This window comes from Castanea sativa, chromosome 1 (assembly GCF_040712315.1).
Source record: "Castanea sativa cultivar Marrone di Chiusa Pesio chromosome 1, ASM4071231v1".
In the NCBI taxonomy this organism is placed as follows: Eukaryota; Viridiplantae; Streptophyta; class Magnoliopsida; order Fagales; family Fagaceae; genus Castanea; species Castanea sativa.
This window is the reverse complement of record NC_134013.1, coordinates 36,572,531-36,644,619: the sequence shown is the minus strand read 5'-3', so window position 1 is coordinate 36,644,619 and position 72,089 is coordinate 36,572,531. Positions and strand designations below refer to the sequence as shown.

Here is a 72,089-nt window from a genome sequence, read left to right as displayed (position 1 = left end):
GATAACTTCTTCAATCGTTTAGAAGTTACATTTTTCCTCACAAAACGGTCACTGGAAGTTATGCGTGTGATACGGAGTTGTTATATTCACTTAGGAATTTTTCCCTAAGCGTCATGGGCTTGTCCAAGGGTCCTCATCCAGGGAACCTCCAGTTAGGCGCATCTTGCTTTCAAGCGGTCTTGTTCCCTTCTGGGCAATTTCCGAGGACGAGGTTGATGGTTTTCTTTAGATGACATGGCATGGTGTGGCAAAACTTTGTCCATGCAAAGCTTCACCCACACACCTTACCTCATGGATGGCCTTATCCTGGACGAGGTTTTTACAACCTCTGCCTACCTGGTTATGTCTTGGACGACCTCCATGGACGAAGCTGGAGTTGTATTTTTTATACCCATCAATAATAATAATAATCTATATATAATAATAATAATAATAATAATAATAATAATAATAATAGATGAAGCTGAGAGTAACTCATATTAGAATTCCAAATTAGAGTTTTAATTTTTTGCTATGTGTCCTAAATTATTTATTCTTAAAGAGTTTTATTTCTTAATTTTAGAATCAAATATGGAATCACATCATAAATATTCATCCAAATGAGTTATTAAGTACAAAAACCAAAGAATCTAAAATAAATGCACCATACTAAAAAAAAAAGTGTTTCACAATAATTTTTTTACAAAAGGACAATTTACATTTTATACTTAATAATATCCTTACAAATTTTTTTAAAGAGTTAACAAAATATAAAAATGACTATCAATAGTATTTAAATTATATATATATATATATATAGGAATTATATTAGACATCTTATTGTATATCTTTAAGTGTATCTATGCATATGTATGGGGTTACAAGCTAGTTAACATTAATAGGCTCCAATCACTTCCGTTTCAGACTTAATCAATTCCAAATTTACCCTAATTAAAAGATAATTATACAAATTACTCATTGAATAGTTAATATTTGATTATCTAATTAATTAAGTGTGTGCAACCTTACCGTAAAATGTAGTCCTAGCCAATTAAATTATAACACGTCATTAATCTCAAATTGATTATAATTATAATAAATTGGAATTAATTATTCATAATCAAATATAATCGGACTCAATTTGTGATAGTGCATCTCGGTCATTATAACTTGATTTGATAATAACTTTCAATCTGATGGTCCAATTAGGGCTTATAACTAGTCAATTTGATCGTTACAACATCAAGATCATTTTGATAAAATGAAATTGAGGATCTAATGGTTACAATTAAGATGCCTATTTTCAAGGTGAAATTACCCTTTTACCCTCCATGTGAGGTTAAATGCGAGTTACAAAATGGGGTGTCAACAATAATATAAATGAATTAAATCAAAGAAACAAACCAATGAGTTTTCATTACTTTAGCAAAAATAATTAACCAATGTTCCAAACATTAATAGCTATCAATATTCATTCTGTGAATAGTTTAGCTAACACAAAGATACCTTTGGTCTCAAGATAAAACATGACTTAAATTTTTATTTAAAATCATGCTTCAACTCAAATCTCATTGGGTTAGCACTTAAAAATTGTAGTCACTTTGAAAAATGATGTATCACTCTCAAATATATGTGAGAATAATAAAGTCAAAGAAAAACAAAAATCTCGTGTAAATTGGATAAAAATGGTGAAGAAAAAAGACATGTATAGTCTCGTGAAAGGATGCCAAACACTGCAAATATTACACTACACACATTTATTAGTCAAGTCAATATCCAAACAGTACATTCCCTAAAATCAAATAGAATTTTTACTTTGATGTAATGTAGGTAAATATTCGAGATTGAGAACAAATGGTGGTAGTAACAATAAAAGTGTTTCCAATAATACTCATAAAAACAAACCGCATTTGAACAATATGATGTTCAATCTCATGTTCAAAAACTTTTTTAATATAGCACTTTTAGTTCTCTTTTTTTCTTCAAAATTTCATTAACAAATTTATTCTCTTTTAATTCTCTTTTATTTTCAATGAAAATTATTTTTAAATATGGATTCCATCATTTCAAGGGCTATTTTGCTTAACAACTTTAGTAGATTACTATTTTAAAGAGTATTTGTTTTAAAACAAATATTATTTCACAAAAAATGGCCAAACTAGATTTTTCCAAAACTCTGTCCAAAAAGATGGTTATCCCTTTTTTTTTAAATGTGAAAATAGGTGTGGGGCAACGAGATAAGAAAAAAAGTATTAGGAAAATATCTTTGTCACAATGAGATATAAAATCCATATTTATTCTTATAAACTTCTCTCTTTTATTTATTTATTTATTTTTAATTTTTATCAAATTTTATCTCCAACAAAGTTTAGCCCTTTTATTTATTTTTTCTTTTGCAGTTATGAAAATATGTGTGTGACAATAAGATTAAAAAAAAAAGGTTTTTTTATTCATTCATAAAAAAAGGTTTTAGAAAAATATGTGTGTCACAATGGGATAAGGAAGAAAAAAAATTCTAGGTTTATTCTCATCAATTTTTTTTTCCATATGATTTTTATCATTATTTAAAAAAAAAATGCTAAATGTCCTCATCAATTTTTATCTCCAACAACTTTATGCTTCTTTTTTTTTTTTTTTGATGGGAACGTTATGCTTCTTTAATTATTGATTAAAAGACTAATTGTTATTTTATCCAAAGAAGTGATTAAAATTGTTGTAATTTAGTACAACCACTTGATGCAACTATAACTTCTAAGTCTAACTTTAATATATATATATATATATATATATATATATATATATATATATATATATATAGTGCAACTTTAAATAATATTACACCATTAAATATTTTTTAATTGAATGCGAATTTTGACAAATACAACGTTGGATTACAATATCTTTGTATATTCTCCATGATTGCAAACATTTCAAGGTAATCAAAAATCAATAGTCATGTCATCAATTAATTATTTGAATTCAAGTTGTTGTAGTTTAAAATAATGCATAAAAGATATATTTATGAATTGAACAGTAAATAAAATCTGATTGACATGTAAATTGAAATGTATGAATATATAAAACATGTAATTCAACAGTGAGATTTTCAAAATATGAATCTAATAAAAAGTTATTGGATGGTGTAATATTGCTATATATATATGTTACCCAAGTTAGAATATGATTGATAAACTTAATAAATGACTCTTAATTTATTAGCATGCCATATAGCTTAATTTCTCAATTTTTTACAATTGGTTTATACTTAAATTCAAATAAATGGTTGTATTGACAAACAATATCTTTTTCTTAGAATAAATAAATTCAACGTAGCTATATGTTTTTTTAAGGAATCTATATGCTTGAATTTAATTAGTTACCTAACAAATTTAATATTTTATTTTTTTGGTGAAACTACACTAATATTTTTCTAAATTTTATCCTTTGAGCGTAATTAGTCTCTCAAGTTTCAAATAAGCTCTATTGATCTTTCAAGTTTAAAAAAATAAGTGATGTCATAGCAATTGCATCAATCCCTCTATAATCGAAAAAGTGCATCATTTTACAAAATTTTGCTGAAAATCTACTCATATCAGTCATTCTATAACACTGTATATTTTCGAAATTGCTACAGTAATCGTGTAAATATACACAGTTATTGTAGCTTTTTATTTGATTTTTTTATTATTTTTTCTCTCTTTTCTCTCCTCTCTCATCTTATTGTCTATCATCCTCTACCGTCTTTCTCCTCTTATCTTCTTTTAAATCCAAGAACAAATTATCAAATTCTTCAAACTTAATCTAAATCTAGATCCTAAATTCATCAAACCCTCTCCTCAAAAAAAATCATCAAACCCATATAAATAATCAAACCCAAATTGCAAAAGAAGAAGAAGAAAATGCAGAAATAGTAGTAGAAGAAGAAGATGTCGAAGAAGAAGAAGCAGCAACAGTAATTCACCAGAAAAGCCCTAAAATCACCACCCACTGTAGTGGAAAAATATGCCCAAAATCACCACCTAAATTGCATACCCAAAATCACTGCCCATAATCAAACTTAAATAGCAAAAAAAAAAAAAAAAAAAAGAAGAAGAAGAAGAAGAAGAAGAAAAGAAAGAAAGAATAGCAAAAGAAGAAGAAGAAGAAAAAAGAAAGAAGATGCCAAAGAAGAAGAAAATGTAGAAGAAGAAAGAAGAAGAAGAAGGAGAAAAAGAAAGAGAGTGTTCCGAGAAGTAATTAGTGGAGTGTGTGGTAAGATGGTCGGGCCATGTATGGTAAGTGTGAAATATTAAAAAAATGTGAGAAAATATTATTTAAATAAAAGATGGTGTATTATAGATAATCTTATGTGAATGTTTTTGCAAATTGGTTGTGTAAAATAGAAAATGTGGGTTTTCATGCTAAAATAGAAGGAAAATTTTACATATAGATGCTAATGCTTTTAGTTATTTTGTTAACTATCGTTAGTGTTAATATTTATGTGGCTAATAGAACAATGATGTGACATTTTTTTATTGATGTGACATTTTAAAAAAATATTACAAAGTTGAATTTCCACATCATAACCCCATAATCTCATAGAGCCGTTTGCTTTTTAGGCCAACTAATACAACCTAAGTCGTATTTCAATGCAAAGCGTGCTGTGTTGATTACAGTGGCTTAACCTACTAATGTGAGCTTTGTGATTTTAACTTGAACAAAGGGTTGTACTAAACAAGTTCCCATTATAAAATACCGAAGTGAGAGACACCTTCTCTTATTGGTGGGGATGAAGAAAATTAAAGAGCATTCGTATCAACTCGTGCAATAATTTCTGTCTATTTTAACATAAAAACATACTTTTTATTTTCTATTTTACATACTATTCAAAACACGTCAATCAGATTATCCATTTTACACTACATTTCATTAAAATATCAAATTTTTTATTATTTTTAATTATTTCTCTTTATTCAAACACAACAACCACCATTCACTCCTTCCTTCATCATCGAGATACATAAAAAATAATAATAAACTAAATACAAAATCACTAGTGACAATGTAAATTTATATGGTTACCGTAACAACAATGTATTTTTACATAACTTTGCTTGGTCTAATGTGTGTGAATTTTAGACTTGGTTGAATAAAATGTAATACTTTTTCTATTATACAAATTCTGACGTGAGTGCTCTTACCCTTGTAAAATCCTCTATTGAAGATGAGACAAATGATAAGTCCCTGTGACGAATTTTACTATGATGTAAATTCAATTTTATAATATTTTGATAAAAAGAAACATCACATCAATTAAAAAAAATGCTGCTAACACTAACAATTAACAAAAGGACTAACAACACCCATTTTTAAAATTTGAAGGACCAATAGAAATCACTTGAAACTTAAGGGAATAATTATGCTCATTGAGACCGTGAGCTGTGTCATTCCACCTCAAAACCCATTGATGATGAAGAAGACACACTCAAATCTTTTATGGCATTCGACATCATGTCATGCGGGCTTGTTTTTAGAGTGGTTGTAGAGGGTCAAATTGTGGTTCCCTCAACAATCCCTCCCTTACAATAACACTCCCATGACTCGAACCCATAACCTTGGCTCTGATACCATTTGTCGGACCATGAGTTATGTCATTCCACCTCAAAACCAATTGGTGATAAGGAAAACATAAACTCTAGGGACCAATAGTATATTTCATTTTATTTTCTCTCCCCTCTCTAAAATGAGCCTAAAAAATTGTACTACTATGAGCTATTAGTTTCTTCTTAAAAAAAAAAAAAGTCTTGCTAATCGGTTTAAAATAGAATTTTGCTAAAATGTAGCTTAGACAATCCAATATTTTATTATATTGCTAAAAAGAGTGAATGACATATGTGTAAAAGAAGTGGGACCTTGGGAGAAAAAGAAAGCAAAAAAAAAAAAAAATTGAAGCTTGTGAGAGAGAGTTTGGTCTTTTCAAGTGGGCCCCATGATTTTCATCTTATTCACAAAAAATGTCACTCATAATGTTACTTGAAAAGTAAAAACTGATACGGATGAATTTTCAAAATGCATGTTTTAAACAACCTAATTTGAGAATTGTAATTCAAATACTCTTAATAAAGCATCCTTCCTTACCAAACACTTTTTTTTTAACCACGGTATGAAAACTGTTGTATGAAATTTGTTACCAAGCAGGCCCTTAAATGCTCAAACAAGTGGGCCCCACTTTTAAATAATGTGTTTGGTAAGAGAAATCCCAATAAAGTATTGGGGTAATTACACTCCTTTTCCTTGAGATTTGAGGGAATGACATTCCACTCCAAAGTTGAAGGGAAAAACATTTTCCCCCGTTGACATTTATTTGACCAAACTTTGTTAAATTAATGTTAAAAATGTTGTGCACTAACTTGCATTTTGTTTAATGACAAGTTTCCAAAATCATTCTCCCTTTCAAAATCAAAATTCATTGTTATGAATTTTTAATTAAAGAGTATTTTAAAATATTCAAAATGACTTTTACTTATTTATTTATTTTTTCAACGAGCTGAGGAGAGACTTGTCATTAGAAGTCTTTTGGTGTTTGATAAACTTACTAGCTATGTTACCAGTTGTGTTTTTGTTGATCACGGTTAAACTTTGTTAGAGAAAATCTTATAAAAATTTAGAACTTTCCATTATTAATATAAACAAAAGTTGGGGAGGGGGAGGGGAGTGTTATTTTTTTCGAACCTTAAGGAAGGGGAACTTTTTTTGCTTTAAGTTTGGGATGGAGTGTCATTTTCTCAAATCTCAATGGAGATGAGTATTTTTTTATTCTTCTTTCAAGTTTGGGGTGAGTGTCATTTCCTTCGACTTCAATGGAGGGGAGTGTAACCTATACTATTACTTAAGAAGCTTCCTCCTGTTTGGACTCCTACTTTTGTATGCCCAAAATAATCTTAAAATCAACTAATTAGGAAATTTACATAATATGGTTAGATACGTAAAATTACCCATTTAAAAAATCCTAAATTTTAGATAAGTTAAAAAAGACAAATTCTAACCACATGTTTGTCTCCACACTTCTTTGCCAAATTCAATTCTATTTTTTAAAAAAAACTTTATCTCTCACTCTATCTCTCTCACATTTTTTTAATAAACTCTCTCTTTCTCAAGTATTGTCAAATTCAGAATTTTTCTCTAAAAAAAAATTCAAACATTTTTTCCCCTCTCTCACATTAGTCAAGTTCAAAATGTTACCACTGTTTGGACTCCTACTTTTATATGCCCAAAGTACCCCCCAAATACAACTATCTAGGAAGTTTAAATAGCAAGGTTAGAAATGTTTAATGATGCATGAAAAATCAGTGAGGCACTTATCCATTTGGAGGAGCTGGAAGACCTGCAAGAAGGAAGAATGCTACCAGAGGGCACCAATGGGGTGCCAGCCTAAGCTTCTTTGATGCTTAAGTTAGAACCTCATAAAAGATTTCCGAGAACTCTCAAAGTATAAGAGTTAGGATTTTTTTCACGTACCTTGATTTGAGTGAGGTTTGGCCTTTATATAGGGGATCTTGAGTGAGTCTCCTTGTTTTGTATCAATTTCCTCATGAGAGATGTGTTGGCTAAGTGGAGTTAGTGGGAGCAAATTTCGAGGAGATTGCTCCCACGGTCTGAAATAGTGGATTTGTGGAGTAAATTCTGTTGGTAGCATTTAAGCATAGCTGAATTTGTCTAAGTGTAGAATGATTGTTACCTGAGATGATCGTGATGTGGACAAACCTTATGGTATGGACAATTGTTTAATCCACTTGTGTAATTAGGTGGTCCTTTGTATGGACGGTCATAAATGTGTTGGACGACACCTTTGGCGAGATTATTACTTTTTTTTTTGGTTAACAGGATGTTTTAATTAACAACTAACCAGCCTCTAGAACAGAGGGAGCAAAACGGTCATACAAGGCTCTAGCCGAATCAAGGCCAAGGAGAAAAGCTACATCCGGGGCAGGTTCAAGAAAAATTGAAAAATCTTGGCTTAGCAGAGAACCCCTTCTAGTAAGGGCATCTGCACATTTGTTAGCCTCCCTATAACAACGCTAGATCCTCACATAAGGAATGGCTTTCATACTCTCCCTAAAATCAGTGACTAAGACGTCTAGTCCATTACGATTTTCCAGCTCCTTCTTCATAAGATCAACTACCAATTTGAAATCTAGCTCAAATATTACTGCTGGGAGTTTGAGGGCAGAACACAAGCGTATCCCATCTTTGAGAGCCCAAAGCTTTGCAAGATTGTTACTTTATTCCTTAGAATGACCATTTATGTGGACGAGTCCTATGTATGGACGATCATAAAGCCATGGATGGTTGATTACAGTCTTATGGTGGAAATAGGCAATATTTTCATATTCTAACTAAACCAACATAAGATTTACTAATAAGTTTGGACGGATGGTCTCATTAGACGAATGGTCTCTCTGGACGAGTGAGGCATTTATCTTTAGTGTCAAGTCATTGCTCGTTGGACGAATAAGTATGATCATCAATGATTCATTCCCTATATGGATGAGCAAATGAAGAGTTTCCTTTGGAAGAGTCTCATCTGGAATATCTAACATTTCTTAGATAAAGTTGTTTAGGAGAATTCTCCTTTTCAAATGGAAGGTACCATGGTCATTCATGTGGTTGGACGACTTACTTCGGGTGGTAATAATGGAAGGCCAGCTTGGTAGATATGTTGGACAAGTTTATTGTAGAGTGGCAGGCAATTTGATTAAGGGATGAAAATATTATCCTTATGAATGTTAAATTACCAATTTAAAAAATCCCAAATTTTAGGTAAGTTGAAAAAAAAAAACACTTTTTTTCATCCACGTTTCTCCCTCTTACACTTAGGTTGTGTTTGGGAACTTGGATTTGGATTTGAAATTGATAGATTTGAAATCAAGGGATTTCAAATACATTGATTTAGGAGTTATTTCAAATTCAAACATTATAAATGTTTAAAATTCTTAGTGGAATTGTCAAAATCTAAACCATTGACATTTTTTAAACTTTCCAAACAAGTTATTTGGATTTTAATCACTCAAATCCAAATCCAAATGCCCAAATCATATCATCCAAACACACCAAAATTGTAAAAATTTGGTATTAGAAAAAAAGAATCTAAAAAAAAAACAAAAACAAAACATCCTGCACATCCTATTAAAAAAAAAATCATGCCCAAACCCACGTTTGTTTTTGGATAATCCACAAACTCAAGTCTCCACTTTAAAACAAGGGGGTAACTACACTAATCCCACCTGTGATTTGACCCGAAATGACTTTGCCCACCGTGGTTTAAAAAGTGTCACTTTACCCACCTGAGGTATGTTCCGTTTATTTTCTGTAACCCACCTCTGTTAAAATCAGGGGTAAATATGTATTTTTGCTTAAATTTTATGTCTCTCTCCTCCCAAAAAATAGCACAAAAATGCAAGAGAAACAAGATCAAAAGGGAGGGTTTTGTGAAAATTAATATTTGGATGACAAGAATGTGATGATCGCTATGGCTCAAGGCATGGTGCCTGTGTTGGTAAAATTGCTTGATTTGAGCTCGTTCAAGATGAAGAGAAAGTTGTGAGTTTGATTTCAAGGATTTCATTGGTGGATTTGAGCAAGCACGTGGTGATTGCTGGGGGTCTTTTGCTTTTGAACCATTTGTTGAGAGTTTTGGACTCTGGGAGTGCTTTTGCTAAAGAAAAAGCATGTGTGACTCTTCAAGTTTTGACCTTTAGCAAAGAAAATGCATGGGCTATTGGTTCTCGAGGTGGGATTTCATCGTTGTTGGAGATTTGTCAAGTGGGTACTCCTAGTTCTCAAGCTTTTGCAACTAGGGTTCTAAGAAATCTTGCTTTGTTTGGTGAAATTAAAGAGAATTTCGTTGAGGAAAATGGGGTTGGTGTTCTTTTGGGGTTGTGAATTTTGGGACTTCTTTGGCTCAAGAAAATGCAATTGGGTGTTTATGTAATTTGGTTTCTAATGATGAAAGTTTTAAGCTTTTGGTTTTTAGGGAAGATGGGGTTCAGTGTTTGATGAATTTCTGGGACTCTAATAATAATAACAATAGGGGTCTTGAAGTAACGGTGGAATTGTTATATCACTTGGCATCTTGTCAAGCTATTGCTAAAGTTATTGTTTTAGAAGGGGTTATAGGTAGGCTTATGGGGGTCTTGAATTGTGGTGTGTTGGGTGTAAGAGTTGCAGCTATTAAAGTTGTTTATGAGTTGGGGTTTAGTACTAGAACTCGAAAAGAGATTGGTGAGTGTGGGTGTGTTGGTTGGGTATGGGTTTTGAGGAGGAGCACGGTGTTGGTGAGTCTCTCTGATCGCTTCCTTCTTTCAAAACTCTCCCTTTTGATCGTGTTTCTCTTGCATTTTTGTGCTATTTTTTGTTTTGGGAGGAGAGAGACACAAAATTTGAGCAAAAATGCTTATTTACCCCTGATTTTAATAGAGGTGGGTTACAGAAAACAAACAGAACATACCTCAAGTGGGTAAAAAGACACTTTTTAAACCACGGGTAGGCAAAGTGATTTAATTACCCCTTAAAACAATTATGAAAATAGTTATCACGTTTGAATCTGCCAACCACGTTTCAACCTGCACTTTTTCAATTACCATTTTTTTTTTTTACAAAAGATTAGAAAATCAAATTTTTTAGAAGATAAACTTATACCATTACCTTTTTATTTTTTAGCCGAAAACTTATACAATTATCTTTACAAATAGATAGGTTTACCTAGGAAAAAAAATTATTCACAATTTTTTTTTGGATAGTGATAGGGGACTTTATGGCACTAGAAATTAACTTATGGAGACGAACGACCAAGAAAGCTGGCGACGCATACGAGGTTGTTGGCTCCACAAGAAGCTGGCAACAACTCTCAAATGACAACAATGGGGGCAACACACCCTTAAGAAACAACGGTGCTTGCAGAGGACGAGGTTGACAGATGTGTCTCCCTCGCAAATCGACGAGAGATCCTTGAAGCAACAGATAACCGTAGACCGACAGAGTGGAGAAGCTGATGGGTCCTACGTGGTCTTGCTTGGTCCTCACAAATACTCATATAAGGAAATATCTTGCGTATCACGCCCAAGAACCTACTACTGTTCCATATCTATTTCATATGGAAGGACACCCTAAAATCTCGAAAACCCTAATACTAGATTTTCCCTATAAGGAAAAACCTTCACTCTTAATAGATCTAGATTCACTACTCACCACTATATAAGCATTAGACCCCTTCTTTTCCCAAGTATGTAGAAAATCCCTAGCTTTCTCGCTATAGAGTTCTTAGAGATTTCTTATTCACTATTTTGATCTTCAGAGGGTTTTTGGCTGGTACCACACTGGTGCCTTCTGTTTGATTTTTGTGTCCTTGTTTTGCAGGTGTCTGTTAGCTCGGTTTGGAGCCAACAACTCATTGACAATTTTCTTGCATCATCATAATATAGGATAACTCCCACTCCTCCATGAGTGCATCCAAAAAAATAACTACCCACCCTTCCTTTTTTTTTTTTTTTCAAATTTAAAATTTAAAAGCAATACAATTTTGGGGAGAACTCCACCTTCAAAAACCAATATCACTACAATTTGATTGAATCATTGTTCTAAATAAAAAATCTTACATTTGTTACTCTCATTATTCAATGTATTCTAATCTCATATGACTCCATACCCAAAATCGAAGTGCATTCTCCCATTTTTGTTCCAGTCCATGTGAGTTTTTCTTTTTTCTCTCTCTTTATAGATATTTAATAATATTACTTGATTAGGAAAACAAAGTTTTGGCTAATAGTAGGTCCTAATTTCTTTTGCTTTTATAAATGTTTTTGATATCATAGGTGTCAATTTTGAGGGTGAAGTTAAGCCAGCGATTCTAGTAAGGGAGTAGTGCATGCACTTTTTTATTATTTTAATATTTTGTAAAATTTTCTATTTGGATGCTGTAAGGGCACAAAATCTGGCGACCCAAGCCCACTTAGAATAGTGAAATTGGTATTAGCTGACTAGGCCGAAACTAATAGATATTTGTAAAGAAAGTGGGATGAAACAAGTTGGGCTTCGCTTGAAGATACAGATAAAGAAAGAATAAGCGAAAGTCAAAGACTAAGCATATTGATAGTTCTTTACAAGCTTGCCCGAGGACAATACTCTTGTGCAAATGTTTACACTGTTCTCTCTCTTTTCTCTTAGTCACTGTTCTAGCTTTGATTTTTTTCCCTTGATTTTTCTAGATCCCTTTTCCCTCGAAGTTATTATTTTTTGTATACTCTTACACTCCTTGCATCCTAGCCCTTCATCTACAATCCTCTAAACTCTCATTAGGACACTTGTCCCATTAGACTTCTAATGAAGGTGGTAGAAGGAGTTGCTTAGCTGTGGATCCACTGTTCAGGTCACTTTCTCATCAATGCGGCTGATAAAGCTATTTCCAGCCATTTAATGCGGAGATGGTAGGTTAAACTTTATAGGGGACTTCCCAAATATATCTTGTTTCTCTCCTGAGACGCCCCTTTCACCTCTTATACTTCCAGAAGACGTCTGTCTCTTCAAATCTTCTCCTCGAGCAACCTCATTCCTCGGGTTATAAATGCTTCTATATGAGGAACGATTGAAGGCTACAGTTGTGCTGTCCCTCCTCGGTCCTCGGGTACCCACAGATTCTATTTTATTATTCTCACTCTCTAGCATTGTTGAATTTTCAGATGTTTATGATGATGCATAAGCAACCACGCATGTGAATGACCTAGCAACATCGAAATATTCCGGAAATTTTATTAATTGATATTTTTATGATGATTACTTTCAGAAAGAATTGAAAGAAATGTTGGGTCTATCAAGAGAAGAATATATTGGATCATTGAGATGGAGTATTATCTGCAACTACATTAAATTTTGAGAATAAGAAAATTAAAAAATTTACATTTTGAATTGATGTAATATAATTTGAAATAAAAGGAATGGTGTTGCATGTAATTATTGAGATTCCACCTATAGATACAATCAAGATTGGTGTTGTTGGGTTCCGAATGATCTACATGTCTCTAAGCAATGAAACAACGCAGTCAACATGGCACAGCTATGGTTAATGACGCAATAAGTTTTAATTTTTAATTGTTTTCCTGTAAATAGTGGCTTGTTTCCCGTTAGATAAGTTTGCAGTTATTTTGTAATTTTCATATAGATATACATAATAAAATTTCTACCTTTATACCTTCAAATAATTTTAATGTATGATCAGGGCCCGCGCTGCACTATTCTCAGGGGTTCAAATGAACCCTGACTTCAAAAAAAAAAATTATATATATGATTTTTTTTTGTTAGTTTAATACTATAATTTTTTCTTAAAAATATTTTTGCACACCCTGACTTAAATTTTGCACACCCTTATTACAAGTATTTCCAACTCTAAGAATAAGTGTTTGTGAATTGTAAGTATCACAATTTTTTATAAATTTATATTATGTGTGTGAGTGTGTCTAATATTGATTGTGTGCATTACTTTTTGTTATAATGTTATTTGTGTGAATAATGATGTGGGTAGATGTTTGTGTGTATAATATAAATTTTATAATTTTATAATTAGGAAATAAAGATGGTTTGTTACATGTGTGTGTATTGTTATCATGTTATAATAATTTTTTGTTATAAAGTTAGTAAAATTCAAGAAAAAAAATTGTGAAGTTAGTGATTGTCCAAGCATTTGATTGGTTAAGTAGACACTAGTGTATAATTTTATGTATGAATGAGTGTGATTTTGTGTGTCAATAATTAATATAAAGTCAATGAGTTTAGTTTAGTCATTTAGTTTAAAATATTTTTATAAAAACGATTAGAAATAGATAATAAAAACTGCATAAAAATAAAAATGTTAGATAAACTTAACAACATAAAATGATTATAGGCTCATAACTACCCACATTGGCAATAAATGTTCATAATGAATTATCATATAACAATTCAAAATTTGAATACTTGTAGAAGAAAATTGTAAAACTTCATGTATTAATTTTTTTTTTTTTTGGTAACTTGATATATTCAAGTTCTTTTTTTATTAAAATTTTTAATGACCCTCCTAAACAAAATTATTGGAGCCGCCACTGAATGTATGGTGAAGTTCCCCCTTCCGATATACAGATTGGTGTTGGGATAGTAGTTAGAAATCATTTTGGAAGATTTATGATGGCTAAACCTAAGGTTGCAGCAGTTAAGGGTGCATGCTCACTGGACATAAATATGGTTGTTGCTATGATTGATCTTTATGCTCTTTTTGCATTACACGTGATGCATCGAGTTCTTACAGAAGAGGACATACACCTGTTGTCCAAGCTAAATTCAACAACATTTCCATCTATTAGAGTCTCTCAGAGGAAAATTTATGTATCTTTCATTTTATTGTGTACATGAGCATACTTAGAGGCTCTTCTATTTTTTTATTCTAAATGTTAATTTTCATTCATAATAATTCAAAGTTGTTATATTTTCCTTCATTTCGTTTGCCTTGGTAGCAATAACAATAACATAAATACTACCCTTATGTGTCGTTTGGTATAAAGTAATGTTTTAGGATTCTCATGAATGTTTAAAGATTTTCATGTTTGGTTGCAAATTGCACTAGGAAATCAGATGCTAGAGGAATTTGGATTCCCCCTCAATTTCCTTTTTGTAGGAACGTGGATTTCCTTTAAAACAAGTGGGTATCCAGATTCCCAAATTTATATAAAATTGTATTTTTTATAAATTGACAATTTTAACAATTTTTCCTTATTGTTTAAGCAATGAAGATAAAACATAAAACAAATCATCAATATTTCTTTCCTTATCTTTATCTCTTTCTGTCAAAACAACATAAACAGGATAAACAACTCTATTGATATATTCATTAACAAAGTTCTATTCAAGTTTCACGTGTGAAAAAAAAAAGTTTGAAGGGACCTTCCATTGTTGCCAAGTATTCACTTTTATTGTTGTTTATGTGTTGCTCAACAAATTATTAATTAATCTATTTTCATGGAAATTTGTTAATGTATCTATTCATATCTCAAATCTTGCATTTATGGCAACCATTGCATCTTGCTTCAAGATTGAGTCAGAGGAAGCTGAGAGAGGAATGAAAGTATTCAACGAGTTGGAGAGTTGCTTACGGCTGATACACGTAAATGTGATTATTTTTACTCATTGCCTAGGGACGTTAGGTATGACTATGTTATTCAAGTGCTCACAGATGTAGGGGTGAATACATTATATATGTAATAAATCACATTTGATTAATTGTTGATGAACTACTTTTATTTTTATTGCTACTTCTATGGTCTTATATATTAAAACATTATCAGGCTGTTTTGTTATGGATTAAGCTCTTTTTACAATTATTATTAAGAATAAAGAATAAGAATTTAAATAGTTATTTTTGTATTGTACTTGTCATTTTGAAATGCTAAACTATAGTTTTAATGAATTTGTCATGATTTATAATTTATAGTTTATATTTTGTTTGTCATTATTTATTTCGAGGAAGATTAAAAAAAATGTCTTGATATTGGATTTACAAATCTAAGGATGAGAAAAATGAATAATTCATTTAATATTTTTAGGAATAAACCAAACATTCTAATTTCACATTTCTCAGAATCTTATTAGATTCTCAATTAAACCAAACATAGGAATAATTACATTCTTAGACATTCAAATTGCAAGGCATTACATTCTCTGGATGTTAGGAGTAATGTGGATTACCCATACCAAACACCACCCTAAAGTATTATATTATCTCTATATATTAAGAGATTTGGAAAGTTAGTTATCACTTCATAAAATATCAAAAATACTCATAATCTAATTAGATAGTTGTTATTCCTAAAAAATAAAATGTGGTTAAACTCGTAATTCAACAAAATTAAAAAACGAAAACTATAAAAAAAATCTTCCTTGTTATCTTCCCACTAGACAAATACAAACTTTTTTTCCTGAAAATTAGCACACTCTCTATTTAGATATATCTCACATACGTTACCAATCTCTGCAGCTTACTCATTTTTTAAATCCTATATTTTGGGGTTTTAAAATCCTATATTTTAGGTTCTTAAAAATATCTTCTTGTATAATCTCACTAACAATAAACAAATTCAAATTTAAACACTCTTTTAAAAGCAATTATCATTGTCTCAAAATAAAGGATTTAACTGTGTAACCACTAAACACATCTCAACTTCCTCATCTGCATATAGTTATTGTGGGGGGTAAAAGTTATTGAATAAATGTTTGGGTTTTGGGCCTGATCGGTTGGTACCAGTCTGTTTTGATCAAGGCCTCTAGGCCCACAAGTCAATCTGCATGGTGGTAGTTTGAGGAGTTGTCCGAGGAGTAGTGTCTCCTCGGACAGGTCCAGCAATGACCCTGAGACTTACTAAACGGGTTAGAGGCAGAATTCTAGAAGAACTGATGGGTAAGAGGGTGATCCAAACACCCTTTAGAAGCAGGGACATGTGAGAAATATCCAAGAAAAAAACTACTACCACCACATTAAAGGCCCTGCATCTACCTCCCTGGCCGCATTAATGAGGAAATGACCTCTGAACAGTAGAATTCAGCCTTCCTGCTATTATTTGAAGACTTCAAGAAGGTGGTGGATGAGACAAGTATCCAAGGGGAAGATTTGTATGACACGTGGATGAACCAGTGAAGAAAAAGAAGTATATAAGGAAACGAGAGAGGAAAGAGAGGGGGATCTGCACTTTCTGCTGAGAAAAATAGGAACTAAGAATTGTAAACTTTGGCATCGAAAGAGAATATATATACAAATCGTCATCGGCTTACGTTCGATGAGGTCTCTTTGTCATATTCGTTTATCATTTGCACAGATTGTGGCACTCTAGCCTGTTAATCAAACTTCCAACATCCCGAACCTAGATTTCAAATCCATACTCTACAAATTTTATTGTATAAGACTCATTTGGCTTGAGCCCAACACTTGTTTTTGGGTCTAGGTACAATTGTGCACTTACAGTTATTATTTAGGAAAATCACTCAGGGCATGTTTGGTAGACTGTAATAGACACTATAATGTAATAGTTATTCTTATGGTTTAGTCTTTCTTTAGTTTGGTAATATTTTTATTATAAGGAATAATTATTTCTTATGAATAGTTATTCTTCATTATAAGGAATAACTATTCCTCTCTAATAGGTTGTAATAGTTATTCCTTAATTTATTTCTAAATAAATAAACTTTATATATATATATGTAAAAATTATAAAAATAAAAAATCATAAAAAATAACTCATCTCTTACTTAAATTTAAGAAATACTATTTTTAAGGAAATATAATTATATGAGTAAATATTTCCTAAAATAAATTTTAAGTTTTATTCTAATGTTACAACTTATAACCAAACTTATAAATATGTTTAGTAATTCCATTACAACACATTTTATTCCTAGTAATAAATATTACGATTCATGTTGTAATTCTCATACAGTGTACCAAACGTTTCCTTAGTGTTATAATCAAAAAATTGGAATGAATGAAAAATTATGACATTAAACCCCCTCCCCCCCAAAAAAAGCTTCATTATAAGTGTGAAAGTGAAATGTTATCTATACAACTATTTAAGGAGCTTCCTTGTTTGGGATCCTCAATTCATATGACCAAAATACTCTCAAATTCATCAAATTTTAAGGCTTAAATCATAAGGTTAGACATGTAAAATTGTAAATTTAAAAACTCTTAATTTTTAGCTAAATTAAAAAAAAAACAATTTTTTCACCCGCCTCCACATTTTTTTTCTCATGTTAGTTGTCAAGTACTAATACAACTTTTTTTTTTTGAAAAATATAAAAAATAAAATTGTTTTTTTCACAAAAGTACAATGTTTTTATATCATTAAATTTTTTTTTTTTCATCTCTACATTTCTCTCATATTAGTAATAAAGTACTAATATAACTTCTTTTTAAAATAAAAAATAAAATAAAACTACCATGAGGAAAACATATAATCCAAAAAAAAAAAAAATTTTACATAACATTTTCAATTTGACAAAGCTTTCAAATCAAATTCTAAGCATTAGGTTTTTATTGGCGGTTAGTATGGAATAAAAAAGTGATTTTAAAGGTTAGTTTAAAAAAAAATTTTTTTTTTTAGGTTGAGAAACCAGACCAGTAAGAATGCGTTTGGATAGGAGGCTGCGTCCACGTCTGGCCATTTTTTTTTTTTTTTTTTTTCCACGCGCATGTGTTACTGTTCATTGGCCATGAACAGTAATTTTAGGCCAATAAACAGTACTTTTTGTGATGAACAGTAATTTTTACACATTAAAAAAGTATTTTTGTACAGTATTTTCAGTTTTTAATTGTCAGTTTTCAGCAATAAGTTCTATCCAAACGGACTCTTAGAAGTCTGGGAGAATTTCTTTTTGTTGAAGAAGAAGAATAACTGCAGAAGTAATTTTAAAGCTACTATTCATCAAAATAATTTAAAATTTTCTTTACTGTTTACTCTTTTATTCTTTTATATCTCTCTGTTCGTCTCTATAGCACATTCGCACCTCCCTCTCTCCCTCTCAACGAGAACGGAGAACCATCGACTCTCACTCTCCTCTATCTCGCCGCTGCGCAAGTACTCGTCATTGGCCGCCACAAAATCTTATATACCGATATCCTTTGCGCGTACTCATTGAAAACCAGAAATTGTTTTTGGTAAGTACCCCAATGAATCTAAAATTTCAGAGAAGAGAAATTATTTGAATACATTGAAATTCTCTTTTTCTTTGCATCTTGAAAACTAGGAAAATTTGTAAAATTTTATGACTTTATAAACTGACCCAGAGCGAGAGATTTTTTTTTTTTTTTTTACTTAATAATAATTTTAGCTGGTGTGTGTGTTTACACATATATACGTATAAATTGATTATTGCTTGGCACTTGAGCTTTGTTTTGACTATGATTGTTCCTTTTGAGATTATTTTATGAAACCTATAATAATTGAATAATTTTTGTGCTGGTTATGACTGCTGCATTATTCATGTATTTTCAGTTTTTGTTTGTATTGTTGTTAAATTTACAATTGTCTATTCAAACTAAAATTTTCTTTTAACTTGAAATAATTGCAAGCATCATATGTTATTTGAAATTTCTCTCATTTCTTTCTTCTCCTTAATTGGATAAGCAAAAGTGTGTGATTTATGTGAAGTTCAAATAATTTGTGTTTCTTGGTTTACAGGTGGCAGGCAAGGCATTCATTGAAGGGCCTGGAGTTCTGCATTTTCTCAAACAATTTTGTATAGAATCTTCATGGTATGGTATTTATGTTCGACCTTTTCATTATATGGTTGTAACTTTGTTCAAATTTCACATAATTTTATTTTTAAACTTTTATCCCCTTAATCCAGTGTAAAAATGCTGTGTGTGAGTTTGTTAGTCTTAAGCTATCTGGGTTCAGCTTGTGAATGTGGGGTATGGGCATAATTTTAGCATATAGTATTGTGCCTTTTCATACATGGAAGGGGAACCCTGAGGAATTTCTGTTGCCCATCACAAACTTTTGTGAATCATGTTTGACACATTGATGGTCTGTTTCAACTTTCAACTTTCAAGAAGTAACAGAGCCCGGTAGTAAAATGGAATGAAACAGAGCGTATTTTCAATTATACTTTTTAAGTTCGAATTGTTTGTATATGCAATTAAGAGTTTATGACATTGTCCAGCCTTTGTTACATTTAGTTGGTTGGGAGTTGATTATGTTTAGGAGTTGTTAATGAGTTAGTTGTTACATTCAAATTAGTTACACTAACCAACTGACCTCAAGACCAGCCTATATTAATACTTGGCATAAGTCAGGAATTTCATTAAGAAACCAATCATAAACTTCTTCTCTCTACTTCCTCTCATACTCTTCTCCTTTAAGGGTGACTACCTCATCTAAGTTAATCCTTTAATCAATTAGATTCCACCTGACACAAGTCTACAATTTAAACATTACATTTGGTATCAGAGCATCGACTTGGAATGGATGAAGGAAATTAATTTTCTCAGTTAACTTAATCCATTGTTTGCATGAATCAACGGCAAGATTATTAACAAAAGGTCTTAGAAGGGCTAATACAGCAGATTAACTATCTTACAGGGAGTCTTAAAATCCCTAACTGAAACTCAAAACGGGGGTCAAGAACTCAATGAGGAAATAGAGGCACCAACAGGTAATGGAGGCATCATCATAAGGCAATGGAACTGGGATTTTCCAAATTTGGAGGGAAAAATCCTTCTATTTATATATACAATGCAAATCGATACTTCAACTACTATAATACTCCTGCCCATCAGAAAATTCTAATGTTGCACTTGGAAAAATGAAGCCTTAGTGTGGTTTTAAGATGCATATGAATCATGAGTTCTCACTACTTGGGAAGCCTTCGTGGGAGCATTACAGACTATATTTGACCCTACTTCCTATGATAATGCAATGGGAGCCTCCACAAGACTCAGACAAACATCTACTGTAGTAGTATGCAAGGCTCAATTTGAGAGTCTGTCCAATAGGTTGAAAGGCTTATTTGAAAAGCACAAACTAAGTTGTTGTTTGAGTGAGTTGAGAGATGAGATTAGCAGTTATAATTTTAACCCCACATCCTTGAACACAACTTTTGGTCTGGGCAAGATTCAAGAAGAGTATATCCTGAGGAATAGAATGACAATGAAGCCATTAGTTGAACAAGGGATAGGCCTTCCATTTAGGACTGCCAAAGATTGATAAGAAACCAAGAATTTCATTATAAAAATTTCACCAGCTCAAGTGGAAGAAATAAGAAAGAAGGGGTTATGCTACTACTGTGATGAGAAGGGATTGTGCAAAACCTGAGTTGTTTTGAATGGAAGGATTGCAGTTATTCCAAGAAGAAAAATGGGAAGTTCACCCGGAAGAATTGGATGAATAAGAGATGGAAAATCTGCAGGAAGGAGTAAAAAACACCATGGAGTTGCTAGAAATTTCCTTATATGTCCTGACAGGAAGGTCTAATCCTATAACCATGAGCCTTTTGGGGCATATTAAAAGGCATTAGGTGGTACTGTTGATTGACACCGGAAGTCCTCAAATTCTTGGACTCCTTCCATCATGACTGGAGCTCAACTGCTCATGACCAGATGACAAAAGCTAGAAGTCAAGTTACCGGATGGATCTGTGATCATGAGTAAGGAGTATGCACAGTTCCCTTTCGTATGCAAGGTAATACACATCAGGATTATAAGTTAAGATAATTTAGGTTATAGGTTCATACATTTTTGTTTATGGGGATTCAAGGATGGTTGTCTATTTTATTTCTTGGAAGCAAGGATGATTGTCTATTGTGTGTGACTATCTTTGAACTTACTGTTAGTCTTTTTATTTATGTTATTATCATTCATGAGTAAGGAGTATGCACAGTTCCCTTTCGTATGCAAGGTAATACACATCAGGATTATAAGTTAAGATAATTTAGGTTATAGGTTCATACAATTTTGTTTATGGGGATTCAAGGATGGTTGTCTACATTTCTTGGAAGCAAGGATGATTGTCTATTGTGTGTGACTATCTTTGAACTTACTGTTAGTCTTTTTATATCTTTTTATTTATGTTATTATCATTCATGCTCTCTGAAATTAACTTCATAAGATATTAATTTTTCCTTTTATTTGTAGCATATTTTGAGAAATTATGTGTAACATGACAATGTTTTGTATGAAGGATCAACAGATTGAAGAACTACCGGAATACATACATATCAATCAAAATGATTTCTCTGTACATCTTTTTATTTATGTTATTATCATTCGTGCTCTCTGAAATTAACTTCATAAGATATTAATTTTTCCTTTTATTTGTAGCATATTTTGAGAAATTATGTGTAACATGACAATGTCTTGTATGAAGGATCAACAGATTGAAGAACTACCAGGATACATACATATCAATCAAAATGATTTCTCATACCGAAAGTAAGATTTCTCAATCATTTTGTTTTGGTCATTGTTGTTATCTACTCTCTTTTTCTCTTAAAGTTTTTCTTTGTTGAAAATATTTCGTTGACCAATTCTTTTCTTATAGGTTATCTCTTAACAAGTGAAGCACAAATATCTCTATATGTAAGATGCTTCGCTTGTGAGGATAACGTGAAAGTAAAGAATTTATATATATAATTTTTTTTTGATAAGTAAGAGAGATATATAATCAAAAAACTGCTTCATGCAGAAAAAAGCATAAAGCAATCCAAAGAGTACAAAAAAAAGAAACGAGAAATAAAAAAGAAAATTAATTACAAAGAGAGAGAGCTAAGGAACACAGGGATAAAAATCACTAGATGCGAGTCCCCAAGCCTAAGACAAATCAAAAAGAGAACCGCTAAATAAAGCAAGCAGCTGATCGTCAGATCTGTCCATGTCCTCAAAGGTCTGCCGACAACATTCTCTCCAAATATATATATTTATATATATATATATATATATATCTAGTAATGATTTGAAACAAATATGAGCATTTTCTTAGGGCTTTATTTATTTTTATATATTTTCTATGTACTAAGGTTGCACCTTGATGTAGGACAAATTACGGAATTTGTCTAAGTTTGTTCATGGTGGGTTTAGGGTTAGGAAAGAAGAATAATCAGAGAGAAAATAGGCTGTTTAGGGGCTGTGTGAACAGTAAATTTAGAAAAAAAGAAGAGAAGAAAGAAAGAAAAGAGAAGGAGGATGAACCAACAAAGGCCAATGTGCCTTTTGCTTAAAATACTCAATTTTATTAATCAACTCAATCTACTTTTTGAATATATTGAGCACAATATATTATAAAGACTCTTACTTGTACTAATAGTAATAGGACTACTAGTTTGACTAGTAAAAAAAACCTATTAATACTTAACTTGGACCCAAATAAAATAAACCTAAGATACTTAGGGTGTGTTTGTTTGGAAGTGAAATAGAGTGGATGGAAAACTTTGGAGAGAAAATGGAAAAAAAAAAAACTTTTTTGTAGTGTGTTTGGTTGGGTGAGAAGGAAGGAAAATAAATGGTGGGGCTTAGGTGTTTTCTCCCTGAGCCCACCAAAAAGTTCTCCCCAAAATTGAGAGAAAACTTGGTGGGGGTAATATGATGGCTGAATGACAAAAATGCCCATATACAAGTTGCACATGAGCTTAATGTTGCTGCTTTTTAAAAAAAAAAAATTTATTTTAAATTTATTTTAATAGCCTTTGGCTTAACGTTTCTATTGTTTTTTAATAGCCTTTTGCTTTATTGGGCGTTTGCCCCCTTTGTCTTTCTTTCTTTTTTTCTTTTGATTTCATATGGCTGTGGCTTGGGGCTTTGTTTTTCTTCTTTTCTTTTCTCTCTCTCTCTTTTTTTTTGTTTAGCTAAACATTATTTTTTTTTTCTGGACATTATTTTTATTTCTTAATAAATTTAGGTGATTGCTTTTTTTTTTTTTTGGTTGCTTGTCACTTTTTTTATTATAATTATGCATCATTTTTTAACAAGGGTATATGAGTAAATTTATACAAACTCATTTTTTCCATTCCTCCAATTTTTCACTTCCAACCAAACAAAAATGAGGAAAATTAAAATCTTTTCTATCCTCCCACTTTTCTACCCTTCAAACCAAACGGACCCTTAGAATACCCTAGAAGATCCTAGACTCAACTAAATTACCAAAACTTCTTAATTTGTAGGAATTGTAGAATTTACAGATTTGCCTTGAATATAAAATTGACCATAACTAATAAAACAAAACCCAAATCAAAAACTTTTTTTAATCCTAAAAGACTCAAAATATTAAAATGATATGACTTTCACTTTAATTGGACTTCACACGAGGACCCGATAAAATAATTCTTGAATAGGTGAATTTGCAAAGTAATAGCAAATTAATCTTCCATGGCTTCCTCACACCTCCTTTAGAAATAAAATTTATACTTATCCCGGAGGGGAAAAAAAATCTAATACCTTGAAGCTTTCGAGAGAAGTATGGTACAAAGATGATTCAAAACTTGATGTTATAAGTTCCATGGTGTGAGTTTAGTGTGGATGATTTTATTTGATCTCTACCTATAGCTAGTTCTTTCTTGGTGAATTGTCTCCTTTAACCTTTCTACCTCTATTTGGATTTTCAAAATGTAATTTCTGTTCCCAGCTAAAAGATTTGTGTAGCATCATGGTTGTGAGTGATTCCATGCATTTTAGGGATATGTGTTGCGTCAAAGCTGATAGCTCTTTCTCCCTCATTTCATTAGTATGGGGTGCCACCATCTCTTCTCCCTAAATGCATTTTCGATTGGGTCACTTGTTCTTGGCCAAACTCAAGTTAGCAATTCCTGCATTGAGTCATGTGTCTAGTTTAAATGAAGCTTGTCAATTACGGAAGCATCACTGTGGTTCCTTTTCGAACAATTATCATAATCTTTTCTAAATGTCCATTTGGTACAACTTATTTATTTATTTTTTTTAGCTTTTTGAAAATTGGATGTTTAGAAAAGCTGTACATTGAAAAAAGTGAGGCTTAAAACATCTGTACATTGAAGCTAAAGATAAAACAGAGAGCAGCTGAGGAGAGTGCCCGGAAGCAAGTTACGAGGGCTGGGGTACGAGGGCCAAGGGAATTGAGAAACCTTTTCAGCTCTATTAACAATTATGCTTCCTCCACAGAGTCGAACTAGTGGTAGGGATAGGACTTTGATTGTTCACCAATGAATCTAAAGATTTTATCTTGGAATGTTAGAGGCTTGAGTGAGAGGGATAAGGGACTCAAAATATGGAATCTAATCTGATCTTGGAGGGCATATATCATCTGTTTGCAAGAGATTGAATTGGAGTGTATCATCAGAGGTCTAGTGAGAAGTTTATGGGGTATAGTGAGAAGTTTATGGGGTTGCCAATATGTGAATTGGTTATACTTGGGTTTGGGAGGGTGCTTTAGGTGGAATTTTGATCATATGGGACAGACGAGTAGTAGAAAAAGTGGAGAAAGCAGTGGGGGATTTTCCAGTATCTTGTTGATTTAAAAATGTGGAAGATCATTTGGACCAGGAACCAGAGTTGTTATGGGAGAAATTGGTAGGGATTTATAGTTTGTGGAATATACTGTGGTGTGTGGGAGGAGATTTTAACGTATTTCAATTCCCATCAGAGAGGTTGGAGGATGAATATTTTTCTCAGGCTTTGCGTGACTTTTCTAATTTCATTTCCATGCACGGTTTAGTAGACATCCCCTTAGAGTGGAGGAGATAGGGATCAAAGTCAGGACCTCCCACTTTGATACCATGTTAAAGACGAGAATAAAATAATATAGAGAAGCGGAAGCAACAAAGAGAGAAGAACACAAGGGATTACATGGTTTGCCCAACGGCTTACATCCATAGAATAAAGCCCTAGTTGCTACATCTTTATTGTATACTCAAAGTCATTGATTACAGTGAACTCTTAATAGGGTATATATAGAGAATGGAAGCTAGGGTTAGCCCAATATGAACTTACAACATTATTGGGCCTCTTAGGCCATTACATCAACATAAACCCAACACTTTAACAGGTGTTATATGTGTAAACACAATGGTGAATCAGTAGGCCATCTACTAATTCATTTTCCTATTGCTACATAAATGTGGTTTGTGGCCTAGGTTGCACCGACACGCTATTTTTGGCTAAGTATTGGTACCGATACCGGTAAGACTTGCCGGATTCCGGTGTCTGAGTGGTGTCTTTTCTCTTTTTTTTTGTTTGTTTGTTTGTTTGTTTTTTTTTTCTGCTTCTCCCACACAACGCCGACACGGTGGACATGCCAGCAGTGAAAAAAAAAAAAACCACACGGTTCTTAAAACCGTGAACGATTCTCGCGGTCTTTTTTTCAGCATACACTTTGGACTTTTTTCAGATCTGGAACCAAAGGATTGGTAGGAAAAAAATTATAATAAACAGGGAAAAAGAAAGACGATTAAGCAGGGGCTGGACCAAGTACTTGAAGCAGCAGGTTGCCCACAGAAGTCGCCGGTCACACCATCTTCTGCTGCTGTTTCCGGTCACGCCAAATCTTCTGCTGCTGTTTCTCCTTCTTCTTCTTTGTTCTTTTTCCCCTTTCTCTTTTCTTTTGTCCGTCTCCACTCTCTCTTTTAGTTTTTGTATTCTTTTTTAATTTGTGTTTTCAAAGCCCCTCCACGTGATTACATTGGTAAGGTAGATAAGTTTCAGCCATTCCTTTTTTTCACCTTGCCCAACCTGATGGGTCAAATATCTTAACTCTTAACTACTTTTAATTAATATTTACAATTTTTTTTAAGAAAAAAAATCTAATACCAGTCATCTCAAAACTTTTTTACTGTAATTGTGACGTGATAGAGAGTGAGTATTAAAGAAAAAATAATGAGTCTATATGTAATTGAGTATATATATAATTGAGTATATAATTATTTCAATTTAAAACTATTAAATAATTTAAAATTTTTATTTTACTTAATATAATATAAATGTCCTTATAATTTGTATATTTTTAAATATTTTTAGACATAAACGTATTTTATGTCTAAAAATATTAAAAAATATGCCTAAATATAAAATTTAATTAATTATTTAATTGTCGTACCCACGCCGTTTCGTACCCTTATTTTTCAAAAATTGCTGTACCCTCGTATTCGTACCTGTGTCCGTGTCCGTGCAACTTAGTCTATGGCATTGGGTTTATTTGGAGTTTGTTGGGTCATGCCAAAGACGGTAGTGGAGGTGCTAGCTTGTTGGTAAGGTCATTGTTTGGCTTCACTGGAATGGGCATTTGTGGATGGTTGCCCCACATTGCTTGATGTGGTGTTTGTGAAAGGAGAGGAACAATAGGAGCTTCGAAGATACAGAGAAAACTATTCCTGATCTCAAATTATTTTTCTTATAACTTTGCTAGATTAGATGTCAATTTTGTATAGTTAGTCGTTATGGTCTATTCTTGATAGATTTATGTAATTTATGTGATTAATTGTAGAGTCCCCATATACTTGGGCGACTATTTTTTTAGAGAATATATTTTCCATTATTTATCAAAAAACAAAAAAGGTGCGTTTTTGAAAGGGATGCTAAATGGGCACTTAGTCTTTTGATGTAGTCCAAACAGAGCATATGGCGTCCTTCCCCATACTTTTACTCTAAATGGATTTTGTAGAAAAAAATTTTGATAAGATTTTTTAGATTCTTTTTGTTAAGCAAGCATAAATTTTATCAAAACACATCAAGAAACATAACAGACACCATCTATTACAAGTCTCCTAAGCCACTAACACTAATAAAAACTTGCTATGCAAAAACAGAGTAGGGGACTCCCAGGTGTAACTTGACCCATATATTATATATATATATATATATAAGTATTTATTATTCAAATGATTTTTTCTGTAAGTAAATATATTTTATTCAAAAAGAGGATTTAGAATTCAAATAATTATCTAATGACTTGCCTGTATAAATCCTTTTTTGATATTGACTTTTTTTTTTCTTCCTCTCTGCTTGTTCCTAGACACAAGAAGCAAAAGGAGGAAGATATTGCCATCTGCGAATGCAAAAATAATGCCAATGATCCTGATAGTGCATGTGGGGAGAGGTGCTTGAATGTACTAACCAGCACAGAATGCACTCCTAATTACTGCCCTTGTGGTGTTTACTGCAAGAATCAGGTAAATTATGGGATTTCCTGCTCCTTTCTGTCTGTGTGTTTGCATCCTTTCCACTTACCTTTATTCTTTTATGTCTGTTTCTAAACGTACATTAAACTTTTTGTTGCAGTCGTGCCCTTAGTTCCATATTATGAATTTCATTTAATTTGATTGGAATCTTGAGTTGACTGTTTAATTTTTTGGTGGAATTTGTATTTGCCATTTCATATAATTTTGTTGTGAATATGAAATTTCATTCTTATTTTTTGTGTGTTTTTTATTTTTTATTTTTATTTTTATAGTTCTAGGTGTTATCTATGTATTAGAAAAATTCATTATTTACCATATATATAGCAAGAAAAGTTATATACATATAAACATAAATACGTACATTTTTACACATTTCTTTTTTATATATAAAATACGTGTACAAATGAATAAAAGGTTCATTACCTAGTTGTGGTCAGGTTCTGGGAGGGCTTGCTTGGATATGGTCCTACCAACGCAGAACAATGAACACTCAAGGGGGAATGTGTATGGGAAACAAAAAAAACATAAAAAGATAAAAAACCTAGGTTGTCTAGATCAGCACCAGGCCTTAGAAATGATAGGACAGTCAATACTCTCAGTAAACTTCTTTTTAGTTTCTTTTTTTCATTATTGATTGGAAGTATTGTTTGATTAGGTTTTTAGAGTCTCAGGGATGAGTCAGAATCATCATCTCCAACTTAGAGGCTTGGCTACCTCAGATTAGTCACAAAGTTTTTGGTTCTTTTTCTCTGTTGTCATGGGATGAGTCAAAAAGAACAATGTTTGTTTGTTTTTTTTTTTTTCCAAAAAATTGTAGTATTAGGCCTTTTTGTTATTGGGTCTTTTTTAGAAGGATAAAGTTTAGTTACAAAATTGGTTGTAGTCTATCGGTTATGGGGTATATCAGTTTCGGTCTGTTTTCGGTTTTTGCCCATAATTTAAAAAAAAAAAAAAAATTATTTGGGCCAGTTGGGCCTTGGGTTTTTTTTTCAAAAAGTTGTAGTATTAGGCATTTTTGTTATTAGGCCTTTTTTAGAAGGGCAAAATTTAGCTACAAAATTGATTGTAGCATTTGTCTACAATCTCACTCAATATTATTTACATTACTACATATTTTGAAAATTTATCCGTTGAATTGCATGTTTTTTACCTTTTTAATAATATATATGTCAAATTTTGTATCAATTGGATATTATTTACTATGAGATATTTTAGATTATATTTTATGAATAATTTTAAACTACAAAAACTTGCAGTTTAAATAATTAATTGATGACATAACTATTGATCTTTAATTTTCTAGAAATTTTGCAAGTATGGAGGTTATAAGAAGAAAATGTAACCCAATGGTGGATTTGTAAAAGTTCATCTCTAATAAAAAGATATTGAGTAAGGCTACAACTAATTTTGTAGTTAAACTTTGTTATTTAGAAACATCCCCCCTATTTGATGGGAATTTCGCTGATCCGGCGCCCGAGGCTGGCATGCCCCAAGAGGAACCCGGGGAGGATATAGTCCACCTGATCCAACCGCATATCCCGCGGCTGGACCCCCCTTTAATAGGGGATCGAGAGCGCTTCAGAGAGCTGCAAGCTGAACCAGGATCTGCTTCTAATCTGCTTCCATTTTTTTTTTTTTTTTGATAAGTAACGTAAAAATATTATTAATAATAGAAAAAGTGCTAAACCGAGTATATTGGGGATGTACTATGGGGGCATAAATCAAGAACCAAAAGTACAACGACCAAGAAAAATAGGAAAAGAAAAACAAGAAAAATGAAAAAAGACCACTCTCCATTCAAAGTGGGTGCAAGAAAAAAGACTTCATCTCTAGCAAAGAACGCTCACAACCCTCAAAGCTTCTAGCATTCCTTTCACGCCAAATGCACCAAATCAAGCAATGAGGCACTAATCTCCAAACATCTATGTTACGGTGTCGCGCAAACTTTCCTTGCCAACCCTCAAACAACTCAAGAATAGTATGTGACATAACCCAGTGAATACCAAACAAGTAGAAAACCAAAGACCACAACTCCCAAGCTATGGGGCAATAAAGCAGAAGATGATCCACAGACTCCCCACATCTCTTACACATATAGCACCAATCAAGCACTAGCACTAGTCTTTTACGAAGGTTATCTGTTGTTAAGATCTTACCAAAGGATGCAGACCAAGCGAAGAAAGCTACCCTTGGAGGAACCTTCGATTGCCATATCATTCTCCAAGGGAAGGATACAAGAGTGGGAGGGTAGAAGGAGCTATAATATCCTCTAACCTCAAAACCTCTGCTCCTTGTTGGCTTCTAACAAACCTTATCTGGGCCAAACCCCTGCACAGTCGAAGAATAGACCAACCTCATAAACTGATCAAAGGCTTCTTGTTCCCAATCTTGTGCTGGACGACGAAATTGCACATTCCAGTGAAACCTCCTAGCAGATCAACCCTTAACTTCAGCCACCGAGGAATCCTTTGACCAAGTCAATAAAGCTCCGGGAAGGCCTCTTGGAAGGTACAATCCCCGCACCACACATGCTTCCAAAATTTTCACTCTAGTACCATTCCCCACATTATACACAAGGAGTTTAGAAAAGTTCAACTAGCCACTTCTAATGTATCTCCACAAGCTGACCCCATAAGGACTTGTCACCTTTTTTGTACATCAACCACCCCAAATATTCCCATATTTTGCCTCTAAACCTCCTCCATAAAGCATCAGTCTCTCTGCCATACCCCCACAACCATTTTCCTAGCAAGGCATAATGAAAGCTCCCCAAATGTCTTATACCTAACCCCCCAACCTGCAAAGGCTTACAGACCTTGGCCCATTTAACTAGATGGAGTTTAGCTACAAAAGCGCAAAGCCTTTGGGGCTTTTTCCCTCTAAAGCGAAGCACCCTCACAAAAGCGCGCTTTAAGAGCGCTTTTTTGAGCTTTTTGTAATTTATAAAAAAAAAAATCCTGATTTGATTTTTAGCCATTAGATCTAAATATGTTTGATATAAGCCATTGATTTAGTATATAAAACCTAATAGTGTGGTGTGCTACCATACATCTAAGCCTATCTCTTTAGATATTTTTGAACTTTTAACCATAACCACACAAACAAACACTAAATCAGACACACACAAAGATAACATTACTTAACATTCTAGTACTTTTTAGCCTTTGCCTTCTTGGTTCTATACTTCTATTTTGATTCAACCATGTTTTGTAATCATGGCCATCAAATATCATCGTTGCATAGATTTTGTAAACCACAATAGAATTATATAAATGTTATATAAATTATATAAAATGTTTTACTATAATTTATATGATTAATTGATCACTTGATTGTTGTATTGATCATTAATTTTTTTTTAATTTATTAATTTTTTTTAAATGTGCGCTTCACATTGATTAGGCGCGCGCTTGCGCTTTGCGCCTAGGCTCCAGGAGGCCTTTGTGCTTAAGTTTGCTCAGCGCTTTTAACTACACTGCTCATTGCTCTCACATCCACAACCACACTAGAATCATCTCTCTTCATTGACCCACTTGGTTTTTGACCTTGTGCTTGTGTAGTAGCAGTAGCATGGATTTTGAGAATAAGCATCATTCAAACTTAACAATATATCTTTTACTTTATCTGCCATATGAGTAGCCTTTTACTACTCATACAAAGTGTCAAAACAATATTCAAGATATTGCAACTTGTATCGAGGATCAAGAATCAATCCAACATACACCAAATGATTCATATTATCAAAGTTTTTCCAATACTTATTAAATTTGGACTTCTTAAATTTGGAAGGAGCGGAACCGGAGGATTTTTGAGGATTTGGATAGCTCTAGGGATCAGTTGCTTGCTTCTTTTTGTGGAACTCTTTTTGATTGGTCTAGGGCGTGGGGACTCACGTCTAGTGATTCCCTCCCTTCTTTTCTTTGTTCCCTTCTCTTTTTGTAATTTCTCTGTTGTTTGGTTTTCTCTCTTGTTTCTCTTTGTTTTCTTTTTCTTGTATTTCTGGGTTGCTATGTGTTTTTCAGGCATAGAGTAACTTTCGTATATATATCATTCTTACTTATAAAAAAAAAAAAGACTTCATGTACTCTGCCATTTTTTTCAACAAATAGCCTTCTTTTTCATACTCCTCAAGTCAATTGTGTCATGTATTGACATGAGCTCCAAAAAAAAAAGAAAAAAAGAAAAAAAGAATTGCTAGTGACATTATTAGCACTCGAAAACTATAAGGTTGCATCACAAAATTTTTTAAGAAATTTCCCAATCCACATCATCCAATCCCCAAGCAATCTCATGTACATCATTTCCTTCTTCCTTTGCCTTCTCTTTGATTGTCCTAAGATAATATGGATCTTCCTCCTCCGATCTATCAAAGAGGGGGTTAGAGTCACTTTAATTAAAAGCACTCTATCTAATTTACCTACTTATTTTCTATATTTAATTCCGATCCCTGTTGTTGTGGCTAACCGAATTGCAAAACTTTAGCGGAATTTCTTATGGGGTGGGTTAGGGGATGAACCCAAATTTCAAGTGGTTAAACGGGCTACTATATGTACTCCTCTTTCTTTAGTTGGCTTGGGGATAAGGAAAGTAAGGGTTTTTAATGAAGCTTTGCTTGGGAAGTGGCTATGGAGATTTGGGCTTGAAAGGGATGCCCTTTGGAGGCAAGTGATAGAGGTGAAATTTGGATGTAGATGGCGTGGCTTTTGTACCAGTCCAGTTTCCGGTCCATATGGTGTTGGTTTGTGGAAAAATATTAGCCGGGGACGGCCTTCTTTTTCTCATTATATTTTGTATGATATTGGTGATGGGTTGAGGGTGAAATTTTGGCAAGACCATTGGTGTGGGGAGACACTTCTTGTTGTCAGCCATCCTGAATTGTTGAGATTTTGCAGAGATAAGAAGGCAAGTGTGGCTGAGCTTATGAAGTTCACTAATGGGGTCCTTTTTTAGGATTTGAGTTTCTTTAGGGGCTTTTATGTTTGGGATTTGGAGGCTTTGTCAAGTTTTATGGATACCATATATGGCTCTTCAATTAGGGGGTTTGGGGAGGATAAGAGATGAGTTGGAAACCAGATAGAAATAAGGGGTTCGTGGTTAAAAATTATTATAGTCTTCTAGTGGGCTCTAATGATCCCCTGGAAAAGCTTTTGGAAGTAGAAGATCCCTTCTCGAGTGGCTTTCTTTGTGTGGACTGCTGCTTTGGGAAAATGCTTGACAATTGAATATTTAAGAAAAATGAAGGTTTGGATATTGGATTGGTGTTATATGTGCTAGTGTAATGGTGAATCCATTGACCATCTCTTCCTTCATTGTCTGGTTGCTATGGATTTGTGGTCTATGGTTTTGAGTTTATTTGGAGTAAGTTGGGTTATGCCATAGTCGGTTGTGGGGCTCCTAGCTTGTTGGCAAGGCTGGTTTGGTTGTCATCGAAATGGGCATATATGGATAATTGTTCCTCATTGTTTAATGTGGTGTCTTTGGGAGGAAAGAAATAGTAGGTATTTTGAAGATAACGAGAGATCCATATTAGACCTAAGTTATTTTTCTTTAGAACTTTATTTTTTTTTTTGATAGGTAATCAGATTCTTTAGAACTTTATTGGATTGATTGTCTGGTTTGTGAAACCAATCGTTCTCTTGATTTTTTTGATTCTTGCCATTTTTGTACTTGATTTGTTGACCCCTTTACACTCCCTGCGTACTAGGGTGTCCCTTTTTTGATATCAATATAACTTATTACTTATGAAAAAAAAGAAATGATAAATTACCACTTGTCCTAAAAGATCAAGCTGTTAGAAAATGATGAGTTTGATTATTTAACCATTATTCTAACATTTCTCCTTATGTGTGAGCCTAGACTTTTGCTTAATGAGGTGAATTAAACATTTTCCTAACACTTCCCCATCTCATGGAGTCCAAACTCCCCTATAAGAACTAATAAGTTGGGCCTAGCATATGAGATTTATAACTTTTTAAACGGGAGATAGAGTGGAGATGGGTTTCAAACTTAGAACCAATCATTCTCTTGATTTTCTTGATTCTTGTAATTTTTGTACTTGATTTGTTGACCCCTGTACACTCCCTGTGTACTAGGGTGTCCCTTTTTTGATATCAATAAAACTTATTACTTATAAAAAAAAAAAGAAATGATAAATTACCCCTTGTCCTAAAAGATCAAGCTGTTAGAAAAAGATGAGTTTGATTATTTAACCATGATTCTAACATTCCTCCTTATGTGTGAGCCTAGACTCTCCCTTAATGAGGTGAATTAAACATTTTCCTAACACTTCCCCATCTCGTGGAGTCCAAACTCCCCTGTAAGAACCAATAAGTGTGGCCTAACATGTGAGATTTTTAACTTTTTAAACGGGAGATAGAGTGGAGATAGGTTTTAAACTTAGGAACACTTGCTTTGCTATCATGATAAACTACCACCACTCCCAAAATCTTAAATTGATAGGAAATTGTGAATTTAATTATTTGACATTATTCTAATAAGAAGAAAGATAGAAATCTAAGTTTCCGCACTTAGTTTTGCCTAGAAGTAGCAAGCATTGGAAGAAACTTTCCAATTTGTAAGAAGATGTTGCTATCTCAGATGTGTCCTTCGATGTTTTAAAGCAATATCGGGCTTGAGATTCATTTTGGGTATAGCAAGCTGGTGCTTGTGGGAGAAGTTGTGGATGCATCTGAACTATCCTCAATACCGGGATGCAAGTTTTCTACTCTACCTATGTAGTATTTGGAATTGCCATTTGGGGTCCATCTTACAAAGCTTGAGCAGTGTGGAATACCATCATATAGAAAAGATGGGGAGAAGGCTTGTAGGGTGGAAAATGTTGAATCTCTCAAGTGGCGGAAGAGTTTCTCTCCCAAAAGTACGTTTGCTTCTCTTCCTGCTTATTTCATTCCTCTTTTAGGATGCCTATTCTTGTTGCTCTCAGAAATTGAGTTTATGGTTTGTTAAGTAGATTGCCCTAATACACATTATTATTTATATATATGTGGGTGATTACAACGATATTACTATTTGCCCGACTCAATACAAACTCATAAGGCCCCCCTCAAGCTGTGATGTATATATCATACAACCTAACTTGTTACATAATAAATCCAAACCAGTCTTAAATAATGCTTTGGTAAACATATCAGCCATTTGGATTCATATAGAAGTATCTGGGGTAGCAATTACACCACATTCCATTCTCTCTCAAACAAGGTGACAATTTACCTCTGTATGCTTGGTTTGGTCATGGTACATGGGATAAGGCAACATGAATTTCTGCTTGATTGTTGCAATACATAGTTATAGGCGACTTCACATAAAAGCTTCTATATTAGGCCCCACTTATTACAGGGGAATTTGGACATCAAAGCTTATGAATAAATAAAAACTTTCATTCACAACATGAATATTATGTAGAACAACTTGAAAATCAACCTCAAAATTATTTATTTTTAAATACATCTTCACTAGTTTATAAATATTAAAAAAAAATAGTTAAACTTTTAAATCATCTTCATCACAATAAAAAATAGTTAAACATCTCAAGGTGAAAAATATTTTAGCTTTGATTGCTATTGTTTTAAGGAAGATTCATTGTTTTTTGTTGACCAGGCAATAAGTTTTCCTTTGGCCAAAGTTTTCTACCATACCAAATACTGGAAAATGTTTTCTGCTGAAATAAATGAAGTGTAAGTTATTCTTTAGGAGTGGTTTCAAATGTACACATGGTTTATTTAAACTCTCCTCTTTTGAATTAAAGTCTTGTTTAAAAGTTAGAAAATAAGATATGAGGTCATGTAGATTAAAATAAAAGAAACAAGCAAAGCTTCTTCACATTTCTTTTTCAAATACATTTAGCACTTTCATTTTGTAGATATTAATTGCACTTAAAGCCCTCATTATTCAATTTAGCATTAAGTTAGAACTTTTTAATCCTATAACCTTTAAAGTGACATTGATGGTTGTTGTCAATTTACAGCGTGTGAATCCAAACTGATTGTCAAATAACAGAGATGGTGGTCAAACCCAATACTCTATATTCATTGATTGTAGTTTGTGTTCATTGGAGGAAAGGAAAAGTATTCATGTGAATCCAAGAAAAGCAAGTTTTAGTAAGACATACAATCAAGAATATAAAAGAGAATCGTCCAATTAAGATAGCCAAAATCATTAAAATATTCTGAATTCACTAAAGCAATATGTTTAATTCTTAAGACTTTAATTAAATAAATATATATTCTCAAAAATTTACTTCTCTTGATATTTTTCCCCCTTCTTAATGACATGTAATATAATTGAAACTAATTCCCTGAATGTTAATGATATCATGTAACACAAGATGATTATTACACCTGGGCCATATAGAAACTCTCTTGAAATTGTTTCGGAATTAAGTGCGTGGGTTTGTATTCACACACATACACTCCAGTAGAAACAAGCACAAATGTGCACGTGTGTTATCCTTTTGTCTCGTATGCTTTATGCTATGCAATAGGAATTCTTATAAAATTATAATATGTTTTTCTTGCAAACTTCGGAAAGCGTTGTTTTTAAATTAACTTATAGAAAGTTTGAGGAGCGTTTGAGTTTCCTGTTAAAATATATTGGAATTGATGTTTCACTCTTTTTGATGTCTTATATGTTCCCTTTAACAGAGATTTCAGAAATGTGCATATGCTGAAACAAAGTTGTTTAAAACTCAAGGCCGAGGGTGGGGACTTCTAGCTGATAAGGATATAAAGGTAATAGTTTACATACCTTTTATAAACTACTGCAATCATATAAATGTATCAGTTACGGTTTATTTGCTATTCTAAAATTATTTCATTCGCTCTGAAAAAATCTAGATTGACCCCATCGTAGCTAAGCTATGAATTTATTATTGCTGATACGTCGAAGTAATAGTTTGACAAATAACACTCATAGTAATAATCACCTCAATCCAAAATAATCAAAAGAATACATAGGTTTTGGTGACCAAGTGGAACTTTTAAAGAACTCCTTAAAACAAAAACCATGCTAAGTGTAACCAACCCCACAGGAAATCTTTCCACTGTAGAAGAAATAGTTGTTACAATCCAGAACTCTGCACTCCAAAGAACCCTCTGGAGGGATACTACCAAACAGATAGAGGCATGAAAGCTGTCAGTGGTTTGGGGGAAACTCACAGGAAGAGGTTTTCTGACAGTTTAGGCTTAAGGGAGTTAAGGCACTCTCAATGGTCTTAGAGCGGCTATCTCTCTCACTGAAAATTGTGCATTGAGGGGTATTTATATATAAGTTGAGGCTTAGGTTATGTATTTAAGAAAGATCAACAGTAATTTCTGCAAACTCACTCAAGAAAAGTTTCAGCCTGACTTTGAAGACTTGCTTGACCGACTTCAGGACTCGCTCATCACTCAAGCAAGTCTTCTTGAAGTTGACTCAATACTTAAACAATTTGCAATGTATACGCCCCTCATTTTAACATGTATTAGAATAGTAATTTGTCTACATAAACCTAACAAGCTCGTAAGAGTCTCCTTTGTTTATGTGCAAAGTTGTGACATTTTTTTTCTTTCTCAGTGTATCTCTGGAGAAATTAGTGTTATATGTATGTTGATGAGTAACTGGTATTTTGTATTTTCATGACTTTGTGTGTGCCTGAACTTATAAATGTTATAAAAGCATTCAGTGGAGTAGATTTATAAATTTCCATTTGTCTTAGAAAATTTATTCCTTTTATCCAATTCAGGCAGGACAGTTTATTATTGAATACTGTGGAGAAGTTATATCCTGGAAAGAAGCAAAGCGAAGATCCCAAGCTTATGAAACTCAGGGTAGAGCATAAATTTGTCAATTGCATGTCTATATTATTTTGATTTGAAAACCAGTTTCAACATTGTGTTAATTGATGCAGGTCTCAAGGATGCATTTATCATTTCTCTCAATGGTTCTGAATCTATTGATGCTACTAAAAAGGGAAGCCTTGCTAGGTTTATTAACCATTCATGGTTAGCCACTTGTGACAGAAGTTTAAGTTGAGACAATATATTTGTATAGACAAATTTGTTGTGCGTGAAGTTGACACTCACTATTTATTTATTTTTGAATGTTTTCAGCCAACCGAATTGTGAGACGAGGAAATGGAATGTGTTGGGAGAAATTAGGGTTGGAATATTTGCAAAAGAAGATATATTGAAGGGAACCGAATTGGGATATGATTACAATTTTGAATGGTATGGCGGTGCCAAGGTTCGTTGCCTCTGTGGTGCAGTAAGCTGTTCAGGATTTCTTGGGGCAAAATCTCGTGGGTTTCAGGTAAATTTTAATAGACTCAGTGGAGTTCTGAATTCAAATTTTGAAGAATGTGTTCTGCTCAGAGAATCTAAATCAGTGAAAAAAGGGAAACTTTCAGTTGTATGCAAATTATTGAGTCAGATGTTGATGTTATTTCCTTATTGATCCAGGACTTCTATCAATTTGCAAGTTCACTTTTAGGTGATAGTCTCTTAGTCTCATATGGTTTACAAACATGCGTTTATTATGCTAGGTTTTAAGTATTAATTTGTTCTTATTGAATGCTCCAGCATGAATTAAGTATATTCCATATTAACCTTGACGGTTCCTCAATCGGTTGAACAGTATTTTTAACAGTGCGGCTTGAATTATTATTTATTTTGGCATTAAGGAGGGGTAAAGGAAGATGAATTTCCTACGATGCATTTTTCCCACAATGCATTTCCTCGAAACCTGTTTGGGGCACTCATGGTTGTAGGCTCTAGAAGAGTATTAGAATGACTGGAAATCGTTTCTTTTCAGTTTGACATACGCTCTGGTAATTGAATTTGATTTTGGCTTGATTGATGGTGTGGAGATCAGCCTTTGAAGCTGATGTTTCGTATACTTTTTGATGCTGCAGTTGATAAGAATGCTTCTGTGGAATCATTATTGGATAGATAGGAGGTGGGGGGAGGAGGAGTTGGTGTGGAATTATAATGGAGGAAAAATGGTGAAAAGGAAAGATGTTTTAGAAAGCTAAGTTGCTTAGAGAAAAGAAAGAATTAACTAGCTCTTTAAGAGACACACTTTTGGAATAATACCTCATAGGTAGATTTCTTGGATTCAAATTCAACTTTCCCACCCCCCCGCAGAGGTGCTCTTGAATCTCTATGCTGGGTCGAACAATAGTGACAATGAAGGCAGCCTCGTTTATTTATAGTTACATAAGCAAGCTGTTGAGTTAGTTACAAGAACCCACCATGTGGCTGTCATGTGATTTGGCCAAAGCCTAACTAACTTCTCTAACTAACTAATAGGCTTTTGCAATTATCACTAACAATCTATCAGCTAACTAACTTTCTGTTACAAGTGATAAAGGCTATTAAAAGTAAAACCATAAATTACTTATTATACAACAGAAGCTATTAACCGATAGATTTTAAAATGGACTGCATCAGGACTGCCCCTCTTTGGAACACACTTGTCCTCAAGTGTGGCTTGTTGTAGGCTGATCTGGTTCATGATAGGGCAGCAAGTGATGTACATTGAAACTGTTAGAAATACGTAGATGATCAGGTAGCTTGACTTGGTAGACATTGTCATTGATCTTATGTAGTATAGGACAAGGACCAATCTTCTTTTGCTGCAACTTTGTATTAGGTCCAGCAAGGTTCCTCTCCTTGGTCAAGATCACCCATACTAGGTCACCTTCCTTGAAAATCACTTGCCTTTTCTTCTTGTCAGCTTGTGCCTTGTACTTAGCATTGATGGCCTCTATTTTCTTCTTAACGTCTGCATGTAGTTGTTGTATGAAGTCAGCTAACTCAGTGGCTTTCAGATGCTCTTTCTTGGGTAATGGTAAGCTTGACAAGTCAAGAACACTGGCTGGTTGCATCCCATAAACAATCTCAAAGGGAGAGTGTTGAGTTGTTCTATTGGTAGATGAGTTGTAGGCAAACTCTACTATAGGTAAAACATTCTCCCATTCCTTAGGTTTTTCCCTTACAAAACACCTTAGGAGGTTGCCCAAGCTCCTATTGACCACCTTAGTCTATCCATCCGTTGAGGATGGAAGCTGGTGCTGTATTGCTAGTCAGTACCAATTTTCCTCCACAAAGTCCTCCAGAAATGGGCAAGAAACTTGGCGTCCCTATCAGACACAATGCTGGTTGGAATTCCATGTAACTTATAGATCTCCCTGAAAAATAAACCAGCAATATTGGAGGCATCATTAGTCTTTTTGCAAGCCATAAAATTGGCCATCTTGGAGAATCTGTCCACTACCACTAGAATAGAGTTTGATCTTCTAGTAGTAGGGGGTAATCCAAGCACAAGGTCCAAGGCTTGTTAGGCATTGGAAGGGGCAGATACAATCCGGCATTGGTTGCTGTCCCTTTGCTTTGCTGACATATCATGCATCTTTGAACTAGTCTTCCCACATCCTTAAGCATGCTTGGCCAATAGAATTGTTTTTGTAGGAGCTGCAGTGTCTTCTCTCTCCCAAAATGGCCTTGGTTATGCACTTCAAGTAGAATCTTGTGCCTGAGAGAACATTTTGGAATACAAAGGAGCAGGCCTTTGAACAAGTAGCCATCTTGTAAGTTGAATCCAGGACAGGCAGCTCTGTTGCCTTGTTGCAAATTCTGCATAATCTGAAACAACTTGGAATCTTCCTTATACTGCTCCCTAAATGCCTCAAAGCCCTCAACTGTGTTGTGCATTAGCACTAATAAGGAAGATCTCCTGCTAAGACCATCTGCCACTCTATTAAGGACTCCAGCTTTGTGCCTTAAGCTAAAGTTGAACAGTTGTAGGTAGACATTTGGCATGCCGTTTGTTGAGGGTTGCTTGGCTGTTGAGGTGTTTAGAGCCTCATGGTCAGTATTTTTTTTATAGATAATCAGGAAACTTTTATAAATGATAGAAAAATGAGGAATACAAGACGTTCATGATGATGAACAAGAAGCAGTAAAAGGAACAAACAGCACAACAAACAGAGGGAAATCAGGAAACTAAGCTAAGGGAGGACAAAAACTCAGAGAGAGAAGAGCAATCAGTAAAACCCCAACACCGAGACCACTCAAATAGACTACAATGGCATAAAAGCTTTAACTCATCCAACATCTTCTCTTTGTCCTCAAAGGATCGACGATTTCGTTCCAACCACACAATCCACATTAGGCATCCCGGAACCAAGTTCCAAATGTCTGAGTCGTGCTTCCTAAGCCACTGATGCCAGCAAGATAACAAACCCGCCACCGATCTTGGCATAACCCAAAGAATACCACAGGCCTGAAGCATAAAAGTCCAAAGGGAGTGGGTAACAGGACAATGAAGAAGAAGGTGGTTAACCAACTCCCCATCACAACAACACATACAACACCTATTAGCCAAAGGGCGGCCCTTAAGCATTAGATTATCCACAGTACGGATCCGACCATGAGTAGCAGTCCACAGAAAGAACGCCACACGCTTAGGAATCTTTGGTTTCCAAACACCCTTCCAAGGAAACAAAGAATTCGAGGCACTCTGGATCGCATGGTAGTAAGACCGAGTGTCAAATTTACCATCCCCTTTTAGCCGCCAGTAAAGAGTATCTCTCCTATTACCCCGAGGAATATGAGTTTGGATAAGTTGAAATAGAGAATACGAAGCAGCCAACTCCCAATCTTCAAAAGCTCTATAAAACCTTAAATTCCACACTCTAACTGTACCCCCTTCTGGAATCCACAAAACCTCAGAGATACAAGCATCCTTGACCGCTGAACACACATAGAGCTCAGGATAGAGATCTTTTAGAGTGTTGTCACCAATCCACCTATCATGCCAGAAACGGATAGAGTGCCTTCACCCACTACAAAAGACAGATGCTTAGAAAAACTCTCCCACCCTTCATTAATGCTTCTCCGTAGGCCACACCCTTGAGACCTCCTGCAAACATTAGTCCTCCACCCCCCTTGACCCTCACCATATTTAGTGGAGATAACTCGCCGCCAAAGATGGATAACTTCATGACCATATCTCCATAGCCATTTTCCTAAAAGAGCTTGATTAAAAGGCACCACCCTTCTTATCCCCAAACCATTCATCTCAATGGGTAAACACACCTTTTCCCAAGCCACCAAAGGATATTTGAAACACTCCTCAGAAGACCCCCAAAGGAAATTCCTCTGAATACTTTCCAATCTAGCCGCCATAACTTTAGGACTAGTAAAAAAGAGATAAAAAATACGTTGGGAGACTTGAGAGAGTACTCTTTAGCAACATGAACCTACCACCCTTAGATAAATAGAGATCTTCCGCCTAGAAAGCTTCTTCTCCATTTTCTCCAAAATAGGATTCCAAATTGAGGCTGACTTAAAAGAAGTTCCCAAAGGCATCTCCAAATATTTCATAAGAAAATTGCCTACTCTACGATGAAGAATATTAGCCAGAGCATCTAGATTATTCACCTCCCCAACATGGACAATCTCACTTTTCCCTACATTGACCTTCAAACCCATAAAAGCCTGAAAACACGACAACACCAACCTTTTGGACAGTAGCTGTTTCCTAGAGGCATCACAAAATAAGATAGTGTCATTAGCAAATAGTAGATGGGAAATATTCACACCAACAGAGTTCCCAGCTCCCACATGAAAACCTCGAATAAGATTACACTCCTCTGTCTTCTTCAAGAGTCTACTTAAAACCTCCACTATCAAAAGAAACAAAAGCGGGGAAAGTGGGTTCCCTTGTCTCAACTCACAAGAGCTTCTAAAAAACTCTTCAAGGGATCCATTAACCAAGACTGAAAAACGGACAGAAGAAATGCAAGCCTTAATCCACCCCCTCCATTTCAACCCAAAACCCATCCGGTCCAACAAATAAAACAAGGCCTCCCAGTTCACATGGTCATAAGCTTTTTCAATATCTAGCTTGCAAGCCACACCCGGAATTTTGCTCTTCAACCTGCTATCCAGTCATTCATTTGCAATAAGCACTGAATCTAGAATCTGCCTTCCGCCAACAAACGAATTTTGAGTCTCAGAGATGAGCTTATCCAAATCTACCCTCAACCTATTAGCCAACACCTTGGACAGCAACTTGTATACACTACCCACCAAGCTGATGGGGCGATAGTCCTTAAGGTTAACAGCATTACACTTCTTAGGAATTAAAGTGAGGAACGAAGTATTCATAAACCACTCAAACACAGAGTGCCAATGAAAGTTATCAAAAAATTCCATTACATCATTTTCCACAACACTCCAACATTTTTGAAAGAAATCCATTGTGAAACCATCAGGACCAGAGGCTTTATCACCCTCCATCTCCCTTAGTACCTGGATGATTTCATCCTTCGTGAGGTTCTTCTCTAAGGATAACCGCTCATCCTCTTCAATACAAGCAAATTCTAGCCCATCCATAGTAGGATGTCCCGCCATAGTTTCCTTATACAACCCTTGATAAAAGAGAACTATCTGAGAGCGCACATCAGACTTATCCTCATAAAGAACACCATCCACCTCAATCCTTTAATTTGATTAGCTTTTCTATGAGAGTTTGCTAATCTATGAAAAAACCGAGTATTATTATCGCCCTCCTTCACAAACAAGGCTTGAGACTTTTGCCTCCAGGAAGTCTCCTCAAGAGAAGCCAATTGTTCTATGTCTCCTTTGAGATGAAGACGCCGAATCTGATCCTCATCTGAAAGACTTACTAACTCCTCTCTCGCATCTAAACCCAACAGCTCAGTCAGCATGTTCTTCTTTCTAAAAGCCAAATCACCAAACTCCTCCCTGTTCCACTTTTTTAAGTCTCCTTTCAAAGCCTTCAGTTTTTGAGCCAAGATGAAACTTGGAGAGCCCTCAAAACTGTAACCATCCCACCATAGCTTAACTCTATCAACAAAACCCTCAGCTTTCAACCACATGTTTTCAAATTTAAAGGCACTTCGACCATGTTGAACAACACCAACTTCCAACAGAAGGGGGCAGTGGTCTGAGAGAACACGAGGAAGCACCCGTTGGGATACATTCTCAAAGTGCTCCTCCCAATCAAGAAAAATCAAAGCCCTGTCAATTCTTGACATAGAGGGAAGACAAGAATCTCTAAACCAAGTGAAGGAGGCCCCCTCTTAAGGTAAATCAACTAAAGAATTATTCTCTATAAAATCCGAGAATGCGAACGTAGCAGGGCTAAAAGACTCACAGCCAAACCTCTCACTTAGGAACTTGATGATATTAAAATCACCTACTAGACACTAGGCCGTGGGCCACCTGGTGCACACCTGAGATAACTCCTCCCACAAAGGAGGCCGCTGTCCATTGTCATTAGGGCCATACACACCTGTGCAAGCCCAAACAAAATCATCCACCACTCTCAATAATATACTGACAGAAAACTGTCCAACAATAACATCCAATTTCTCAAAAACCCTCTTATCCCAAATCAGCAAGACCCCATCCGAAGACTGCATAGCGTCCAAAATAGCCCAATCTATGAAAGGACTACCCCATAAACTCCGAACAAAGGCAACGTCGATAGAAGATACTTTCGTTTCTTGAAAACATACAATATCGCACTTCCACTCTTTGAAAAGGTTCTTACAAACCTCTCTTTTCCGGGGATTGTTAAGCCCCCTTACATTCCAAGAAAGAAGTCGTAAAGTCATTTAAAACTACGGACAACCCCCAAATCAGTCGAAGAAGCTCTGCTCCTACTCCTTGAATTGACGCCATCATAATTAACATAGGAAATGAGCCCCTTAAGCTCCCTGAGGCCTCGTGACCCTGAGTTTGCAGGTTGCTTAGACACCCCATCGTCATTCACTTTGAGGCATTCCTGTTCCAGGATACGAAAGAGAGCCAAACAGTGAGCTTCATGTTTCACAATAGGGAAACCCACCATTTTGCAAAATTTTTTCATCAACTTGGACACCCAAACCGAGGGTGGACCAGACCCAGTCATACCCACACTGAGACAGAGGTTCACAAACCAACACGCAATTCTTTCTCTCCACTGCTATAACCACTGTCAACCACCCCACTGGACTCCCATGGAAGAATGTGAAGCCCAAAATCTGACTAATATTCCCCAACTAAATCCACCTCTTCTACATGAACTTCCCCTTCCCCAAACTCAGCTTCCATCCTATTACCCAAATCTGGAAGAGGAAACAAACTATTTTGCACCACCGGTTCACTCCCTACCATTTCCGAGTTTATCGCCAAGTCTCTGGTGAACCCAGTCCTGAAAACCAACACCTTGAGTCACCTCGGTACCGGGGCTCGTGAACCCAGAAAAAGCCATGCCGGCGTCGAGCTTAGCGGTATCGGAACTACAACCAGTCTCCGATTCTTTTCTGGTCACTGGGTCACCACACGCAGTTGTCGTCACTTGTCTCTCTAACGGAAGCTGGGTCTCCAACGGCTTCTGACCTTGAGACACCGGCATTTGGGCATCGTGATTAGACTTAATACTCTGAGAGTGGGCTGGGTTTAACAGCGTTGGACTTTGGCAAGGCCTCCAAACTAATTTGGGCTTGGCTGAAATAAAAGGGCTAGGGGGAATAGACTGATGTTCAATGGGCTTAATAGGTTTTAAAGGTTTTGGGCCCGCTTCATTAACCTCAGACCACACTATAGCCCATCTCCCATTAAACCCATGCTCCAAATGCATAAAAATATCCAAGGATAGCTCAGTTTCCAACCCGTGACTTTCAATTTCCTTAAACGTTGACAAACCCTCCAACTCGAGGAGCTCCCTCTGTCCTAGAGTACTACCCTTGCAGGAATCACGGTTGTCACGGCTGAGATCTGACAGAAGCTTCGCTCCAAGCTGCTCCCTCTGTCCTAGCATCCTAGGATACTTTTCTTGCAGGTATTACGGTTGCGATCTGACAAAATCTTCACCCTACCCGATTCAAATTTCTTCTTTCCTTTGTTTCCTCCATCACTGGTGTTTTTCCGTTTCCCCGCCACCACCAACGCATATGAGGTTGAGGCATCTCTTTTGGGATAACCTGAGGTTGCTTTGCCTATAATTTTTGCATCGCCATGGTTATGAGGTCTATCAATCCCCACCGCCGCCTTAGCCTTTGGTACACTCTGTATACTATGAGGCGCTCCCTGACTAATAAGAGAAGCTGGTTTCAAAATTTTCCTCAGGTTTAGGCCAAAGTCACGCCAGCCACAACCCAATCTTCCCTCAGGTATTACAATATTCCCCTTCTGTTGACCATGAAGAAGTTCAGAAACCATGAAAAACGTGCCATGGGCGTTGGACCCCAATTGAAGGATGAAAACAACCTCTCCCTCTCTAACCATTCTTGCATAATGACCAGGTTTTAGCTTTGAATTTAATTCCTCCAAGGGGAACAAAAATCGGTTTGCACTCTCCTTCCCCAGAAAAATAGAGAGCATAGAAGTATGGCCTCTCTCGAAGATCCGTAAAGAGAAATAAGAACCCCCTTCCTCTACGGAAAACTCAAACGTTTTGGATTCAATAAAGAAAAAACGTGGAACCACCCATTGCAAAGATTAAAATTTACAAAGTATCCAAAGCTAGACAACTTTGAATCTCATAATCTGTGAACTCAAGCACCTAATCCCCAAACCTCCCAATGTTTTATTGCTTGTACTATGGCATAGAATTCCACATCATAGGTGCTGTAGTTGAGCTTGGCTGAATTGAGTTTTTCATTGAAATAGGCCATTGGCTTGCCCTCTTGACTGAGAACACCCCCTATGCCAACTCCAGAAGCATCACAATCCAATTCAAAGATCTTTTTAAAGTCAGGAGCTTGCAATACTGGTGTTGCAGTAAGGGCAGCTTTCAAGGACTCAAAACTCTGTTGCTTAGCCTCGTCCTATGAGCTTGAGACAGTTAGTGAGTGGTGCTGCAATTGTGCTAAACCCTTTGATGAATCTCCTGTAAAATGTAGCTAGCCCATGGAAGCTTCTTACTTCAGCCATAGATCTTGGAACAGTCCAATCTAGAATGGCCTTAACCTTCCCCTCATCCATTGCAATTCCCTTATTAGTCACCACATACCCAAGAAAACCTACCTTACTTACTGCAAAGGTGCATTTCTCGGTATTTGCATAGAACTTATCCCTTCTTAGTAACTCAAACACAGATTGCAAATGATTCACATGATCATTCAAAATCTTGCTATATAAACTACAGCACATACACTAAGCAAAGGCTGCAACATTTGACTCATTACTCTCATGAAAGTAGTGGGTGCATTAGTAAGACCAAAAGGCATGACAAACCACTCATATAGCCCACTATGAGTCTTAAGGGCAGTCTTCCACTCATCCCCTGGCTTAATCCGAATTTGATGATAGCCACTTCTAAGATCTATCTTGGAAAAGATTTTAGAACCAGCTAGACAGTCAAGCATATCATCTAGCCTAGGTATAGGAAACCGATATTTGATTGTGATTTTGTTAATGGCTCTACTGTCAACACACATTCTCCAACTACCATCCTTCTTAGGGGTTAAGAGGGTTGGTACAGCACATGAACTAATACTTGACCTAATATATCCCTTGTCCAATAGTTCTTGCACTTGCCTATTAAGTTCATCCTTTTCCATTGGTGTCATCCTCTAGGCAGCCCTATTAGGCAATTCAGTAGGTAATTCATTAGGGAAGACATCCTCAAATGACTTGATCAGCTCCTTTATAGATTGAGGCACTATCATAGCATCTAACTCTAATGCAGCCAATAACATGTAAACCACACCGGTTACTAGAGTTTCTTGTGCAAATTTCTTGACAATAAGCAAAGAATTAGGCTGTACAGTAGTAGGAGTTTTAAGAATCACCTTTTCTTTCATGGGCAGTAGGATGTAATGCTGTCCATCCTTGTATAGGCTGTAGGTGTTCTTCCTTCCATCATGGTTGGTGTGCCTATCATACTGCCAAGGCCATCCCAACAGCAAATGGCATGCTTTGAGAAAAGAAAGAATTAACTAGCTCTTCAAGAGACACACTCTTGGAATAATACCTCATAGGTAGATTTCTTGGATTCAAATTCAACTAGTTACAATGAAGGCAGCCTTGCTTATTTATAGTTACATAAACAATCTACTGAGTTAGTTACAAGAACCCACCATGTGGCTGCCATGTGATTTGGCCAAAACCTAACTAACTTCTCTAACTAACTAATAGGATATCGCAATTATCATTAACAACCTATCAGTTAACTAACTTTCTGTTACAAGTGATAAAGGCTATTAAAAGTAAAACCAGAAATTACTTATTATACAACTGAAGCTAGTAACAGATAGATTTTAAAATGGACTGCATCAAATTCATGAGAAATTTCAATGATGGAAGCTAAGAAGTAGTGGGGAGTTTGCTGTGTGATCTTATCATGAGACTTTATGGGGCTCCGCTCCTATGCCTTTCCCTTGGAAAGCCATATGGAGGGTCAAGGCTACAAGAGTTTCACTTTTTTACGTGGGAGAAAATTCATGCTTGTGAGAACCTCATCAAAAGGGGTTACTCAATAGCGAGTTGGTGTTGGGAAAGGCATAGGAGGGTCAAGGCTCCTATGAGAGTTTCATTTTTTACATGGGAGAAAATTCATGCTTGTGAGAACCTCATCGAAAGGGGTTATTCAATGGCAAGTCGGTGTTGTATGTACTGTTGTAGTTAGGGACGAATCTAGGATTTTAAGCTAGTAGGGGCCGGAATATAAAGGAAAAAAAAAACTCTATATAGGCATTCATATAGTATTAAAAAATAATAAATACACAAAATTGTTGTTTCTAAATACACTAAGATGCAATTATCTACCAACAAAGATAAAAACAAAACCAAAATAATGTCTTTTTGTTTTGTTTTGTTGAAGTTAGAGCATTCATAGTGGTGGTGCTAAAACTTTTAGCTTTTAGCATCTCAAAAAGCTACTTTTATCTATTTTACCACCTCTCTTTCTGATACATCCAATATCAAATGTTCTATTTTTTTTATCACTTTATTTAAAATAATATAAACAACTCATTAAAATAATAAAGGAAGAGAGAGAATTTGAGTTTTTTAATTGAAAGAAGAGATATAATCTTAATAAAATATTGTATTTTATTTTTAACAACTTGCTATAGTCAACTGGTATTTATACCAGTTTATTGTAGTTGCAAAAAATTTAGCTTTAGCTTCTCCAATAGCATATGAATTTTTAGTTCTTTGGTGGTAAAATAGTTTTTTTGATAAAATATGATCACCATCGTGAATGTTTTTATTTTATTTTTGTTAAGTTTTTAAGTTGGATAGTTGCTATTTGGGTTAAGCTAGTAGCTAGCTAGACTAATTGAGGAGAAAATGGGCCTAAGGTTTTGGAAGGGGGCCCAACTACAAAAATAAAATATATAATAACTAAAAAAAAGGACCCCGGGGGCCCGGGCCCCCTTGGAACCCCCCCCCCCCCCCCACTAGGGTCCATCCTTGGTTGTAGTGGAAAAACTGTTGACCGCCTCTTTATTCATTGTAGTGTGGCCTTTGAGTTGTAGAGTTTGATATTCAGGATGTTTGGGGTTCAATGGGTATTACCGGAGAATGTTTTTGATTTATTATGTGGGTGGCAGAGTAGGGAACCTAATTCAGATATCTGAAATATTACTCCTTTATGTTTGATGCGGACTATTTGGAGGGAAATAAATTGGCGTACTTTTGAATATGAGGATTGCATGTTTGCTCAATTGCAAGCATCCTTCATTAGTTCTCTTTATGAGTGATCTTTTGTTTCGGGTCTCATAGATAGTAAGAGTCAATCTGTATGTAGGTATTTTTCCAATTGTAATTCTTTAGACTAATTCGTATCTATTTTCATGACATAGTCTCATTTCATAAAATTATCTTACTTATCCCCCCAAAAAAAAAGTATAATTATTTATGGATTAGTAGTTATAATATATCAACTAGGTGTATTCTTCATCAAAATATGGCTTTGTTGTGTGGTGCAAAATCATTACTACACATCCTTGGTAGTTTTTTCTGCACTGCCAACTCCATCTTGTTGTAATGATTAGTTTAAGGAACTAATGAAGCCATGGAAGAGTGATTTGTTTCTGCCTTGTAATTTTGTCCTTTTAAGATTTACTTTATTGAGTCTATGAATGAAGTCCAATTGAAGCAAAAGTCTATGGTTTTAAAGTTCTAGTTATTGGTATTCTGGGGTTAACATAGTTTTTAATTTGGATTTTTATTTTACAAGTTATGGTTGCATTTGTATTTAGTAGTAGAACTGTAATTTTTGAAATTCCTGTGAATTAAGAGTATTGACTTTGATCCCTAGTAGAAGTTCTCCTAGATTACATGATACACAATTTTGGCAGGTTGATCCCTAGTAGAAGTTCTCCTAGATTACATGATACACAATTTTGTCAGGTGATCTACCGTCATGGTGGAGAGACGGTAGATCACCTTCTTCTTCATTGTGAGGTGGCCTATCGGTTATGGAGCTTTGTTTTTATAACTTTTGGCTTGGCTTGGGTTATGCCTAGTTCGGTTCCAGACTTGCTTTTTGGATGGTGGAATTGGTTGGGGAAGCATTCGTCTCAGATCTGGAATTTAGTCCCGTTGTGCATCCTTTGGTGTATTTGGAAGGAGCGGAACCGGAGGACTTTTGAGGATTTGGATAGCTCTAGGGATCAGTTGCTTGCTTCTTTTTGTGGAACTCTTTTTGATTGGTCTAGGGCGTGGGGACTCACGTCTAGTGATTCCCTCCCTTCTTTTCTTTGTTCCCTTCTCTTCTTGTAATTTCTCTGTTGTTTGGTTTTCTCTTTGTTTTCTTTTTCTTGTATTTCTGGGTTGCTATGTGTTTTTCAGGCATAGAGTAACCTTCGTATATATATCATTCTTACTTATCAAAAAAAAAAAATTTTGTCAGGTGGGGTCGTGTATCCATGGTTTCCTCCCCAAAGGTGGGTCCAAAGGGCCCTGCCTTGGCAAGGTTTCACGTCATGACAAAAAAAAAAAAAAAAACAAAGAGAATATATTTTAGGATATTCTAAATATCTCACGTTTATTTCCTTTGAGTCCAAGTTATTCTTTTGTTACCTTATTTGAGTTGTGGTTTACTATTAAGTACATGAAGTTTCCCTATATATTTAGTTGATTAATAGAAAATTTTAGTATTTTTGAGTATCGAGGCACACTAGTCTTAGTTCTTTCTCCTTGTTCTCTCACTTTGGTATTTTGTCACTATTCCATCAACATTAACACTTACTATTCACACTATTGTTCATGCATTCATGTGCACTTGATGCAGGAGGTAGTGAGAAGACAGAGCCATTTGGTTATTTAGTTCATGCATTAAGTTTCGTTATTTAGTTCGGCTTAGTAGTAAAAGCCTTAATAAGTCCAAGTCCAAGACTTATTAGGGTTTTAAAAAATCCTAGTTCAACTAGGATTATGTATTAGACTTCTCTTTAAAGAGTTGTAATGCTTTCTATTTAGATGAGGAATGTTTTTAGAATTTAATAGCTATGAAGTATTTTTTATGGTTTGTGTGATGCAACCTTTTTCGAGGTGTGATGCCAAGGAACTCTAGGTGTGATGCCTAGAATTTATCTTTTATTTTATTTACTGTTCACAGATTACAGTTCACAGTACAGGAACAACCACTCAAACCTTGATTGTCTCCTTTGTTTCGTCCTCAAACCCTACTAATCCTTGTCCCCTTTAGAAACCCTATAATCCCTATTATTTTCTAGCCTATTCCCCACCAAAGCCTAAACCTAAACCCTCAAAACTCAAGCTATACCAGATCTGCCCCTGGTGTTCTAAATTAGATTTTGTTGTTCCCCCTTGTCCTATGTCAGTTTGGTATTAAAGCGAGGATTTGCAACATGTCTACATGATCAGCGAGATCGTTTAGGGGGAAATTTAGTGTTTGTGAACAAGATGAAGATCATAAGGAGGATGCATCTGATTATGGTGCTTTTGCTACAGATGACTTGGAGGATACTTCTCTTGTTTCTGTAGTGACGTATTTTAGCAGCCCTTAAGTTAGAGGAAGAGGATTGGAGGTGAACTTCATTTTTTCAGATGTTGGTTCGTTGTGGAAACTAAGCAAAGAAGCTTATTATTGATGGGGGGAAGTTGCATGAATGTTGTGTCATCTTCCACCAAACGCCTTAAGCTTCTGGTTGAACCTCATCCTTAACCATACAAAGTGTCTTGGATAGATAACACCTCTATTTTGATAACTCATAGATGCCTTGCTTCTTTTTCTTGTGGCATTTATAGTGATTCTATCATGTGTGATATAATTCCCATGCAAGTTACACATATCCTTCTTGGTCAACCTTGGCTCCTTGATCAAAATGTCCAACATAATGGGAAAGAAAACACCTACGCTCTAATGGTTGGTGAGAAGGAGGTTGTTTTGAAACCTATGACCTTAGCCGAGATGGATAAATTTCAAGTATTAAAGCCAAAAGTTATTGAAGGAAAAGATCTAGAAGCTAAAAATTCTGGTGTAGCAACAGAAGCTACCTAAACAAAACTTGACCAGCCTATAGAAGTGCTTCAAATTCTAGCGAATTTGTCCAGAGATTGCACTGATTTCTCTTTGAAAAATTTCTCAAAGCCCATACATCCTATGGATGAGTACTCTATTGACTTTGTCAAAGGTACAAGTTGTCTAGCGAGCAACATAGGAGATGCTGAGTTGAATATAGATGCAAGTGATCAAGGGAAGCTTGAAGTAATGCAACAAGACTTGAAAGAGATTGAAATTGTTGATGAAGTAGTTGAATTTGAAAAGGAAACGTATCAAAATTACAAGGTAGAAGTGAAGACTATAACACTCGAAGCATCTTATTCCCAAGTTCATGTCGCATGCCCAAAGCGTGGTTCTATTGCCTACACCAACTTTTCAAGATATTTATTTTGTCATTCCCGAAAAGTATAATGGGTCAATTGAATTGGTGGGTGTATCATTATCATCATTGCTGCCACAAATGAAGAAACAAAAGGAAAGGATGTACTGCAAGAAGCCAAGATTTTTTATACATTAACATTTCAAAACTCGAGGTCGAGTTTTCTCCAACCAAGGGAGGATGATGCAAGAGGTAGTGAGAAGACAGATTTATGATATTTTATTTGATTTTATGCATCAAGGGCAATTTTGTAATTTCCTAATATTCTAGAATGGGCTGTAATAATAGTCCATTGGGTCTTATTTTATTTTAAGTTTTGGTTATTTAGTTGGGCTTAGTAGTAAAAGCCTAAGGAGTCCAAGTCCAAGACTTAGGGTTTTAAGAAATCCTAGTTCAACTAGGATTCTATGATGCATGGACACGGACACGGACATGACACGGACACTGATACGGCGATACGGCAATTTTTGAAAAACAAGGACACAACATGGCGTGGACACGGCAATTAAATAATTAATTAAATTTTATATTTAGGCATATTTTTTAATATTTTTAGACATAAAATACGTTTATGTCTAGAATTTAAATTATGTAAGAACTACAAATAAGTAAACTAACACTCAAAGTAGTACAATAATACACATAAAATGTTTAGAGTACAAACCAAAAGTTTAAATAGGCTACATTCAAAAGCTACAATATTCATTTTCAGTTTATACTTTTAGTATTCATTTTAGTAAAATCATCTACAATATTTAAGTTTAACTTTAATAAATTAATAAAACTATAGCAGTAACAATATTATATTATATGGCAGTAACAACTAACAACATTATATTTGGCACATAATGACAGTAACAACATAAACGTTACATTATATCCCACTCTCACACAGTGACAGTGAGAGTGGGATTAAAAAAAAAAAAAAAAAAGCGCGTTGTACTTATAATAAGTGAGTATTTAACTTAAGTAACCCATTCACCCAAACGTTACCAAATGGCCAAATATCTGAAAGAAAAAAAAAAAAAAAAGAGAGAAGCTTAAAGAAAAGAGGTCGGACCTGACGTTGTCCACGTCGAGAGAGAGAGAGAGATCGGAAGGGATAGGGCACGGCGTCGACGTCTATGGAGCTCGCTGATCGGCCCTATCTAGCTCTGGCGATGGACAGAGGGCAGCGGCAGCGGGCAAAGGTCAGAGGGAGGGTGGGTGGGTTGAGAAGTGAGAACTTGAGAATTTGAGATATGGGTTTCGGTCTAATGACTTCTCAGACTTGTTGTTTTAGGGTATATCACAAGATCAATGGTATTGGTAAGTCCATCTGTCAAAATTTGTGATTTTTTTTTTTTTTTTTTTTCACTACTGGCGTGTCGGCGCCGCGTCGGAGCCGTGTCGGAGAAGCGAAAAAAAAAAAAAGAGACTGCTTGGACACTGGAGTCCGGCGAATCGTACCGGTTTCAGTGTCCGATACGTGTCGGACACCGACACGATGCCAAAAATGGCGTGTCGGTGCAACCCAGCTAGGATTAGGTATTAGACTTCTATTTAAAAGAGGTGTAATGCTTTCTATTGAGATGTTGAATGTTTTTAGAATTTAATAGCTATGAAGCTTTATTTATGGTTTGTGTGATGTAATCTTCTACGAGGTGTGATGCCAAGGAACCCTAGATGTGATGCCTAGAATTTATCTATTTTCTTTAATTTGACTATTCACGGTTACTATTCACACCACTGTTCACAGCAATCCAAATCTTAATTTTTACTTTTGTTTTCATTCCCAAGCCCCACTAATCCTTATCCCCTTTGGAAACCCTATCATCCCTGTTATTTTCTAGCCTATTCCCCACCAAAACCTAACCCTAATTCTTCAAAACCCAAGCTATCCAGATCTGCCCCAAGAGTTATAAATCAGGTTTTGTTTGTTCCCCCTTGTCCTAAGTCAGCACTTTTCATAGATTGTGCACTGATTTAATTTCTTCTCACCTCTTTGCAACCCTAAATCAACTGTTCTCTTTCCTACAAAAACCATATTCATTCTTGGACCCTAACCCTTGTTCCTAAAGTTTTAAATTCTAGATTCGGTACTCTCCTAGTCATAAAGCATCTGCAAGTACATGTATATAAATTATTCAATTTTTCTTATTTTAGTATCTACTAGAGGAAAAAAGAAAGGAAGAAAGAATATTATATCATGTACGTTGTCACAAAGGCCAGTTGGTTTTTAGGATCATAGATATATATCTTTCAAAGAAATTGCATTAGTATCTTAAGGGTTTTTTTTTTGGGTTTGGAAAAGGTCTAAAGCTCAAGTGATAATAAATGTTGTATTTTACATTGCTTGGAAGTTTTAATAGTTATATAAATAGATGATATTTCCAAATTCTTTACGTTGTAGTTGTTTACTGTCAACTAGGTGGTATTCTTTAAGTGAACATGTTTGATGGTTGTCTGGAATAATTCAATTTTCAAACTAATATTAAGGTGAAATGCATTAACACCCTTTTGTAATTTGATGTTGTTCTTCAAGACTCCTTTTGCTTTGCAGTTTTTCTATTCACTTCTTGTGATTATGACTGAATTAGGTCATGAGAATCGAGTAACACCCTAAAATGCAGGTCCACAACAGTACCTCTAAAATAGAGACTTTTTTCTCATCTTTAGTGACTCTGTCTGGAGAGTCACTGTAGGTGAGCAAATGAATTCGTTGGCTTATAAAATTGCTAAAGCTGAAGTAAAATATTCGTTCTTTCTCTTTCTACTCAACTCTCTCTCTCTCTCAACCAAGAACCCAACACTATTGCTCTTATCTCTTTCAAACGTCTTTCTTCTCACCCAACCCCAGGTCATCAGTAAACAATTGATTGAGACCCAAATCTCAAACAATTAATTAGTCAAAAACAACACAAACTTACCCAAAGTCAAGACCCAAATCAACACAAGCTTGATCTGCCTCGTGTTGGAGATGGAGGGATGAGGATGACAACGTGGCAGTGGAGGGAGGATGAGTGAAATGGTGGATGGTGAGGACGGGAGCGGTAGAGGAGGCAGGTGTGGCGGAGGAGAGGTGTTGTTGATGATTTGATGGGATTCTGATGCAGGACAATCAAGAGAAAATAAAAGAACAAGAAAATTAAAAGATAAAACCTAAGAATCAACACCAAGCAAACAAACTTAGGAATCAACACCCAAGGTGTTAGGAATTAGCACCCACTCCAATCTGAATTTTTGTTAATCCATCGTCTAATTAAAACATAAACCACCTAAAGCCTTTATATATAGCTAGAGCTTCCAGGAAATAAAAAGATAAAAAATAACAACTAATGAAAACTAATCCTAGCTGAACTCAAATACTAATCCCTATCTAATCTCAAAATAAAAATGGAATCCTAGACTAATCCAACTACATAAGAAATCCAATCTATTAAGGTGTGCTGTCCTCATCATATTCTTTCTCTCTCTCTCTCTCTCTCGCTCTTGGGTCTGTGGTTGGGGAGAAGAAATTAGTAACTGATAAAAAAAAAGTGGGAGAAAAATAATTTTAAAAAGTAAAAAAATATTACTTTTAAGAAAATAGTGAAAAGGACGGAGAGATTGTTGGAGGTTTTGTTAAAAACATTGGTAGGTAAAATAGAAGTAAAATTTTGTCTTCAATTTGGGTGAAAAAATGCCTTATTTATTGGAGATGCTTAGCTCTATGTAATGGTAACAAGTAACAACTCTTAAGTTGTTTGCATCTTGCGTTATGGACTAGTAAAATCATGCTGTTATTGAATTTATCCTTTTTTACATATCTTATCAATATATCAAAAAAGAAAAAGAAAAAGGAAATGAAAAAACCTATAAATAATACGTGTTTTAGAGTTAATTAATTTTTACCCTTAGCATTATTATCAAGTTGTGGTTTACAAATGCTATAGAGAAACTGCAGTTGCACACCTGTTTAGACTTAAATCATTATAGAATTTACCTGCTTCTTACATTGTTCAGTATTGTTCAAATCATATGGCATTCTTGCCTTGTAGGATACATTTCCCAATGGTCATATGTTGTTTAATTTTAGTGTTGTCCAGTATAGTCCCTCACTGTATTATTCATTTTTTATTTTGTGGTGGGGTTGGTTTTCTTTTATTGCTGTGGTTCTGATAATTAATTTGTCTTTCTGCATGTTGTCCAACTTCTTCAACAGGAGGATACTTATCTGTGGGAAGATGATGATGATAGGTAATGCATTATTCATGATCTCATGATGCATTTATACGCTCTCTACTTTCCTTCATCCCCATGTAGTGGGTGTACTGAATCATGTATTATGTACAAGTACTTATAAAAAAAAATGTATTATGTACAAGTGATGATTTTTAACTTTTCCATATATAGCAAGTCAAATCCTTTGTATAGTCTGGATTGTAGTCATTGAGCCTTGCTCCACCTGGCTGGTTTTATTTGAATGTGTTTCTTTTCTTACTTTTATTTTTATTTGCTTTTTTGGCTTAACTAATTTTTTGGTCCCTAAAATGTTACCCTGTTTTCAGTAAGGCCCCTAAGTTAAACTTGGTGCTATCAGGTCCTCCTATATTTTTCTCAATTTTGCTAAAGTTGACATGGAAGTTGTCTTATCACCTCAATTTTTTATGTTTATTTTTTTGTCTTTGTGTTAATATTAATAAAAAAAATTAAGTATTAGAAACAAAAAATAATAGGTGACAAATTGAGTAAAAAAAGGGTAAATTAATTTTTAAACCTGAAAGTTTTGAGTATGTTTAATTTAAACTTTTAAAATGTTTTATTTAGACCTTCTATCACTTTTTTTTTTTCTATTAATATTGTTACATATGAATAGCTGGTTTAAATGAAATTTATTTAAACTTTGAGATTTAAATGAAAGTTACCCAAAACTCAGGTTTAAATAAAACTATCTGAAACTATGAGGTTTAATGAAACATTAAAAACTTTGAGGTTAAAATGGAACATTTTGAAAGTTGTATCCAAAATTCTAAGGTTTAAAAAGTATTTTACCCAAAATTCTTTGTCAAGCTCAACTTTCCACCTCTCAACCATGGCCAACATGATAACCGATAATTGCCACCACCATAAAATCTGATTAAGACAATGTTGAAATTAAGGAACATTTCATCAGTTCAAAGAATGATTTGGTTAGTGTTGAAAAAAAAAATTGATAACTAGGTTGAAAATGGGAGTTCATAGCCCAAGAATTCAGCTAAAACTTGTAGCTTTGTTTGATAAACAAGGACTGTCATATGTAAATTTCTGGCATAAGTGTTTCCTTGTGCTTGGTTTGCTCGACTTGATCCTGGCAGTTGTTTCAGGTCAAAATCTCCCATTTAGATGTACTCAATGGCATTATGAAAATTTTGTTAAGACATCTGCCCTGCATCCTGATCATGCAGCTTTTATAATTCAAAAAGGTTGATTTGATGGCCCGCAAAGATGGTTTGACTTTAGTATCAGTATTTGACCTTCAAGAATTCAATGGCCTTATACAGTTGTTCCGTTGTGTTTCTAATGCATTAAGTCATTGTTATTTATTCTTTCTTCTTATTCGACATGCCGGTTTGGTTACAGGTATTCAGTTGAGAAAATTCCTCTCTACGATTCTGCCGAGGATGAACCTTCCTCTAAGCTCCTTAAAAGCATGAACTCCTCAAGTTCTGAATATAACGTTGATGTGAAAAATAAATACTCCATGACAATGAATGTTAGTGTGGGATCTGAGCACCAATTTGAATCCACTGCTCTCGGCGTTCAGCCACCTGATCCAGTTCCCATGGAGGATGTAGCTGTCAGTGAAATAAAAACTGAAGCAATTGAGGAAATGAAACTGTATTCAGAAGATACTCAACAGGCCTTTTCACAAAAGAATGCAATGATATCTCGTATACGAAGTAATAGTGCATGCCGGAACTATCACATTGGACCTGGGTCCTTGTCAAACAAAAGATCAAAACAGTACCCTAATGGAAGGTTGAAACACTCGTCGCAGAAGCAAGTTGATGCAAAATTGGTTGCCCTACTTTTAGTATCAAAAGAAGCAAAAGAGGAAATCCTAAGATCTGAGGTATGAACTGCTTATCATGTTTATTTTTAGAGTGGTTCATGCAAGCTTAGCTGGGGATATTTTTTTTTTTGCCTTTGGTTCTTAACTACAATTTTAAGTCTAGTCCTTAAGGCTCTTAAGATTCCTGATTAGGCGTACTGCATTACTGAAATTTGCTTGAGGCCAACTATAAGTCATGGTGTTTACTGAAGCTCCTTGAATCAATTAAAATCTGTGTTTCATAACACCCTTTTTGATTGGTCAAGGTGTTGGGGCTCATCTGAATGTTCATCCATTCTAGAGTTTCTACCTTTCTCTTAGAACTGCCATATGATTTTTTTTTGTCCTTGTGTTCATCATCATGAGCTCGAAGTTTATATTTTTCTCTGATTGATAAAATTGTACCACTTACCTATCAAAAAAAAAAAAAAACCATAGGTCATGGTGGTATGCTATAGGTTATTTACTACAGTTTTGTAATCACTGAGGCTCATGAGTTCCCCGATTAGGCTTACTGAGATTAGCTTGAGCCAAATATCAGTTATGCTGTTGTCATCTGCTCATATTCTGGCATATATAGAACATCTAACTTGTGCATGTGGATGCACATGTGATGGATGTGGGGTAATTCGGACATCCCCAAAGTTTAATATGTGAGCCTGTCTGTTTAGCACTGGCTTATTTGGTCTTTTGCTTATTGCTTTTCACTGAAAGTTGGTTAAGTATGGTTGTAAATAGAAAAATTGAGGCTCTAAAAAGTTGTATCCAAGATTCTAAAAAGCTAAATGAAAAAGTTGATGGCAGATGGACTAGTACCTAAGCAGTCCTAATTTAGTGTTGTGTTCTATATTAAAGGAAATCTTCTCTGCATAACTCTCTTTTGGCTTGGAAGTGGAATGATTTTGGTAATTTGACCTGAGCAATCATAACATATATTAATTGTGATGAATTATAGTCTATTGAAATTACTGGTCCTATGATGACAAGACTTTGAGCGTGTACTTGGAATATTGATGTCGAAATGCTTCATTCCATTTCTGCCTCCTTCATTATTATTTGTCAACAAGGGCAAGGACGCTTTCCCTAATTCTGGACAAAACTTGACCAAATTATGACCATTAGCAATTTTATTTTTCGGGGAGAATTATGGTAATGTGTAATATTGCTAGGCGTTTAAATGTGTTGATTTGCTAAATTGACAAAACATGATTTCTAAAGGTTACAAAACTAAAGGACCTCTGTTTCCACTTGTTATTTCTTCTCTTCCCTAGCTTTTGCTCTTTAGCATTATGCTTTAATCTGTACCTTTTGCTCTGCTTATTTCGACGTAAAATGTTACTGTGTTTTGTTGTAAAATATTAGTCAACTTTAAAACATTTTTGGTCAACTCTAAAAACACGAGTTAAATTCAAGCCAAAAATGTAAAATGTTTTACCAAACAAACAATGAGGAACACCCCACCCCCCCCCCCCCCCCCTCTCTCTCTCTCTCTGGGAGTCGTCGCTGATCTCACCACCACTGCTTGCCACTGCTTCAATCTCTGCCGATCTTTGACAATCTGGTTGCTTTGCTACTCGCCACTGCTTTAATCTCGCTGATCTCGTTAGTTGAAAGCTTTCTCTTCTCACGATTTCATTCTTTTTTTTTATTTTTAGCTTGCCCATATTTGGTTTTTTGGGCGGTGGCTCACAGCGGCACTGGTTTTGGTGTTGTTGGAGGTGGTAGTTTGGTGGTGTTGTGGGGTGTTGATGGTTTGCCATGGTGTCAGATTTGCTGGGGATTTTTGCTTATTTGGTTTTTTTTTTTACTTGCAGATTTTGAGTCATGGTTATGTTTCTGATTAAAGGAATTTGAGAATTTCAGTTTAGGTTGGTGAGAATTTTGAGTTTAGGTCCTTTCTAATTAAAAGAATTTTTTCAAAAATTTTACAAGGAACCAAACATAGGAAAATGATTTTCACAGCATTTTCATGTACACTTAAACACGTTAAAATATTTTACAATGAAAACGTTTTACTGAAAACATATTCAATGTAAAGTATTTTACATTTTAAAATATTTTACTTTAAAACAAACATAGCTTTAAATTTTAATATTATAAAGAATTTTACCTGTCATTCCTCATTAGTGTGGATTTTTATAATACCATGCAAAGTAGATTTGGGAAACCATTTGGAAATTATAATTATTATTAAATTAACATTGAAATCAAGAATATTTTCTACCTTCCTCTTTGTCATTTATAATTATTTTTTGAAATTAATGTTGAAAAAAATATGGCTCTATGCAGGAAATTAAGGATGATGCCAACTCTGGGCTTGATTCCTTATACAATGAGATACGACCTGCCATTGAAGAATATGAGAGGGACAACCAAGACAGTGTAGCTACCAGTGTAGCAGAGAAGTGGATAGAAGCCAGCTGCTTAAAATTAAAGGCAGACTTTGACTTTCATTTCTCGATTGTTAAAGGTTTCGCATGCAATCGTCAAAGTTCTGAAGGAAGACCTGCTGAAGGAGACAACGAGAATGGAATTAAGTACTTAACAAATTAATTTGTCTTTTAGGCAGTGTGAAATTTACATTTGTTTTTAACAGATCGAGGGTTTGTCAAATGTGGGGGGTTATTACAAGTTACACCATTTTATATGTAAATCTTGTTCTGCACTCCTTATTTCACACTACACACTTCACACTATTTGTGAAATTGTGTTTTGTGTTTTCAAAACACGATTTGAGCTGACATAGCATTGTGTCCCATACATGAGTGTCTAACTAATTACTACTTCCAACTTTTGTTTTTGATTAAAAGACAATGCATTAACAAAACTAAGAGCCTACAACCAGATCAGTACAGCGCCTATCAAAATACAAGCCATTAAAGTCAGCCTCAAAGGCTTCCAAAACGTCTACAGGCGGACTATGGAAAACAGCATAATCTAAACGATGGTCAGATCCCAGCCTAGCCATAACGTCAGCGCAACGATGAGCTTGCCGATAACAGTGTTTGATCTGCACTTGATGGAAGCAACTCAACAATTGCCTGCAGTCATCCAGAAATGGAGAAGCTATATTGTTGGCATAGTCAGAGTTAAGCAAAGCATCCACAATAGCTCTAGCATCTACTTCAACTATTAGACTTTGAATATTAAGGTTGCTGCAAAGAACTAATCCATCTCTAAGACCCCACATTTCTGCTACAAAGCTACTAGCTGAACCAATATGCTTAGAGAAGCCAATTATTCACTTCCCGTGCTCATCCCTCACTATACCACAACAACCAGCTCGTCCATTGCTGCCCATACGAGACCCATCAGTGTTAAGCTTTTTCCACCCATTTGGAGGCCTCTCCCAACGAATCCGCTTAATTACATTGCAAACAGCTTGTCTAGGCGAAGCTGCACAACACAGAAACTCAAAAGCTTGAGCACGAATGGAAGTAGCTAACCTCGGATTTTGACTCTTCCCATTGAATACACTTTGATTTCTACTCTTCCAAATACTCCACACAGCAAAAGGGAAAAGAATCCTCCATTGAAGGCCTCCTCGGATGCTGTTGTCCTTCCCATTGGACTTCAACCATTCCTGGATAAAATCCCTCCAAAATTCTCGGTTTTGAATCTCTATCCCCAACTGAATTCACACAGGCTTGATCCTTATACAGTCCTTGAGAGCATGCAGAATGGTTTCAGACTCCACTTGACAGATGGGGCAACAATCATCTTCCCCTATACCCCTTCTCACCAAACAGCCCTTCACCCCTATACTACTATGAGCACATTGCCAAATGAAAGTTTTAATTCTAGGGAGAGTTTCAATATTCCAAACCCATCCCAAATTAATCTTAGGACTATTTCCATCATCCATTGAAATAGTGTAAATACTCTTTAAGTCAAAAGAACCCCTCGGGTTGCCTGCCCATGCCAACTTATCACTTCCCCTGCTCACTGTTGAAACCGGTATTGCTTGAATCAAAGATTTTAAGTCTGGTGGGAGATCAAAAGGAATTTGACCCCATTGCCAACCCGCATCTGTCAACACGTCTTTCTCCTTTAACTAAGTGGCTTCTCGGGTTAAAGGGCCTTGAATCAGATGGCGCAATGGACCTCGAGCCATCTAACTGTCCAGCCAAAAATTCAAAGGACTATCTCTTCCAATCGTCCACATTGCACCCTTGTTGAAAGTGTCCATACCTCTCGTCATAGCTCTCCAAATCGGGGAACATGGAAGCCTACTCACATTACTTGCATTTACTCTTCTATTGTTGCAATATTTCTGCCTTAACAAACTAGGACCACAAGACATCTTTTTCCGTATGGAATTGCCAATTTAACTTGGCAAGAAGAGCATTGTTTCTACCCCTTGCTGCCTGAAGACCAAGGCCCCCTTCTTCCTTAGACTTAACCACTTTATGCCAGCCAACCCAATGGACTTCCTTAGTAGCTTCGGACGAACCCCATAAAAAGTTCCGATTTACCCGATCAATACCATCAAGAATTCTAACCGATAATTGTGAACACTGCATGACGTAAGCTGGTATAGCAGCTAAGGATGCTTGAATGAGCACCTTGCAGCCAACTAGCGAGAGAAAATTAGCTTTCCACCCCGCTAGTTTGTTCTTCACTCTATAAAGAATGTAGTTGAAGTCTTGAGAAGAAGATCTAGAATGTCTAATTGGGAAACCTAGGTATTTTCCAAGCAATGGAGTAGAGCGGAAACCAAGGATGTTACAAAAAGACTCCCTGCTGTCCCTATCCACATTAGACGAGAAAAACACTCTAGACTTAGCTTCACTCACTATTTGCCCCGATATTTTGCAAAAGTCATCCAACACAAAAAGATATTTATCTTCAATTAGACCATTAAGACTTTCATCTTTTATGAGAAATATTTTAGTCTTTAATGCATTTAAGACCATTATCTTTTGGAAAATATCTTTTTACTAATATTTGATTACATTTCTTGATTAACATTTCAAATTTTATGACCATGTGACTAACCCTAAGTGTAGGGTCATTGGGCCCAGGAATATATGTGGAGTGGCCCAAGAGTATTCTTCGGGCTAGAAGCCCTGTCCGAGGACACAGAATGGTCCGAGGATGTATGAATGTTAACTCATAAGAAAATACTAAATAAAGAAGAAATAATGTCTGAATAAAATATGTCCAAGAGATTAGTCCGAGGAAGATTATGTTCTCGGCTATGTGAAGCTGAGGTAGGAGAAGGGTTGGTTAACATCCACGGGCTATGTTCTCGAAAATCCTACAAATAAGGGTAGATACAGTAAACGTGGAGGATAAGAATATGGGCGGTAGAATATCTGAAATAAAGCTGTTACCACCGCCCCCGCATTGAATGCTCTACAACAACTATTCTGGCTGCATTAATGAGGAAGTGAGACCTGAATATCAGGGTGGAACTTTGCTCCTATCTCCAAAGATTTTAGAAGAGGTGGATGAGACAAGTATCTAAACCAGCAATCTAACCCTGATGTGGAGGATGAAGAGGAAAGGAAGTAGAGAGTATAAAAGAGAGAAGGGACCTTAAGCAAAGGGGATCGAAAAGAGGAGAGAAAATAGACTGTAGACCTCACTATCCATAATTGTAATCTATCTTGAGAGGAAGTAATATAAGTCATACTCGGCTTGTGTCCGAGGAGAAGATTTCTTTCATATTCATATAAACAGTTCCTTATATGTACCATTGTGGTCTAAGCCCATCATTTTTATGTTATCTAAACATCATAGAATCTAGATTACAAGCACACTCTTTACAAATTCTATTGTAAAAAGGTCTTTCAGGCCCATCCTCTTCTGACTGTGAGTTCAGGCTCGAATTATGTCCTTACATTAAATATTAATGAGAATTTTATTAAAAAATGAAAGAAGACTAACTACACAATTTTAGATGTTTTTGGTATTTTAGATATATCAATCATAAAAAAAGAGATATATACATACAAACATCAAACAATTACATGAGAAAGGAATAAAAACTATATAATATTATTAAAATAAAATAAGTAAACAAAGAAAAATAAAGTAAAAAACAGAATTTGGATTTTCCCAAAAATGCGAATGTAGCATAATGAATGCGTACGCACCATTATGTTAGCATACACATTTGAACTTCAACCAGATTCTCAAATGCATGTTATCTTTAGAAAACAAAAATGAAGTACACGTAGACCCATTATAGGGATGTAGATGACCTGTTCCTCGTTAGAATCGGCTATCGCAACTTTATGTGTGAATCAACAACTTGAATAAATAATGAGTTTTGAATATTTGTTAAAGAAAACCTAAGACTAATGAAATATTGGTGATAGGATCATCAAAATGGCTAGTGTAATTGAGAAACCATGAGAAAAATATTAGTTTTCCAACAATCAAAGGTTAGAAAACTCAATCAAGCTCTCGTAAAAACTATTCTTACACTATTTGAAACTCTGTAATTCTTTTGGAGTGATTTTACTAGAGTTTCTACTGTATGTGAAAATTGAGATCCTTTGGATGTTGGAAAGTGGAGGTATTAATTATAATCTTAAGGGAGGCTAGGGTTTGGTGGGACGTTTAAGTCAGCCAGTTGGCCAGACTGATTGACTAAAAATCCCTTCAAGATTTTAGGCTTTTGTCCAAAAATATGTGTAACAAATTAGGCGCGTAGTGTGCACGTGTTTGAAACCATATGTACACATCTTTTGTAAGTCTCTTGAAAATTGAGCTTAAAAATGAATGGTGAGCTTGAAAATGGATTTTAGGTTTAAGCTTGGTTTTTATGTTAATATTTGGGCTTTATTAAGTCATTGGGCTCCACACATGACGTTGGTCATTTTGTTAGCAATTTGAATTATTGTCATTGGAATCGAGGACCTAAGGCATAGGTTGGAACAAAATGAGGTGTTTATAAACACATTATTAAAAGCTTAAAACAAACAAACGACAAACAAAGCAAAGAATGCTAGAACTTCGAGGTTTCTAGATGAGCCTATGTACTCTGTGACTATGATTGTCGATGCGAGCTCCACAAGATGTGTACACAAGGTTAAGCATGTGTACATGATTTGAGACATAAACCCTAAATTCTATTATTCTAACCAAAACGTGTTTCCAACTTAGAGGATCCTAAGCTAAGATAGAAATTAAAACACATTAAAATACTAAGTTGAAAGTAACTAAAATAAAACAAGAATTTAAAGGAATTGAAAAGGAAAAGGAAAAAGAAACCTTACCTCGAAGAAAGAACCAAAACTTTTATTTGAAGTTTTGAACTACTCTACCACATAAACAAAAAGTTTGTAACCTTTAAATTGAAGGGTCAAATACTTGGGAGAGGCCTTGGCCAAGTAAGAACAAAAGAACCTAAGGAATTTTAAATAAAACTCCTTCTTTTACAATGGAATTACTTTGATCGCAATTCCTATGTATATTTTTAGGATGCTTACGTGTTTGTTTGTTTACTTGAAATGGGGGTAATTGGTTTTTTATATTTAAAAATCTGAATGCAAAGCCTTCTTCTTCCAATGATATGGGATCAGCTTTGCACCAGATTTTCGAGAGGAAATTTTCTAAAGCAGCTCCACCTATTCCTACTTGCATACGCATGTACTAACTCTACACGGGTAGCCACAAGACTGCATACATAGGAATCAAACCCTCCATAAATAAGCGCATTATATGACAAACTTTCTATTATCTTTTTATTTTTATTTTTTATGAAATTATTATCTTATATTATCTCTTCTACATTCCTTCTTATATTTCAAAGAATAAATATCATTTTGAAATATAGAGAAATATTAGTTTACATGAATAATACTATGTAAAGTTTTCATTATTGGAAAATGATGTAGGACATGGTTTATTTAAATTTTGTAATTATTTAATTACAACATTTTTATGTAATTTTTTTATTATTTTAGGTTTAGGTGATTTATTTTTTTGTTTTAGGTGCTTTGAATGTTGTTTAGTCAAATTAGGGTTTTATATGATTTCGTAGCCGCCTTAGGATTTCTAGCCGCCCTAGGTTCAGTTGGTATCAGAGCCTTGACTTACCCTGATTTGATGGCTAACCGGCGAGACGGTGACCACCACAACAACGATGGTGGCAACGACATCAATGACGCAGTCCTCACAAGGGCTAAGTTCCTCGAGTTTCGTAAAGATGCTCGTGATGAGAATCAACAATTTCTTGAAAAGAGTCAGCAAATTATAGGCAAAATGCAAAATATTGCTACTTTTCTTGCTAGGAAATCATCTCAAAAAAAAAAATAATCAATATATTCAAAGATGCACTCCTACCTACAAGAAAATTCCATTTTTGGATGGAGATATGTGTTAATTAGATTTTTTTGACTGACTTATTGATTTGGAAGAGTATTTAATTTTTGGAAGATGTGATGAAGAAAAAGTGCGGCTTGCATCTAATAAATTTTACAATGAAGTAGGGGAATGGTGGGAAGATATTCAAATCGGTAGAAAGCGTCGAGGTAAGCATTGAATTCGCTCTTGGCAAAGAATGAAAAGAGTATAAATTGATTTATGGTTTCCTAATGACTATTATGATATACTAGATTACCAAAGTTTCGATTATAAATCTGTATATTTATACGAAGAGAAATATGTTCAAAACATGGAAGGTCAACCACAAAACCAAAATTATCATAGCCAAGTCCATGTGTCAAGTAAAGGAAAGGGTTTGAGGGTTGAAAAGAAGCAGCCTATTTTTAATTTCTTTTTTGAAGTGGTTAAAAAAGTTCAAGGCTTGCAACAAGTTATTGAATTGAAGATACCACTTGTCAAAAGTTTGATGAAAATGTCTAAAGAGAAGTTTGAGCTGATTGTGGATAATGATAGAAATCAAGAGATGGTAACTATTGAGAATATTGTGGAAGATCCAGTTGAGTTAAATATGATGATGAGTCCACCATTTGCAACCCTCGGGTTTTGATTGATTTGTTGAAGATGACTAAATAATATGTTGATTTTCTTGAAGTAAAAAATTTTAATTTTGTTATCAACCTGTTGTTGATTGATGTTGCAAATAAATTGAAGGTAGATGAGAAGAAATTTTATACTATACTTTATGAAGAATTCTAGTTTAAAAACCGGATCACGTTATTAAAGCATTCAAAATATTTGTTTATTTGGAGCAGAAAATTTCATATTTCGACCATCAGCTTGAGGACGAGTTTGTTTCAAGTAGAAGGGTCTGATGTACGACACGGTTTATTAAAATTTTGTAATTATTTAATTACAACATTTTTATGTAATTTTTTTTATTTTAGGTTTAAGTGATTTATTTCCTTGTTTTATGTGCTTTTAATGTTGTTTAGTCAAATTAGAGTTTTATATACTTTTGTAGCTGCCTCAGAGTTTCTAACCACTTTAGGTTTTCTTTTTACTATTTAAACACATTGTAGCCTCTAAAGGCAATTCAATTTTTCAGATTATTATCAATAAACACAAACTTTTTGTCAAATTATTTCTTTGGTGGATTCCAATTTTCTTCTCTTTGTGGATTCAGGGAAATCTCTCGTGGGTTTGAGGTTTACTACCAGAAACTAATAGTTTAATTTTTGTTCCATTAAAAGAGTATCGTGTGTGCTTTTTTCGGACTTTTATCCGGTAAAGATTTTGAAATTTTTTATGAAATTATTGTCTTATATTCTCTCCTTTTACATCCCATCTTACGTTTCAAAGAATAGGGGTCATTGTTTCTTAAAAAGAAAAAGGAAAAAAGAATGCGGGTCATTTTGAAACATATGGTGTAGATTTTGAGACGTATGGTAGAATTCATTGGAAAACAAATGAATATATATATAATAGATTTTTTTTTTTTTTTTTGAGAAAAATATATATTAGAATTTTGTATATAAAAAAGCAGGTAATGGATTAGTACGTTGGATTTATATATGATGCTGCTAAGTAGTTGAACCCTCGATAGACTCCCCTTTGCAAATTGCAACAAGACAAGAAATGACTAAATCTAATCAGATATACAGAACCAAAATCAACGGTACATGATTAAACAGACTTCCAGCGAAGTCCGCAAAGAAACACAATCACCGGTCCAGTAGTTGACTCTTCTTCGCCACAAAAACAACACCACAACAACTACTACAAGGGTTGAAGAAGACTTTTAATTGTTTGTTGAACCAAACAAAGACCACAGAAACACAGACCCATCTTCCCTGAAACCACACACACCTTTCCACCCCCACCCAGTTGGCTTCTTATGACTTTTCAGCACAACACGTTTTTGATCTAAATTCTGTCCAGAGTCTTAACCAATCAACAACAAATTACTACTTCGTCTTTCTTGTGTGTTGAATCCTAGCTCCTCTCTTTGTTGTTTTTTCATGGAGCACGCTTACCAAGCACTCGCTGCAGCCGCCGCAAGCTTCTTCGTCGTGACCCTGATCTTCGCTGTCTTGGTGATTCTATGTCGAAAACCCAAGAAACCCACACCCACACCGTCCACCCAGCGCACTGCACGAGCTCTAAACCCTGTCAATAACATGACCGATCTATCCTCGATCATAGCCGATGAGAGCGCTTCCTTCGACCCTCACCTCCGAATCTCCATGCAGGAGCTGAAGAAGGCCACCAAAGATTTCTCCACAGACTTGATCATCGGTGACGGCAGCTTCGGCCTCGTCTACAAGGCACAGCTCTCCAGCGGCGACACCGTCGCCATAAAAAAACTCGACCCAGATGCTTTCCAAGGTTTTCGTGAGTTTCGAGCTGAGATGGAGACTTTAGGTAAGCTTCGACACCCAAACATAGTAAAAATTCTCGGCTGGTGCGTGTCCGGCAATGATAGGCTTCTCATATACGAGTTTATTCAGAAAGGTAGTTTGGATCAGTGGTTACAGCAAGAACAGGATGTGCCCATTTTATCTTGGGGGACTCGAGTTAAGATTGTCAAGGGTGTGGCTAGAGGACTCTCTTATTTGCATAATTTGGAAAAACCCATTGTTCATCGAGATATTAAGGCCAGCAATGTGCTTATAGACTCTGATTTTGAGGCCCATATTGCTGATTTTGGTCTCGCAAGGAGGATCGACACCTCGAATTCACATGTGTCCACTCAATTTGCAGGCACAATGGGGTACATGCCCCCTGAGTACAAGGAAGGCCTCACTGCAGCTACTCTCGAGGCTGATGTTTACAGTTTTGGGATCTTAATGTTTGAAATTGCTACTGGGAAACGACCCAATTTGCCCACCCGTTTGGATGGGAAAGAGGTTGGGTTAGTCCAATGGGCAAGGAAAATGCTGGCCCAAAATCAGCATATGGAAATGGTGGATGCTAGTATGTCGAGGGAGGATGGCCTAATAGAAGCCCATGTGAAAGAGTATTTTGAAATTGCAGGTATGTGTACTAGTGAGATACGAAAAGAAAGGCCAGCTATGGCTAAGATTGTTGACTTGTTAGGTCAAATTCCTGTCTGAACTTGCATTGCAGCAATGTTGTTATTGTTAAACTTCTTTGTCGGATGAGCTCACTTCATGACAGGAATGTAAATAGCTTGTTGAGTAGGAATGTTCAGTGTTATTCTTAAAGCAAGGCTGTTAGTGATGGACAGTGCATAAGCCAAGTCTTTGAAATGTTGTAAGAATTCATGGCTTGTTTAAAGCCATCACATTATCTTTTTCGCTTAGAGGGCGTTGTAATTGATCTTTTGAGAAAGGGAATTGCTCAAAAAAAATTTCCTACTTTGTTACACTTATTTGTTATGATCAAAGTTAGTAATATATGGAATTCTTTGTTTCAAGCAGTTTTTATGTCTTTTGAAGGACTTTCTAAAATTTTAACATAGAAAACAAAAAGGATAAATAATAACAGTAATAAATAATGAGTAGAAGTATGCAAGAGAATTGGTAGCGACTTTCCAATTTTTTCACCTTATGTTAGTATAAGGACGTATTTATCCTATTTTAGTTAACTACATTTTTTTCGGAACACCCATGTCAAATTCCCTATTATATACCCTATTCCATTTTAACATTATTTCCTCTCATTTATTCTCTCTCTCTCTCTCCCCATTTTCACAATTTTAGGTTGTCGATCTAGTGATTTTGGGTTTGAGTTTTCTATGTTGGTGGGTTTGGGTTTGTTGTGTTGGTGGGTGTGGGCACGATTTTGGGTGACCGATCTAGGGATTTTAGTGAAGAGAAATCGTTGTTAATAGTGGTGGCGTGTAGTGGAGCATGGAAGCTTCTTTGTTTGGATCAGTGAGAGAAAGTTGGGTTAGTGGAGAGAAAGAAATCCACCTTTGGTGATGGCGGTGGCGGTTACAAATTAATAGCATGATTATATTGGTTTAAAATAATAAGATATCATACAAAAAACGCTCCAAATTAGGATACAAATTAAGTAATTACTTTATTTTTTTGGTAGAACACAAATTAAGTAATTACCATGTTTGGTTTTAGCATCACTCAAAACTATAACCCATATCTCATATCTTATTCTCTATTTTTATCTTAACTCACTCCCAATTTCTTTAGCTAAAAAATTGGCTTTAACTTTTAGCTTAAAAACTCAACTTTAACTCAAAATGATGTAGTCCAGATGTCTGATTGGGTCAGAACGGTCCTCCCTCATTACCCGTGTGAACATTCGCTCTCCCTAGTTGAGACAACCCTCTAAGGAACCAAAGAAGCCAAACCTAACACCCAACTAAAAAAACCTAGTAACCCCACCTCCTACCACAATTGACAACCCACAAACCCACCAATTGCAACCCTAAAAACCTGCCGATTGCAACCCTAAAAAACCTAACCCACCGTTGTTGTTTTCCATCCACCACCACACTAATCACAACAAATCAAACCCATCCACCATAGAAGATCGACTCACACCACCACCTCCTTCAACACCACAACAAATTACCCCATAAAACCCACAAACTCTAAACAACAAATTCCAAGCCTAGAAAGCACATATTAACCCAATCTAAATGCAAATCACAACCAAAATTGGAGCTCTAATCTCTTTATTGGGCCTTCGCCATCATCGTCAAAGTCTGATCTTCCTTTTTATGTTGCAAGATTGCAAGAGAGAACTGCAGAGTGTTGAGAGAGAGAGAGAGAGAGAGAGAGAGAGAGAGAGAGAGGCTAGTGTGAAGAAGAGAGAGAAAAAAAATAAAAGAAGCTAAGAGAAGATCTAGTGTGAAGAAGAAAGAAAAAAAAGAAAGAGAAAAGAAGAAAGAGAAGAAACATATAAACTAGAAAAGAAATACAGAGAATAGAAGGAAAAGAGAAAAGAAGAAGGAGAATAAGAGTATAAGCTAAAGAAAGAAAGAGCGAGAAAGAAGAAGAAGAAGAAGAAGAAGAAGAAGAAGAAAAAGGGCGTTGGGTGTCTGACTTGATGTTGACTTAACACTGAGATTGGTCTCATGCGCTTGCATAAATTTACAAAAATGCTATCATAACTCGTAGCTCATCACCTAAAAATATCAAAAACTTGTTCTCAATTTTCACAACTTAAACTCGCTTTTTT

General features: G+C 35.1%; 2 protein-coding genes across 11 annotated transcripts; both read left to right on the top strand.

Moving 5' to 3' along the window:
• Positions 1-18,449: 18,449 nt before the first annotated feature.
• Positions 18,450-61,328, top strand: LOC142622065 (histone-lysine N-methyltransferase ASHH1). 10 transcript variants are annotated; one of them, XM_075795480.1, is made up of 12 exons: positions 18,506-18,682; positions 19,206-19,279; positions 21,714-21,761; positions 21,891-21,955; positions 27,498-27,654; positions 36,324-36,410; positions 37,403-37,487; positions 37,568-37,661; positions 37,770-37,970; positions 56,696-56,749; positions 58,112-58,604; positions 60,873-61,328. In XM_075795480.1, the coding sequence occupies exons 2-12, from the start codon at positions 19,277-19,279 to the stop codon at positions 61,134-61,136; spliced, it is 1,551 nt and encodes a 516-aa protein (XP_075651595.1). In that variant the 5' UTR covers positions 18,506-18,682; positions 19,206-19,276; the 3' UTR covers positions 61,137-61,328. The 10 variants fall into 10 exon arrangements, with proteins under 10 accessions (XP_075651603.1, XP_075651600.1, XP_075651595.1 ...); XM_075795479.1 differs by having other exon boundaries at positions 21,705-21,761; XM_075795481.1 differs by having other exon boundaries at positions 18,508-18,682; positions 21,705-21,761; positions 37,770-37,968; positions 56,715-56,749.
• Positions 61,329-68,652: 7,324 nt separating this feature from the next.
• Positions 68,653-70,362, top strand: LOC142622853 (leucine-rich repeat receptor protein kinase EMS1). Its single transcript, XM_075796408.1, has one exon. The coding sequence runs from the start codon at positions 68,942-68,944 to the stop codon at positions 70,034-70,036; it is 1,095 nt and encodes a 364-aa protein (XP_075652523.1). The 5' UTR covers positions 68,653-68,941; the 3' UTR covers positions 70,037-70,362.
• The last annotated feature ends 1,727 nt before the right edge of the window (positions 70,363-72,089 follow it).

Bases quoted from the DNA above. Each gene is read 5' to 3' on its own strand.
- LOC142622065 (XM_075795479.1), top strand. The intron at 27,655-36,323 runs GTAAATTATGGG...TCCCTTTAACAG, and splicing joins GTGTTTACTGCAAGAATCAG to AGATTTCAGAAATGTGCATA. The intron at 56,750-58,111 runs GTAATGCATTAT...GTTTGGTTACAG, and splicing joins TGGGAAGATGATGATGATAG to GTATTCAGTTGAGAAAATTC.
- LOC142622853 (XM_075796408.1), top strand. From the start codon at position 68,942: ATGGAGCACGCTTACCAAGCACTCGCTGCAGCCGCCGCAAGCTTCTTC.